Source organism: Momordica charantia (genome assembly GCF_013281855.1).
Source record: "Momordica charantia cultivar OHB3-1 chromosome 7 unlocalized genomic scaffold, Mcharantia_2.0 BLBB01000007.1, whole genome shotgun sequence".
NCBI lineage: Eukaryota > Viridiplantae > Streptophyta > Magnoliopsida > Cucurbitales > Cucurbitaceae > Momordica > Momordica charantia.
The window spans coordinates 397,853-469,941 of NW_028275165.1; the positions used below are offsets into that span (position 1 = coordinate 397,853).

At 31.9% G+C, this 72,089-nt stretch overlaps 5 protein-coding genes and 1 long non-coding RNA gene across 7 annotated transcripts; 5 read left to right on the forward strand and 1 right to left on the reverse strand.

The window, feature by feature from the left end:
• Nucleotides 1-19,954: 19,954 nt before the first annotated feature.
• LOC148209965 (glutaredoxin-C1-like) lies at nucleotides 19,955-21,008 on the forward strand. Its single transcript, XM_088126645.1, has one exon. The coding sequence runs from the start codon at nucleotides 20,445-20,447 to the stop codon at nucleotides 20,823-20,825; it is 381 nt and encodes a 126-aa protein (XP_087982771.1). The 5' UTR covers nucleotides 19,955-20,444; the 3' UTR covers nucleotides 20,826-21,008.
• Nucleotides 21,009-26,283: 5,275 nt separating this feature from the next.
• On the reverse strand, nucleotides 26,284-30,697 carry LOC148209966 (uncharacterized). Its single transcript, XR_015792387.1, has 2 exons — nucleotides 29,770-30,697; nucleotides 26,284-26,913 (listed from the first exon to the last, which is right to left on the reverse strand). It is a non-coding gene; the product is annotated as an uncharacterized LOC148209966 (long non-coding RNA).
• On the forward strand, nucleotides 28,183-29,656 carry LOC111017462 (uncharacterized). The gene is made up of 2 exons (XM_022293220.2): nucleotides 28,183-28,357; nucleotides 28,447-29,656. Exons 1-2 carry the CDS (start codon nucleotides 28,183-28,185, stop codon nucleotides 29,397-29,399), a joined length of 1,128 nt encoding a protein of 375 aa, XP_022148912.2. The 3' UTR covers nucleotides 29,400-29,656.
• A 14,318-nt stretch (nucleotides 30,698-45,015) lies between the features above and the next one.
• On the forward strand, nucleotides 45,016-46,243 carry LOC111017463 (auxin-responsive protein SAUR71-like). Its single transcript, XM_022293221.2, has one exon. The coding sequence runs from the start codon at nucleotides 45,393-45,395 to the stop codon at nucleotides 45,867-45,869; it is 477 nt and encodes a 158-aa protein (XP_022148913.1). The 5' UTR covers nucleotides 45,016-45,392; the 3' UTR covers nucleotides 45,870-46,243.
• Nucleotides 46,244-55,768: 9,525 nt separating this feature from the next.
• On the forward strand, nucleotides 55,769-64,469 carry LOC111017507 (GYF domain-containing protein). Of its 2 annotated transcripts, none has more exons than XM_022293280.2 (12): nucleotides 55,769-56,080; nucleotides 56,804-56,866; nucleotides 56,941-57,014; nucleotides 58,669-59,529; nucleotides 59,626-59,719; nucleotides 59,806-59,874; nucleotides 59,961-60,113; nucleotides 60,212-60,982; nucleotides 61,063-63,282; nucleotides 63,376-63,430; nucleotides 63,623-63,762; nucleotides 63,846-64,469. In XM_022293280.2, exons 1-12 carry the CDS (start codon nucleotides 56,005-56,007, stop codon nucleotides 64,166-64,168), a joined length of 4,899 nt encoding a protein of 1,632 aa, XP_022148972.1. In that variant the 5' UTR covers nucleotides 55,769-56,004; the 3' UTR covers nucleotides 64,169-64,469. The 2 variants fall into 2 exon arrangements, with proteins under 2 accessions (XP_022148972.1, XP_022148971.1); XM_022293279.2 differs by having other exon boundaries at nucleotides 55,770-56,080; nucleotides 63,840-64,469.
• A 2,356-nt stretch (nucleotides 64,470-66,825) lies between these two features.
• LOC111017484 (photosynthetic NDH subunit of lumenal location 5, chloroplastic) lies at nucleotides 66,826-71,932 on the forward strand. The gene is made up of 7 exons (XM_022293246.2): nucleotides 66,826-66,978; nucleotides 67,088-67,258; nucleotides 67,378-67,528; nucleotides 67,616-67,704; nucleotides 68,989-69,043; nucleotides 70,510-70,595; nucleotides 71,444-71,932. The coding sequence occupies exons 1-7, from the start codon at nucleotides 66,943-66,945 to the stop codon at nucleotides 71,594-71,596; spliced, it is 741 nt and encodes a 246-aa protein (XP_022148938.1). The 5' UTR covers nucleotides 66,826-66,942; the 3' UTR covers nucleotides 71,597-71,932.
• The last annotated feature ends 157 nt before the right edge of the window (nucleotides 71,933-72,089 follow it).

Genomic DNA, 72,089 nt, shown 5'->3' on the forward strand with positions numbered 1-72,089 from the left:
ATTGGCCAGAGAATCTGGAAGACTAGATGAAGTAGCAGTAGAAGCCACTGTTTCGGACTGCCTCTCAGATACCTTAACTGGTGGTGCGAAAGTAGCACGAGTACCAGATGAGCGATAACCTGGAGGATACCCATGTAGCTTGTAACAACGATCCACTGTGTGTCCGATAAGACCGCAATGAGTACAAACCATCCGATTGGGACCAGAAGTTCGCTTATTCTGAGATGATTGTGCCTTCGTATGCGGAGAGCTTCGAGTCAACAAAGCAACAGACGAAGCACCTGAAGAAGAGGTAGACGGAATCGATGCAATCGCGCGCTGTTGTACTTCTTGTGCAACCAAAGAAAAAGCACGATTAATGGTGGGATCAGGCTCCATAAGAAGTAATTGAGCCCTAATCTGACTGAAAGAGTCATTCAATCCCATCAAGAAAGTCATAACGTACTCGTTCTAAAAAAATTCGAGTATAGACTTCACACCACCACAAGAACAAATTGGACGGTAGGAGGAAAGTTCAGTCCATAGCGTCTTCAATCTGGTAAAATAAGCACTTACAGATAATTGATCTTGAGCCAAGGTAGATAATTCGCGACGAAGCTGATAGATTTGTGGACGATTTTGGCGTTGAAATCGTTCGCGAAGATCGAGCGAAATTTCGCGTGTAGTGTCGACAAAAAGGACGCTAGTAGAGATCTCCTTCGAGAGTGAATTCAGGATCCAAGAAATAACAATGTTATTGCAGACAATCCATGAATTTTGCAAATCATCAAAGGGTCGAGGAATGGATCCATCAATGAATCCAATTTTGTTCTTGACAGTTAACGCGATAGTCATAGACCTACTCCACGAAGTGTAATTCTCATTCGTGAGGAGATCTGAAACAAGCACAAGACTAGAATGATGAAGAAAGTAGGGGTTAGCATAGTGTTCCGGATTCGATTGACTGAGAGAAGACAATGCAGTGGCGGTGGGATTGACGAAATCCTCCATGGGTATGAGAAAGAAGCGTCAAGGAGAAGCTTCTCGTGAAAACCTTTTACTAAGAAAAGTCAACTGATACCATATTGAGACTAAGAGTAACTTAAACTCTTGGTGTTTTATTCAATGAACAGTAAGCCATATATACAGGTTACCTAGAACGAAACAAGAAAAACACATGTACATAATAGCAGTACACATGTACAAACAAAACTAACCAATTAAAATATATTAGAAAGTAATAAACCTAAACAAATGTAGTATTGAAAAAAAAGAAAACAAAAACTTACGATTTACAAAAATCATAATGTCAAATATTATATCTTATACCCATTCATATTTTATATCGAACAGTTTTTTTAGTCGCATATTTTACTAAACAATTTAACATCTTAATATCATTAGAAAAACATCATATAAAAAAGATTAAGCTGTACATAAATTGAGGACAACTTTAAAGTTATAAGTTTAAACTCCTCTCATTTTTTTTTGTAACATAACATTCTTTTAGAAAATTTCAAAATTTATTATGATTATTTTTAATTTGGAGAGAAAGGAAGCAAAAACTCTTTATTTTCGCTTTACAAATGTTATAAGCAGACTATTAGATTTACATCAACATGTCGACACGTCTATCAACATTTCTATATATTCATAAGTTCAACATTGACACAAGAGATGAATCTATATTTTTATATTATTGTAAAAGAAAAAAAGGTTCGACAAACATTAAAAGAGTATCATTAATCTATGTGAACATAATATTAATAATACAAATTTAAATTATTTAAAAACTGATGAAATAATTATTTGCTAATATAAATATTTTGTATGAATCTGTTTTTATGTTTAAAAATATTTATCAACACCGACATTTTGTCGATATTTTTATCGATGTTTCTATAAAATTGAGACTTTAACATCGATATTGATATCGACATCGACATGTAAACATTGGTTATAGGGCAATTTTTTAAAACAACAAAAAAAAATAAAGTGTTCCACCGACAATATTCAAACACACATTGGTGGGTTTATAGGATTTTCCCATATGAAGAAAAGATTCCCATCTCCCTCCACCAATATCTCACTTTCCCACTCCTTCTAGGAACTTTTCCATTATCTTTCTTTCCTCAATTCCCATCATATTCTTCATGTGCTTTATTTAATTACAAATAAAGTAGAGAGTTATTCATCAATATATATATACTTTAATTTTAGATGAGATCCGGTAGGAGGATGGGAATCGGACATGCCACATGATCTTCTCGCCTGAAAACACGTATCTGGACTCCAATTTAGATAGGTCAAGGATGAGACGAGCCAAATAGAGTTACTGCTTACTGACTCAGACTTTAACTTAATACCGATCAGAAAACACATATGACACCAGGTTGGAATTTGCTTAACACTAAGTATGGAGCACAAAAGTAGCAGGGAAAGTCTTCCCAAAACCCCTCCTATAAAGGCGGAACTCATTCCTCTCACAAATGTATGCAATTCTATGCCACCTCACTATGCTCGACTCGACACTTAGCTCAGATTAAGTATTAACTTACTTTGGAGTGTACATGGTGAAACACCATATGGGTACAAAATTCACGTCGAATTAAAAGTGGATTATTTGTCACCTCAATCAAAATCCTGCATCAACAATTGAAATTATTGGATTTGGAATGTATGATTGAATTTTTTGGTCGAACCTAAAAGTTGGTGGTGCAGCTTTTTCTAGTGAGAAAAGTCGAGATTTGTGTTGGCAACAAAGGAATCAAACCAGTATAGTATAAGATTTTATTTTACAGTTGTCATACTCTTACACTAATTTTGATTCTAATGTTTTTTTTTCCCCTCTTTTTTAAGAGTAGTTTATGTAAAATTTGTGTTCCTTATATTCACTTTCCTATTTGTTCGTTATTTTTCCATTTTCAACTAAAACAAAATAGTGCATAGTGAAAATTAATTTTTATCAAACCGATTAGTTTCTTTGGTTCTACTTCTATAATTTTTGGCATATTAGACCATTGTTTATAGCATATATTTTGAGTCCCAATTTTCATTTCAACTTTCAATGGAGTTTAGGTTTAACCAATATAGTTTCTTAATTGTATTTAGAAAAATCTCCCTCAAGTATAATCAATTTATATGTCTCAAACACCATTGGAATTTACCATTTAACTTACCAATTTACGTACTAAAAAAAAGACTTACCAATTTACGGCCACTAATATGAATAACCATGCAATAACTTAGAACCATTTCACTTTTAATTTTTAGTTTTTGAAAATTATATTTATTTTCTCACAGTTTTTAGTATGATTTTACAATAGATACATTTACCACTTGGCTAAATTTAAAAAACAAAACTACCTTTTGAAAACTAATTGATTTTTTGTTTTTAAATTTTAAGTGAGATTTTAAAAACATTTCCAAAGAGAGTATGTCAAAACAAATTAGAAATACATGAGTGAAATTCACAAGCTTAAGTTTAGAAAACAGAAAATAAAAAATAAAATGATTATTAAATAGAACCTTAATATTCAATTATATCTATAACAAATTTAGAGTACTTGTTAACCTTTAACGTAATCCTGATGTTGAAGTTTTGAATCTCTACCTTTTATATATTTTAACACAAAAATAAATAAATAAATAACAAATATAGAGTAACTAACATACATTTGTATTTAAATAACATATCATACTTTGGATTTAATGGGCAAATAAAGGAATTGATCATTTTAAAGTTTAAAGTTTGTCTTTGAATTGAGAAATTTAATTACATATAACGATTTCCTTATTTACTTTAATTATCTTGTTTGGTTTTTTTTTTTAAATTACAAGGTTACATACGTATAATTTTATATGTGTTAAAGTTACACATGTAACATAGGTAAAATTACTTAATATTTGTGTGACATGTTACATGTTTGGACAACAACTCTATATAGTTGTTGTTTCCCTTCCGTTGAGATAAACATATCACAATTAAGTATTTTCCTCCCTCTCACAAAAATTCTCTCTTCTTTTGTCTTGTTGTTCTTGTTCGTGTTGAGAGTAAGTGTCTAAGAATTTTGCTAGATCCGAATAGTTTTAGGTTGATGTTCTACCGGAGTCAATCGTTGTATCTTACTGAGACGATTGCTATAATCTGCTAGTAAGTTGAAGTACATCTTGACTGAATTGAACAAATTTTAGTATTCGTTGAACTATCAAATTTTATAATTGCTTGTAATGAGTTATGTTATAATCTATTAAGATTACACAGTTTTCCGTATAGAATTATCTCTACCCGACAATACTTTTTAACAAGGAAAAATTCTCCACGAAAAGCCAATATCCCGCAATTCCCTGCAAGCAATTCTTATCCATGTTTGTCTCCATCCCTTGATCAAAATCTCTCTCTTTTTTTCTTTTTTTTTTTGTAAAAAATATGATCCAAACAAATTTTGGCATCTCAAAGGTAAGTGTTTTCTAATACCTGTTGAGGTTATTTATATGTAATTTTACAATTTTGTCCTCGTTTATCAAACACTTAATTTAACCATTGACAAATTTTTTAATCAACTTTTTGACGAATTGAAAAACTGAACATTTCTTCAATTCCTTTCATAAATGTTGGAGGTGGGTTTTACCTGACATGTGGCACATTCTGATTTGAAGATAATTACACGTAGCCTTGAATTCATAAGGCTAAATTTCATCACCTCGATTTTAAAGTTTATTTCCGAGTCGATGCTCCATGTGGCCAGGTCGACCAAGACTTTCTCAGGTCTTGTTCCTATTCTTTGGTCGAACCGACCTAGAACTATCTTGCTTAACCTCATTCTCCAACACATCCTATGACAGCACGTCGCATTTCACGATTACCTTAAGGAGTCGTTGAGGCTCTATCGGAAGCCCTGTCAGAGGTCTCATCTATAAATAGAGACCACCTATCTCTCTTCCAAATACGTGAATACAATTTTCTTCCGAATACAGCTAAGATGTTTTCTAACTTGGATTGTGGGAGTTTCTTATGTTTTGCAAGTTTTCTATCCATAGTATTTTCAGTTCGTCCTTTGAGTCGTCTTCCAATCCGAGCCGAGGTTCTCTAGCTTGGTCATTTTTGTGATCAAACTTGAACTTTTTTTTTTTCTCAAATTTAAAAATTTATTTAAGAAAATTGTGAAAACTTATAACCGTTTCTTAAAATAATTTAAAAATTAACAAGATATTTAGAGAGATTCCGAAAGGTAAACACAATGTGAATTTTAAAAAGAATATGTTTTAAAATGGGAACTTTTTAATAATCTTTTATCTAAAGTCAACTTACTATGTTTACTTTAAAAATAAAAGGAAAAAAAAAAACTCAGGATGTTCTCACTGAGTTTGAAATTACACAAAATAGACACACAGAAAAATTAGGTTTGATATTTTAAAAAATACGTATTGAATTTATATTAAAAGTAAATTTTTCTTTTTCTTTTTTCTTTTTCTGCATTAAAGAAAAATCTAACATCTTAGACAGAAAAATCTAAGATCTACGCGTCGAAGTTGAAGCATTAATAATCATTTAATGTAAACAAAGAAATATAAGCTGTCTTATGATAATGACACTTTGAAATAAAACTATAGTTGACCAATTTGTCTGGACGTGGACTTCACATATTCATAAGCCCCCAAAATTTAACTTTTTTTTTTCATTTTATTTTGTCTTAAAAATACAAATTTTTAGATATTCACATGTTATAATAATTCATTTGATACCTTTCCAAAAAAAAAATAATAATTCATTTGATACGTGTTTCTTCATGTGACACACGGATTCAATCTAAATCAAATATAAACCAACTCCTAATTTATAATTTGTATAATTTAAAATTGTGAAATCGAGTCTATGTATGTCTTTAATTATCATAGGTTTGAAAAAAAAAATCCCGGCTTTTGTTTTGAAAAAACTTATATATAAAATTAATACTATCTCTTTATAGTTTTCACAATTCAAATATACTACACAAATTTATATTTTCCAACCTTAGTCCTAACCTTTATGCTCTACAATTTCAGAATTTATAATTTTATATTTATATTTTAATTATTAATATCAATTCATGATCTTTACTGTTAATAAATGAGTTAAATGAAGTAAAAAAAATTATTAAATTGATATGACATGAATATTAATTCATTCCATTACTTTTATGTTACAAAATTATATATAAATTTTGTAATAAAAAATGAGAGTAGGAAAAGAAAGCAGGAGAATGTGTACGAAAAATTAGAAATATGGGATTTGATAAAAAAAAATGGAAATAGGAATTTTAATTACCGTCTGATTATAATTCATTGGCTCAAGTAAACAATGTTAATTTTTTTTTTCATAATTAAGAAAATAATGTCAAAACCAGCTCAATGTAATTTACATATACCTCCAACTAATAGGTTGTGGATTCGATCCCCGCCCCACATGTTGTATTAAAAAAAAGGAAAATAGTATATTGTAATTTCTTTTAATTATGGTTGTTTCATTTGATCTATATGTTTATTCTTTTATATTTTTGTTGTCCTTATTATTTAATTAAATTTTATGAATCATTATCCATAATAGGGAAACATATATTAAATACACGACGCGTCATTTATAAATACTAATAATTAGGTTATTGATGTGACATTTTATTTTAACGCTAGAGACGATTGAAAATCTAAATTTGAGTTGGATTTCAAGACAGTATTTTTATTGAAAACTAACAAAAATAGAAAGGGTTGATGCCCTCGACATGAAAATCTCATAAATCTATGTTTATAAATGACATCCAAAGTACCTATGCCTCACGTATGGGCATCTTAGAATACTCAACCATCTTGAAATGTTTGAATATCTTACTGTTTCACAACTGCTTAATAGCTCGAAGGTAAGTGCAAGTGCACACTGTCACAAGTAATTCTATGGAAATATTCCAAGTTCGTCTTCACGGTACTAGTTTTCTTTTAAAATTAATTTTTTAAATTGCTTGAATGAGCAATCAAGTTTGGGATAAAAGTTGATGAATTTGTTGGGAACACGAATTAAAAACACAATGATCATGATTAAAAAGTCAACCCTCCTAGCTTAGTTCTAAAAAGATGAATTACACTTGTCAAATGTGTCATAATTATGCTCAATTTTCACAAATTGGTTCAACTCTTATTTCATACCGCTTTTGGTTTGTTTAGAAACTTAGACTAGCGTTTACATATATATGTCTATGCAACTTTAGAATCCTAAATAAATTAAATCTCAACTTACGTTTAACGGGTAAGAGAGTAATGTCTAGGATCTTATTTTAGTTCTTATTTCTAAGTGACTTCCATTTTTACCTTGATGAGATCCGTTTGACTCTAACCTTCTCAGAATTAAATTCAAACTAATATGATTTAAACAAGTGGCCAACAAGAAAATCAACTGGATAAATTGTATCAATCAAGATAAGCAAAAAAAGCGTAATACGTCGTGTTCACTGATAGACGTAATTTAAAATAGATGAACTAAATCATTCGTAAGAGGGTTGAAGAAACAATTTAGCTACTCATCAACACAAGAGAAGATAACAAAATAATGCAATTTAATTGAAGTTGGAAAGAAAGTATAAAATGGAACAAATTGAATTGCGATAAAATAATAAGAGTAATTGCAGAAAAATTAATTGAAGAACAAAACTTAAAAACTTAAGTTGATGATAAAGTAGAAGGGAAGAACAAAAGCATGAAAAAAATGAGATGTCTTGAAGTGATACTTGGAAGCTCCTTTTATAGGTCATGGAGGTAACAAGATGTTGAGAAATGCATTGGAGGTTGTAGAGATTTTAGGAACTAATAACAAATCTTAGACCAATTACTTGGTCAAAAGTTGTTCTTCCCGTTTTGACAATCTAGGCATCGAATAGTGGCTGAAGCATTGTGAAGCTGGAACGTTCAAAGTAATTTAGCTGACTCATTCCTCTAGTAAGTTAGAAATTATGGTCCTGTGATATGCTTGTGATCATTAATCATTCACTTTTCCTTACAAAATAAGCATATTTACACAAATTAGCCTCAATTTACCTTACCTAGAATTCTCAAGTATGCATGAACATACATTGGCTTATCACTTACGTTCCTATGTAAGAATTCATATGCCCATTTAATGGGAACTTTGGATTAAGTGCTAAAGGGGTATAACAAAGAAATAATAAAAAGCTATAGATTTTTTTCTCCTTAAATTATATTATAGAATATTTAGAAGTGGATACTTGCCAATTCCATATGTCTGAAAATTCTTTGGCACTTACCGCAAATTGAGGACAAAGGGGTTTTATCCACTTTTGAAATTTTAAGAGCTTCTAATATAATTCTTTGTCACTGGTTTAACAATAATAATTAATAATAATAAATTAATTATTTAATTTCCCTTTAATTATAATTTTGTATTTTTTTTAAATGTTTTCAAAATCTACCTAACTTTGGTCACATCCATCTCATATTTTGAGAAGTTTCATTTATGAAAACGATATTTTTTATATAATGGTCTTAGAAAGACATTTGTCAATTTCAGTCATTTCTGTCTTCTTCTTTTTTTTTTTCTCTCTCTCTTTCTCTTTTATTAAATATAGTGTCAATTACAGTTTTATGCAGTAACTTTATAATATTTTAAATAAAAGAAAAAATAGTAATTAGGATTTAGGAACAAGTTTAAATACTGATTGATTTGCATCTGAAAGATGGCCAAGGGTTCACAACCTTATCAAAGAAAAAAAAAAGTTTTTTTAAAAATAAAAATAATAAATACTAGCATGCATGGGCCTAAAGAAATTTAGTAAAATGGGCTTAAGTTGTGTGTTTGTTCTTGTGGGCTCTTAATGGGTTCAATCAAGAATTTGAGTTGAATATCTCTAGGGACCCCAAATTTAAAGCCTATAGCAAATTGTTCTCATTGACCACATAGGCAAGTTTTACCATAACCCTTGCTTTTGACATAATCCTCACGACTTTGCTTTTAGTTTTACCCAAAATGTCTCGTACCAAATTGAGATCATTGTCATCATTTACATACCCACGATCTTCCCCTTATTTAACCAATGTGGGACTTTGACGCATTTCAAAAAATCATCCCTTGAACAAAACACCACCAAACCTCCCCACAAATAGTCATTTATCGGTTCAACTCTTATCCAGACCAACTCCTTTCCTGGAGCACACTGCTCATCCGATAAGGCTCAACCATGGATCATACCATGACTTCCATCTTCCAAGACTCGCCACTTCTTTACTCGGCACCCGAGGATTCTACCGACACGGCTATGTCTGTGGCATGACTCTGATACAACTTGTTAAAGACAACAGTATCCCAAATATCTTTGTAATGATATGATATTGTCGCTTTGGGAATAACACTCACTCTTTTGCTTTTGGTTTCACCCAAAATGTCTCACATCAATAGAGATAATTGTTCTCACCTATATACCATGGATTCAATCCATTTCCTAATCAATGTAGAACTTTGTCTTCCCTCCTTGCAGCCCAAACAATTCTCCCCTCAAACAAAGTACCATTGTATCTTGCTTGAGCAGTCATTCATCAATCTACAATTCTCGCATCGAACAAATTACCATCGAGCCTCCCCTCAAGTAGTCATTCATTCGTCAAACTCTTACCCAGGCCAACTCCTCTTCTCCGGAGTACACTGTTTGTCCGCTTTCGATAGAATTCAACTATGGATCAAACCATGACTACATCTTCTGAGGCTCATCAGGCTTCTTTGTTCAGCAACCGAGGATTCTCAACCAGGATCACATTGTGGGAACTTGGTGTCGACCAATATTGCACCCTCATCCACAATTCTATAATGACTATAAGGCTCACCAATCACTCTTGATCGGCTTTTGAGGATTTCTCTCACACAACTAGGTTTTTTTTTTTTTACCATGACTCTGATACCACTTGTAAAGGACGAGTGTAGCCCAAGTATCTCTACTATGATATGATATTATCCCCTCTAGGCACAATCCTCACGACTTCGCTTTTGGTTTTACCCAAAATATATTATACCAATTGAGATAATTATCCTGATCTATATACCCATGATCTTTTCCTTTATTTAGCTAATGTGGGACTTTGTTTGCATTCCCAACAAAATGCATAAGAAATATTAAAAATTAAATATGACATAAAAATTTTTATATTTAATATAAAAAATTAATTTTCATATACAAATTTTACCTTTTTAAATTTAAAATTTTAGGGAGTGAAAAACAAGAAAGGATCACAAACATGTTTCTATTTTTTTTTTCAATAAGTAAAAAAACAAAAAAAATGGTTATAAAACATAATTTAATTTTCATTTATTAAAACTGAGAAACAAGAAAACCAGAAATAAGAAATAGAAGTGTTAGTAACGGAGTCTTAAAAGAACTCAATCTTCATGTTAAGGAGTAACTAGATGGGTACTCACGAGGACCAATCTTGTCCTCACCACCACCATTAAATGTTTGACAATTAAGTGTGAAAATTGCAAAAAAAAAAAAATAGATATTTTTTCTTTAAATGACTGAATTGTCAATTTTTCAATGATAATAATAACAATATTTAGTCTTACTCGGGACACCGAATCAAATATCTGAGGTCAATGTATCATAGGAGAGTTATTGTAAAAGTTGAAATAAAATATTTAATTGACCAAAATCTTTTTAACATTCCAACCAATGATTTTATGTCAATGATTCAAAATAGGGGACACAAAAGGAGGTGTCTAAGGAATGCATGGCATTTAAGTTTATATATTTCATTATTTTGTTCCAATATTTAACCTTTGAATTATTGTTTTATTTTATTATTTCCCATCCAAGTTGACTTCACAATTATTTGGTTCCCGGGAAACATCATATCATTATGTCAAGGAAAAAAATAAATAATTTTTCATTTTAGGGCTCTTTGGAATTTGAAGAATTTAGAATCATAAGCAATGATAGATTTAAGATTCATCCAAATTTGAAAATTACCATATTTTCAAATGTCTATTTCTGAAGTGTTATGTTGGTTTTGTTTGTTAAACCGAAACAATATGACTATTCTATATTTGTTGGATGCATAAATGAGAAATTATAAAAATTCATTTCAACATAGATGAAATAGTTATTAAGGGCTCGTTTGGCAACGTTTCCATTTCTTGTTTTTCGTTTTCAATTTTCTTAAGAAATCTAAGGGCTCGTAACATTCCTGTTTCTTGTTTCTCATTTCCAATTTTGTTGAGAAATCTAAATATTTTTCAACTAACTTTATTTCTTGTTTCTCCTTTCCTGGGACATTCACAATTGTATTGAAATTTTGGAAACAACCAAAACTAATTTCTCCTTTTCAATTTGTTCCAAAACATAAATAAAAAGATTGTTTTATCATATTTTAATTCTTAAGAGGTTGGAACCATGCAATATATTTTTCTTCATTAAAAATAAAGAACAGAAACAAGAAATAGGAACGTTATCAAACGAGTCCTAAGCATTTTGAACCTATCTATGTTTCTTATTTCTCCATTTTTTAGAACATTCTCGAAATTGCATAGAAATTTTGAAAACAATCCAAGCAAGTTTCTTTTTCATGTTCCTGTTTCTAATTTTGTTCTAAAATATAAATACAAAAGATTGTTTCATCATACTTGAATTCATGATGTTGACACCATGCAATTCATTTTTCCTTTATTACAAATTAAGAAACAGAAACAAGAAACAAGATTGCAACCAAACCAAAAAAATTTTAAATTAAACCTTCTTAAATGGTTATTAGATAATAGCTGATTTTTCAAACAAGAGATGAAGAAAGAAAATAGCTAGAGATTCATAAATGGACAATGAATGGTAAGAGAGAGCAAAATACGCAAAAGGAAAAAATATATTATTTTGTTTATTGTAAATTAATTGTTAAGCACAATGTAATGCTCCAGTCTTAGGATTTAAAATCCATATTTGGCCCTAATCGTCCCGGTATTTTCCTACATCACATGCAGCTTCCTAATAATAGAAGCATTGATTTTACCGTTTATTTATTTTATAGTTTAATTTGCCTATTTTTATTTTAAAAATTAATGTTACCCTAAAATAATTTAATGCTTCTATGTTAAATTATCTCTAATATGTTATTGTGTTGTTAACTACCATTAATTTAAAAAAAAAAAAAAAAAACTTCATTAATTTAACAATTAGCCACGAAACATCTAGACTATCTTAAGTCATCTCAATTTTGCCCCTTCAATAATGCATTCAGCATGCTGCGCAAAATATTAAAAGTTAAATAACATAACTTATTTGACAAGTTCATGAACATATTAGGAATTTTTTGAAAAATACTTGGAAAGTAACTTCAAAAATTCACATTTATTTCACCTTTTCCTTTAAAAAAAAATAAAAAGTCACATTTGTTTGAAACTTTATAAAGCATATATGCTAAATATACACCATTTCAAAAGTTTGAGCATCAAACCTGTAATTTAATTTAATTAACTTACCCTCCGTGCCATTTAATCCTTACACTCTCAAATGGATTACAATTTAGTTCATGTAGTTTAAAGTTTATAATGATTTAGTTTCTATTGTGTTAAATTTTGTTAAGATTTAGTAAGGTTTCTTATATATATGTAGGTTTGTAAATTGATGAGTGATCAAACGCATTTATAAATTACAAAGAATGAATCCTTATATGATAAAAATTCACACTTAAATTTTGATTAAAATTTTCACGTTATAAATTAAATTGTTTCAAATTTTAACCTACATTAATTAAATTGTTATCAATTTAAAAATATATACACTAAATCGTTACAAAAGTAACTAAATTTCAAAGTCCTAATGTTTATCTTTATGAAAATATCTAGATCAAATGTGTTTTTTAATCTAAAATTTAATTAAAGAAGTATTAACTTTAAATCTAATAAAAACAGGACGCGTGTTGGAAAGGCAAAAAAGGACAGGCTGGAAGTATATGAAGGGACCCATTGACTTTGGAACATTTAAGCTGATTATATGTCTGCGTGTCTGAACCACGTCATCATTTACCTACTAATATTGATGACGTGTGTGCGATTTAATGCTCATCACATTCGCCACGTCACTTATTATTATTATTATTATTCTTTTGCAAAATCCGTATCTGAAATTTTATGTGATCATTTATTTCACTACCCTACCCAACTAGTCATATAAACATCATCATTGTATTTTATTCTGTACCTATTTGATTTAATTATTTTATCTTTCAATTTTGCAACTTTCACTACTCCATTCCATTCTTAAGATTGAATGTTTAGTTTCATTCTCACATTTATTAATCTAAAAAAAAAAAACATCTCAACGATATATATACTTTCATTTTTTTTTATCTATAGGGTGGTATAAGAAAAATATTAAATTACATATTTGGTCTCAACTTTCTAATATGTTTCTTAAAATTTAACTGAGTGTCCAATTTTCAATTAATATTTAATAGATATGTGAATTAAAACAAAAAAAAAGAAAGACAAAAGAGATTAGAGAATTATTTGTCTGTTTTTATTTATTTCACGAACCCATTTGACCAAAAATTGAAAGCTAAGGTCAAAATCCTATTAAACGCAAAATTATTAGTGTCTTTTCAATTTTATCTTTATTTCTAAAAAGTTCTAATTTAGGTTTTTTACATTTAAAAATATTTCAACCACCAAATCCCTCCCATGGGTGAATATTCAAATTAACTAATTATGAAGCTTCCATGACACGCGATACTGAGTGACGAGTAGATAATAGTAGTTAATTATAGTAGTTAATTAAGAGAAAATGAAATAGAAATTTCCACGAACTCATTACAAATTTAAACCGAAACTCTTCATCGCTCACATAGCTGAAATATTTCTCTTCCGAACTCGCCAACGAAAAGGGTATAATAAAAAATTGAAAAGAATAAAAAAGCTTAAAACTTTAGGGACTAAAAGAGAAATTTAAAAGAAGGGAATTAGGTGGAAAGGGAATATAATTGGGATTTTGGTTGAATTAGAACAGAAGCACAAACAGCAAACAGCAGCAGAACAGTGAGCAGAAGCAGCAGAGATTGGTGTCAGCACAGAAGAGGAAGACCAAAACAGAAGAAAAAAGAAAAAGGGCAAATGGTGGGGTTTGCTTTCCTCGTCTTCCGCCGGTATTCGGCGCCGCCCGACGACTCTTCTTTGGCTGTGTTCTCTGAATTTTGCAGGCCACGCCTTCGCCTTCCCCTTCCCCTTCTTTTGCTAAACATGTTTTGTTTTCTTCTGTCTCTCCTCTTTTCTTTCAACCAAATGTTTTACCAAAAACATCGCACTGTTTCACTAATTACGCCGATGTAAATTTCATTCCTTTTGCTTCAGATATTTTTCATCTTCGTCGTTTTAACTTTTGTTCATTTTACTTTATATGTACTTGTAAAATCTTGATTTTCGTCGGCCTCTGTACTTTTAAAATACAAAATTTACGTGTAAGGAAAATAATTTAATACAAATTTATACCTCCATTTCAAGAGTGAAAGTGTCCTCCTAAAATTGTTATTGGAAAAGATGAGACATAAAAAAAAATGAAGAGACTAATGTAGTCGTTTTTTTTAATGTATATGAATTAAAATGAATATCTTGAAAGTGTAAAAACTAAAATGGACGGGAGTTGAAAATAAATGAACCAAAATAGATACTTTAGAATTACACGGACTAAAATGGATTAAATAATCTAATCATATGCTAAGTCATACTATACCTTAAAGGGGAGATTGAGATGTCGAACTGTTATGGGAAGACAAAACGAGACAAACAAGCTACATCACAAATCCATGACCTAAGGCATGACCAACTTCAAGGTATTACCAACTTTAGGGCCCACATGGCCTCAACTGACCAGGTCTTGATCGATTAGGTCCGACCGACCAATAGAGTATGTTTTCTAAGAGCATTAGGACCTCTGTAAATATAACAGTAAACTAAATTCTAAATATACGTTGAAAGACAATATTCTCCATACTCAACAAACTTCTGATTCTAACTTAAACATTGGAGCATGTGTGGTTGACGTTAGTTTCCGATTTTATTAATAACAATTGGTACAAATTTGGCGGAATCCCGAAAAGCCAAATTTATGCATCAATAGGGGCGATCAACATGTACTCGAACTGTGGCTTGATGCTCATGTGACCTCTCCATACGTAACTAGGTCGATCAACGTGTACCGTGACTTGATGCTAAAATGACCTCCCCATGTACAGTGTAGATTGATGAAAATAAAATCATTATTAAATGTATAGAGGTATTTATGATCAAAGGTACAACAATCACACATAAATTTCACTTCAAAGGGGACACAATTAATCGGACTTGATATTACACAACTACTATAAATAGTATGAATTATAGACATTCTAATAAATTATATTATATTTTCACATTTCTTTCTTTTTCTACTTGCTTCCATTATTTCTCATCATATATGTAACGCAAGTTTCTATTACTATTCAAAAAATGTATATTATAATTTGCAACTTGTGAGCATAATAATTTTCAACGGTGATCAGAAAATAAAAATTTTAAAATAAAAGATTTAATAAAAAATATAATCATATTTTTTTGTTTGAAGTATTTTCACATATTGTCTGGTAGTATATTTAAATTTAAATCTCAATTTAAAAAATTGTTCAATGTGTGTTTAGCATGAATTTGTAAACGAGTAGTATTTATCAACTAAATATTTTTTCTAATCTAAAATAATATTAATTAATTTATTAATATTTTTGTTATAAAATTCGTATAATTATTATTTTACAATATTGTATAATTTATAATATATTATATTTTACCTATTCTGATTTTAAAAAAATAAAATGAATTTATAACATCATAGTATATTTATCAAAAAGATTTTATCTTTTTTAATGTAATTTTGCATTTTAAAGTTTCAAATTCAAAATATGAAAATACAAAAATATTGTTTTTAGAATTTCTACGGTTTTAGATCACAAAATTCGAAAACAATTTTAAAAAACGCTCAATCTAAGTACAAGAAACAAGATACCATTAAATTATTAATTGTAGCTACTATATTTACCCAAAAAAATCCTATTTTATCATTAGCATAACAACTTCATTTTAATTTTTTTTAAAATCTCCACTATCTTCTAATGAAGAAAAACTCAAAGACCAATGACTAAAATAAAATTTGAACCATTAAATTAATATTGATTCACCCTAATGTTAAATTATAAATTTGATCTCTTTATTTGAGTTTATTTTAGTTCAGTGAAATTTTACAGTGACTAAATTGAAAGTTCTAAATCATAAGAACTAAATTGAAATTAAGTTGAAACAATTCGTATTTGATGCGATCTTTGACGAAGTAACGAGTTGGCCTCTGATCCGACGTGAATGTCTAGTTAGTTGAGGTGATAACCTACAAATAGAACTTTGCACCAGGCGCTATGCTCGACCACATACACTCTAAAATTTTATTTAGTATTTAATCTAAAGATGGTGTCAAACCAATTTTAGTAAGATCGTGTGGAAATTGCCTACCTTGCAAAGAATGAACTCTGCTTTTTATAAGAGAGCTTTGTGAAGTGTTACCCTATCATTTCAGTGATCTATACTCAATAGTTAGCGAATTTTACGTTGGTCGTGCTGCACTCCTAAATCAAATGCTGAGCTGGATTTATGTTATGTCAATGAGACGCAACTTTGCCCGTCTCTTCTTGTCCTTAGCCTGTTCGAGTTGAGATTTAGACACATGTTTTCAAGCAAGAGAGTTACGTGGCAAGTCCGATTTCACCTCTTGACAACTCGCATTAACCAAAATTAGTAATTTAACAACTTTATATTAAATTTGAAGCTAAATACAAAAGAGAGGATGTGTTGTAAGAAATGGAGACATATATAGAAAGATGAACAGGGCAGGGCAAAGCAATATATGAAGGGCAAAGTCTGCAACTGTGAAAGTTTCTTCCTTTTACATATATAAAAAATGGAAGCCCTATCCCAACACAACACATCACAAAAAAAAAAAAAAAAAAAAAAAAAAAAAAAAAGCTTAGTCGCTTTTTTGAAACTTTTTTGTGCACTTTTTCAGCTCAGCTTAGTTTCATGTATATGTAGCAATGAAAAGTAAGGATCCATACAAATAGAGGTCAAAGCAACAAACCCCATTAAATATTAAAAAAAAAAAAGAGCTATAATAATAGTTTTTTTATTTTTTTATTTTTGAAAATTAAGTTTAAATACTGAAAGTAATAACATTTTGAAAAGCTAAGCCTAGGTTTGGGAACTAATAATTGGAAAAGAAGCATCGGTAAATTTTTAAAATAAAAATAACTTGAGGAGGATTTGAGAGAAACTGTCAAAAATGTATTTCAAGTTCATATTACATTGTAGGATTATTAAGAACTCGTTGAATAACGCTCTCATTTTTGTTTCTTATATTCTGTAACTAATTTCTATTCTTCATTTTTTTTTCGAAAAAAAAAAGAAGAAAATTTTAATTTTGTTAGGAACGGGAGCAACAAACAAGAAACTTGCTTTTTTTTTCCCAAAACTTTTATACTATGTTAGAAACGTTTCTTAAAAGAACAAAAAAAAAAAAAGAAATATAAATAATTATAAAAATATTTAAATTTTTCAATAAAATTGAAAACAAAAAACAAAAACGTTTGGCGGATAGATTTAAAAAGAAATTACAAATTTTTTAAATATTTTTTCTATTGTAGTTGTTATTGTTGGCCTTTTTGTTGGTGATTGGTCATGGTTTTGAGAATCCATATGCAAGGGAGGCTGTAGGTATAGGGGCTAAAAAGTAAAGTAAAACATGCGCGTAAGGGTCACGTCAGACAATTCCTTTTCTTCTCTTTATTTCTTCTAATTAATAATTTATAATTTTTCTCTCTCTAAAAAGTTTGTATACAGAGGAGAAGCCGACAACAAGGACGGAGACAGCCGTCTATTAAAATCTCCGACTGTGTTACAAATAAGCTTTTGTCACCCCCATGTCTCCTTTATTGCACTACCCCCATCTCTATTTATTTTCTATTTTAAATATTAAAATTAAATTGATATATACCGTATCAATTAAAATATTGTGTATTATTGTATTAAAAAAATTAATTATTTGGACAAATTATGTTTTTAAAAATAACATATATATTTGGTCGAAGTTAGTATCACTTTTAAAATATAGAATTGGAGGCGGTTTACTATTAATAAAAAATATCTTACGAGCATAAATCGATTTATATGTATATATAGATGAATAAAATTGGGGAAATGAGTTAGTTTAGTGTCTTTAGATTATCGATGCGGTTATTGGGCGGTCATTACTGTGCTACGATTTTCATATTGCAAAATGTGATATATGATCCTATTGTGGTTATAGTACTCGAAATCAAAATCACAATCGAAGTATTCGTAATGCAATTGTGTCACCAAATGATCATTTGTAGCGCGATGAGAAGATGAACATGATCTTAAACCCTATCATGGTGGGAAAAAATCTCATTGTAATGCAATCAGATGGATGGAAGAAAACAACGATGTTTTTAAGATTCAATGTTTATCGTGTTATTTGATGATGACCCTAGAGCCTCAATCTCGTTACTCAAATTTGCCATATTAGCCGTACATTCTTTTTTATTAGAGATTTAACAAATCTATCCATGGAAGAACTATCTAAACTTAATTTCTAAAAATTTAGAGACAAAAATGTACGATTATAAAACCGACTAAAAAAAACTCAAGACCAAAAGAATACTTGTCTCTATTCTTTCTCGTATTCCTATTATAAAAAAGAGGAAATAAATCAATAATCATGTCATATTTAACCATATATAAACATTTAAAATACAAAAAGTAATAGTATTAAGATTAACCATGAAATAGTCCAAAACTAAAATATAAATAGTGACGGACAAAATTAAGGCAAGTTATCAAGTAATTATTTCCATAAAATAGTGATTCCATATGCATCGTCTCTTTCTCTACTGTTCATACACTACAAACTTTTGGAGGCGCTTTTTTCATCCCTTTTGACTTATCTTTAGCTCTTCCTGCTCGCATCCACGTTTTTCAAGCGGAAGGTATCAATATCCCTCTTTTAAATTATCGGACGATATAATGATTTTTGCTCGATCCTTTGGTTTATTTGGCTAGAGAGAAACAACTGATTATTCTCAAACACCTCCAAATCTCCAGATCATCTATGGGATGACATCAAAAAGACTGCTTTCTCCTGATCTACTAAATTCTCCTTCTTTTGTAGTTACGGCATTTCCATCATTTCTCTGAATTGAAGCCTTTTTTTTTTTTTTTTGCCTCATTTTGCTTGTACGTTTCTCACATACTAATTAATTAATTGTTATTAGAAATTAACGGTTAATGTATCATGTCTTGTAATTTAGAAATTGAAAAATGGATAAAATAGTCCAATATTTTTCTACGATTGCTATTTTTTAATATATATTATAGATAAATAGATATTATGTTATGATATGATTTAAGAAGCCAAACCTTAACTCTTCATCCAATTCATCCAATATCTAGGTACCTTAGTTGACTCTTTACTTCATGATACTTGATCAAAAGGTAAATTTAATTCAAACATTATCCACCATTTTAGTTGTGTCAAATTAATTCGGGTCAAAGTTTTTAGGGGATTCATAAATATTTTCATATGAATCCTTAATCTTTATACTTTCAAATATGTATTTTATTTCCTTTCTATATTAAATATATATATAACTTTCTAAATTTTTAAAGTAGTGTTATCTTCTCCCAATATTTTAACAAGCCCACATGGTTAACTCCAATTTTTAACATTTACGTAACACATTAACTATATTACGACGTACATAATTAAGCTCAAACATTAACTTAATAGCACAAACGTAACCACAAGCAACGGTCATAAAAAATTGATTTATCAAACACGAGTATAAAACTTAGAGATCCATTAAAAATTTTGCCACACACAAATAATTAAATTACAATCTAGTTCATTTTGAGAAAGTAAAGTAGAGTTAAATATAGAAAAAGTAAAAGTGGAGTGAGTAGCGTAGACAATTTAATCCCCGTAGCCGCCTCCCATTCTGACACGCCTATATTATTTCCATTTCTCTCTCTCTTTCTCTAAAAAAAAAAAGGAAAAATGGAAAAAAAGAAACGGAAACAGAAAACAGAACACATAGAGAAAGAGAGAGACAGACAGCAATCCTTTTGAAAGCAAAAACAAAAACAAAAACACAGAGATTGATCTTCCCAACCGCACGCGCCGCGACAACAACAGACAAATTCTCCTTTATTACAACCCCCTTGCCCCCCTCTCCCAAACACAACCCCTCTATATAATCCCCGGTTCGACTCTCCGGTCTCCGCAATTCCACCCTCAAGTCTTCGATCGGAATATTGTTTTAGGATCCAGGGCTTAGGATTTTTCTTCGAGTGCTATCAATCACTCAAGATGATGCATTTTCAGTCCGAGCGGTCGTGGGACTACTACATGGCGAGGGCGATGGGGAGCGATGCGGTGGAGAGAGTGGTGCGGCTGGCGGCGGAGAGCGCGGTGGTGATATTCAGCGTGAGCAGCTGCTGCATGTGCCACGCGCTGAAGCGGCTGCTGTGCGGGATGGGGGTGAACCCGACGGTCTACGAGCTCGACCACGACCCGAGAGGGAAGGAGATTGAGAGGGCCTTGATGAGGCTGATCGGAGCTTCGTCGCCGGCGGTTCCCGTCGTGTTCATCGGGGGGAAGCTGGTGGGGTCAATGGATAGAGTCATGGCTTCTCATATCAATGGCACTTTGGTTCCTCTTCTCAAGGACGCAGGAGCCTTGTGGCTCTAAATAAAAACACTCTTTTTCTTTCTATTTTATTTTTCTCTAACAAAGGTGGCACCTTTCTGAGATCTCACATCATGGCCCTCTCTCTCTTCTCTTTGTATCACATTTTTCACGTCTCATTTCTGTATAGAGAAATGCAAAATTAAATTAGCTTCCTCAATCTTTGCTTTTCTTTCCACATTTTTCATGTCTACTATTTTTAACTTACACAACATTAATTGAACCGTGGTAGGTACGGATTCGACTCAAGGCATTCATAGAGATTCGAAGGGGTGGGGTGAGAGTTAGGATGCGCCACCCCGTCCTCATCCTTGCGAAAATGTAATTTAGTCCTCGTCTCCGTCTTATTAATTCTCTGGAGTCCTCGTTTGGGGATGTGGATTTCTGCAAGGAAAATTACCGATTTAATAATAATTTTAGTTATTTTTGGAAATTAAAAAATAAAAAAATATATATAAAGTAGGTCTATTTTACTTAAAATTTAGTATAAATAATTAGATTTAAAAAATATTTTAATATTATATACAGAATTTAGTAAAATAGTAAATTAAATATATATTTAATTATTTAAAAATAGAATTGGGGTCGGAGCTAGGACATGGAGGGAAATGTGTTCTCTGGTTTTGGAGCAGTAACCCAACCCTGCATAGATTTTTGTCATTCTAATTTAGAAACATGAAAATAAAAGTTTAGGGAGATAAATTCAAACTTTTTAAAGAGAAATCTTAGGGGAGGAGGAAATATTTAGACTAGTGAGAGAAAAGTGAAACAAAAAAAAAAAAATTAGAGCAAGAGAGTACAATTGAGAGCAAAAGACACCCAAAGAAAAATTAAAAAAGAAAGAAAATTGTAGTATGAAAAAAAGTTAGAAAAAAAAAATTCGACATATATTTGTTAGACAAAAATAAAATAAAATAGAAAGAAAAGTTATAAAGAAATAATTTGAAAGAAAAAAAAAAGTTAGATAGAAAAAGGTTGGAGACATATTTGCTAAATAAAAGATAAATGATAAAAGAGGGGAAACCAATTATAAAAGGTGAAATTTGAGAGAGAAAAGTTCAGGAAAATATTAAATTTTTAGATGGAGAAAATGAGAATGATATGTAAGAAGAAAAAGAAATAAATAAAAATATATAGGGATGAAAATTTTAGACAAAAATAAAAATAAATATTTTAGACATGAAAATTTGAGAGAAATAATTTGTTTAGAGAGAAATTTGGTAGAAAAAAATTATAGAGCGAAAAAGAAATTTGTTGGAGAGAAATATATCAAAGAAAGAAAAAAGTCGAGAATTATAAAAAATGAAGATTTTGAACCACAGAAATATATTTTAAAACGACATTTTTTGGTTTTTTAAATTTACATAAAATTAAAAAAACGAAGTGGTTATTAAATGGGTCAGGATAACAAAATCAATTGTTTAAATATATTAACAATTGAAATATAGGGAATGGATAAAGTTTGAGAGATTAAGATTATTATTATTATTATTATTATTATTATTATTATTATTATTAAGCCTCACTAATATTTTTAAAATCTTGAATAGTAATGGTAAAATCTTATACAGAGGCTATTTCAAGGATTAAAATGTACTTATATTAAGAGATAGTTTAAATTAAGTTGGGTCCACTAAAGCTAAGATAAATAAACTTATAATTAATATTAATTAATTAAGACATGAAGGGATAAGAACAAATTTTTCTATGATTTTTTAAATTGGAAAAGAAAATCAAATAAATTATTCATACTACTTTTCATGCCATATTTATTATTATTAATTTCAGAAAAAGGGAAAAAAAATAATACATATATATCTATATACAATAAAATAATATCAATTGCATACCAGATAAAAAGCATGGAGAGGCAAAATAATGTTGTTCCTTCAATTATTTTTCTGTCCTTTTTTATTTTTGTACTCTCTCTCTCCAATAAGGAATTATATCAGTAATTTGTCAACAAATTCATAATTTCTAGAGCTAATAATTAAGTATGATTAACTCATGCTGTTTTTTTTTCCCTTTTTTTATAGTTCTTTTCAACATATAATTAAGTATGGTTCAATTAATTTCGAGTTCTATATTGTAAAAGAATATTTCTAATTCTAGAGTATTTATTGAAGACATAAATGATCATAAATTCTCATTTATAGCTATATGTATAAGGGTGACAAACTATAAATTTATAAACAAAACAATATTTTTATTGGTGTAAAATCGTTTTCCTAGCATTTAGAGAATTTGTATCTATATAGTCCAGTTTTAGAAAATATTTCTAGAAAAATGAAAGTTCAAAATAATTACTTAGACCTCGTTTACTTGTGTAATCAAAATTTTCATTACGTTTGATTATGTTTACCAAAATAAATGAATAATAATAAACTGTGGGACCCACCTCAAATTTTGGAATCACTCCCCAAAAAATGTGCAATCTTATTACATGCAAAATAGTTGTGTAATCTCATTCCAATTCCTTAATCTGTGCGACTCACGATATGGTAATTTGACAAGCAATGCTCTTTTCTCTCTTATACAAACTCATGATTTTTTGCTTTCTTTTAGCGTTATTTTTTCAACTGCTCCATTGCCGCTTTTCCTTTTCTCATTTGTCTGAATGGGTAAAAGAAAGTTTATTATAATAAATAATGTAGTAATAATATCAAATAAAGTGTAAAAAAAATTTAGACTTAAATACAAAATATATAATTTATTACTATTAAGTAAAATAATATAAGTAGATCTAAAAATTATTATAAGTATTTTTTTTTCAATATAAAAAATCTCATAAAATCCTTTTTAATTAATGTAATTTTATATCAGTTATAAATATATAAGGGTATTTTGGTAATCAGCATATGTCTGATTACAATTCCAGATGGGAGTAAACACCATGAATTGGTTTCTGATTCCAATTTCATATATGTTCAAGTAAACAATATCAATGTAATAACATTCTCATTCCGATTGATTTCATTACGATTGATTTTCATTACGATTGATTTCCATTACGATTGAGAATAATTAAAACGGTACCTTAATTTTAAAAAGTAGTAATTTTTTTCTATTTTCATATATATATGAGGTACAAATTTAAATAAATATTTATTGTAAATAGATTATATTTAACAAGTTATATAAAGTTATTTAAATGCAAAAACTTAGATCTAAAGTAAACAACATCCTATTGTTATGAAGATAGGGTCGAGAACTGGCTAGTCGATGGTTGTCCTAACACGACCTAGCTTCATTAATATACAAGCAATTAGGGGTAGGAGAGTTTATAGGTTGAGTTTGGTCGAAATACTTTTAAACTCAACTCAATTGTTGCCAAAGTGAGCCTAGCATATACCTCCAATCATGAGGTTGTGAGTTCCATCCCCCACCCCAATATGTTGTACTAAAAAAACTAAATTCAATTGTTCGGATTCTAAATTTATTAACTAAAATAGTCTTTATTAGATAATGAACTGAGCCATAGGTCCATAATATATTTTTGCTGAGTTGGTTGGGGTTAATTTTGTCATTTATGAAAGTTTGAAGGGTTAATTTTTACCATGGAAAGTTTAGGGTGATTTGTTTCAATCCAATTTTATTTTAGGTAAACTATTAAACCAACTTTATCCATAGAGTTTCTATTTGACGTGAACTCAACTCAATCCAAATCATATAAGTTTGAATTGGATACCAAAACTATCGTAGCTCAGCGGTAATTGACATATATCCCCACCCCACATGGTTGTACTAAAAAAAAGTTTGAATTTGGGTTGATAGGATTTTTTCAATCATCGAGCTTGGAAGCCCATTAGTTTAGATTTTTTTTTAAGTACTGTGAGGTCGAAATTCAAACTCACAACTTTTTAACCAGGCATGAGTAGTTTAGCTATAATCTTAGCAAAATTAATTTAGATCTCTCTGAGAAAGGAAGAATCTTAGCAAAGTTAATGCTTTTTCCAACGAACATATGGCTTCAAATTTTATGCATTTTGTGAGAATCATTTTTCACTTTAATCCCTTTCTATCATCTTCTTTGTCCATTTTCCCCTCTATTCTACTTCTTCTGACAAGACAATAGCTTAGAGAAGAAATTAAGTACAAAATCCACAGTTATTTTTGTTGGATTTCACATTTAAAATCTTAAAGTATATATTGTCACATGTACTAAATATTCGCCCACATCTAAGATTTATTTTACCTCGAATAAATTAAAATGATAATATATATTTTACCAAGATTAGAATAATCAAATTATAATAATATTGGTAAAATCCCTACCAATATAAACATTTGTTTTAGGTATTGAGTTTTTGGAGGTTGTCCCTTTTCCGTCTATGTAGTTTTGAAACATGTTTGGAATTGATTTGATTTTGAGAACTATTTTCAAAACTGTACTCGAATAATTTTAATAGTTTTCTAGTGTTTGGTAAAAATGATTGTGAATTAATTTAAATAGAATCACTCTTTAATCACATTGAAATAACATTTATTTGTTTTATCAAAAAAAAAAAGAAGAAGAAATAACATTTTACTCCATACAATTTTTGTTTATATATAAAAATTGTTTTTCTTGATCTTTTATCAAATGATTTAATAAATAAAATATAATTTGTAATAATTTAAATTATAATCTTATAGAAATGGTTGAAATTAATTATGAATTCAACATCATGCATAATTACAATGTTATGCCTATTTTGGTTTTATAGCTAAATTGTAGCAATTTAATATTGAAGAAGAACCTTATAGATATGGTGTATATGCAAAGTTTTACCAATTATAAGCTATGAGTTTGCTATATAAATTCAAATCTCTAAGACATATCTCAAATTTAAATCACATAATTCACAAATCAAACAGGTACTGGAAATCAAAATGGTTTAAATACTCTTGCAACTAATATACTTTGTTTTAGTTTATCTTAGTCTCTATACTTTCAAAACGTCTATTATGATTCCTATACTTATTCATTTTAGTCTTTGTATTTGCGAGGCATTCGTTTTAGTCCCTATACTTTTAAAAAAAGTGACCATATTGATCATTCATTTTTTTTATCTCATTTATTTCGATCAAAATTTTAATATGACATTTTACTCACTAAATTTCCTGAAATTTAAATTAAATTATTTCATTTTTTTTTGTTAGTACAACAATTTGGAGATATAAGGGATCAAAACCAATAAGCTAGGCTCATGTTGGCTATTAAATTATTAATACTTGGTGTATAAATTTTGTGCTAAAATCTTGCAAATAATGATTCAAACTATAACTTTTCAAAAGTAAACGAACCAAAACGAATATTTCAAAAGTCTAAACACTAAAATGAACCGAAATTAAAAGTATATAAACCAAAATAAGGACCGAAATAGTATTTAAACCGGTTAAAATTTATATTAACTAAAGTATAAATACAATGACCTAGAAACTTAAGTCAGTATTAAAAGAGGGAGTGACATGTGACACATTGAAAAAGGAAAAAGGAGAGAATAATGTCAGATTTCATTGACATATTAACAGAAAGAAAGAGTTACATCACACTAAAACTGGAGAGTGAGGGATAATGAATACTACAGTTATGGAATGAGCAGTTGGCTGGAAACATCATCATTCTATCAGCAGTAAAATAGTAAAGTTCAACTGCTCACATATACAAAATTACTTTTCACTGTATATTTATTTTAGTTTACAGATTGGAACACAAGTCACACCTCGAGTAGAAAAACTTCTAATTTATGATATACAAGTGGGGCAAAATCTCTATTCATAGCTATAGAGATCTTTCTGGTGAAACTCTAAGGACCGATGTAAACATTAGCTTAACATCATACACAATTGCTGATGTGGTGTCGGCTTCGGATCGTCCAACGTGGATGTCTAGCTAGACAAGCGAGACGATGACCTTCTCATCCTCAGTCTGTCCGAGCTAAGGTCCCGACACGTGCTCCCAGGTGAGAGGACCACGTGACAAACTCTGGTTCTATCCATAACCATGACCATAGATATAATGATTCTTGTCATTAAACTTTCATACTGAATTTGGCAAAAGGTTTTGGTCACTTGGTTCCAAACTTGAAATCCAATTTGATCCATTAAGCTTTAAAAATAAAAGCATGCAGTAACACGTAAGAAATTTGTTAAATACACTAAAGAAATTTAACAGTAAGAATCAGTACGAAATTTGGGGAATTAAACATATTATTTGAAAGTAAAAGTATCAAATTAGAATATATTAAAAAATTTAAGAACCAAGATGGGATTTAACTTCCATCTATTATTAAACAAATTCACACAAATTCTTTTCCTTTTATTTTCTTTTCAATTCTTACTGGAGCAGAGGGTGCTCAAAATTGATAGAACTTCAAGAAAAGCATAAAAAGCACGCAAGAAGCATTATATTGGAACTTCGATAATCTCAAATATAACTCCTCATTTTCACTATACATTAACTTTGGTCCATATAGTTTAAAATTTGTGAAAAATCAGGTTAATAAGTAATAGGAATTTGACGTGGTAGATACCCGAATTCCATGTGTACAAAAACAAAGGCATGTGTGTAGAAAACAAATAGCCAGTAAGTCAGATCAAAGTGGCTGTCACATCACACACATCTTATCTTAACGAGAAATTTCACAGCATAGATTAACTCTTTGCAAATTTTAAACTACATCGATTAAATCGTTACAAATTATAACCAATAAGCATTATGCCATTACATAAGTTTGGGTACCCACACGAAATGTGTTTTTAGGGTACCAACACGAAAACAGGCAGTCGAGGACTGTCTGGTACAGCGGATAGCATGTCTGCCACAATTATTAAGTGAAAGATTAGGCTACTTATTGAACTCTCTTCCTAATCAACCTGTGTTATTATTTATGCGAGTTCCTTATGAACACTAAGAAATTACCTAACAAGGGTCTTTGAACAGGTATTCATGGCATTTCGCCATTTCTTCTTCTTTTTCATGGCCTTTTCTGGGTGCTGAAAATAATGAAGTTCCATTTTCTGGACAGCCAATAGAGACATGAAATCAAAGAGGCTCTTTAATCAGTCCCAGTTATCTCTGAATCTGCCTAAAAAGACTAGCTGCTGAAAACCCTTTCATTTTACGCTTCCCCTCACATTCAGCCAAAAAGCCACTTCACATGTCTTTGTTTGTAGTGAATAGAATAATCATTTTCTCTTTTCTGATTACAGTTGGTCTAACACCAAGAACTCACGGGCACATTATATGCAATGCAATGCAAAGCAAACAGTATATAGCAAACAGATGCTTGAAAAATTTAAGGGCTTGCCCATTGATAGATGATACTTTTTCCAACAAACTCTCACAACCTCCTCGTCCTTCTCCTTCAGTTTTCTTATGGATCCAGCAATCTCTCTCCTTCTCCTACTTTCTCTAACATCTGTCTTCTCTGATGTCTTTGGCCTAACACCCGAAACCTCAGCTTCGGTCACTCGAATCACGGTAGTGGGTGCGGTTTATTGTGATACATGTTTAAGCAACACTTTCTCCAAACAGAGCTACTTCTTGCCTGGTAAGAGAATTCCATTTCGAGTCGGTAATGTAAAAAATTTTAATTACCTATCATTGTAGTAATAGAGGACTATGTTTTCTGGTGATCAGGTGTGGATGTCCATTTGCAGTGCAAATTCAGAGCAATTGCTCCAAAAATGGCAGAGCAGATGAGCTTCTCAGTCAACAGAACAACAGATAAATATGGAGCGTATAGATTGGAAATTCCATCTGTGGATGGAATTAATTGTGTTGATGGTATGACAATGCAGTCGTTTTGCCAGGCAAGATTAATAGGGAGCTCATCTGAGGTCTGCAATGTCCCAGGCTTGACGACTACAGCGGAAGAGATATCGGTCAAGTCTAAGCAAGATAATCTCTGTATATTCAGCTTAAATGCTTTAAGTTACAGGCCATTGAAGAAGGATACAAGTCTATGTGGGAATAAGAAACAGGAATCTCCAGATCCCTTGACCTCCTCAAAGTTCTTTCTCCCTTTCTTCCCTCCTTATGCCTTCCCTTTCCCCTTTCCTCCTCTGCCTCCACTTCCTCCATTGCCCCCTTTTCCATATTTTCCTCTCCCTACTTGTCCAAACCCACCATCTCTACCATTTCCTTTTCCACCTTTACCTCCTCTACTTCCTTCACCTCCAAGCCCACCCGCACCCTCTCCTCCGCCTCCACCACCTCCATTTAGTCTCAGTGATCCTAGAACCTGGATACCCTATATTTCTCCACTTTCGCCTCCCCCACCTTCACCATATCCCCCACCTCCATTTAGTCTCAGCGATCCAAGGACCTGGATACCCCATGTTCCTTCATTTTCCCCTCCCCCACCTCCTCCTTTCGATCTCCGGGACCCGAGAACCTGGATTCCCCATATTCCTCCATTTTCTCCTCCCCCACCTCCTGCATTTGATCCTAGAGATCCAAGAACATGGATTCCCCATATTCCTCCCTTTTTCCCTCCCCCACCTCCAGCATTCGACCTTAGAGACCCCAGAACATGGATTCCCCATATCCCCCCATCCCCTCCGCATGGCCCTCAAGACCAGAAGCCCTAGTATTGTTCTTTGCCTTCCCTCCTCTTTACTTCAACAAAATTTATTTCAATATGATATGTTTGATGTGTGTGCTTATGTTTTTTTTTTCCGGTGTCCTGCTCATTCAGGCAAAACAACAAACACCTTGTGTGACAAATGATTTTTCTAGCTACTAGAACCACTATAATATAATATTCATGTACAGAAAACTAGGGGATTTATCTGTTTATATGAATCAACAAGCTGGATATCATATCATCACTGTATTATTTCATCAATCTTCGAACTTGCAATAACTCTTACCTTCTCAAGTACTCAGTGAATGATGCTATAAGAAAGAAAGAGAGAGAGAGAGAGAGAGAGAGAGAGAGAATTATTAAATCGTCCGTACCTTTCTTCCGAATTCTAGCGCTGCAAAGGAAAGAAATGAGTGAAGAAATTGAATTGCCTTCAATACACATTGCCTTTCTACCAAATTTGAGCGGTGCCAATGGCGGATGATATGATTCAATTCCCTTGTCTTTTTTTTCTCTTTTTTCTTTTTTCCTTTTTCCTTCTCTGATTCTGACGCTTCTTCGATATCATTGTCAGATGAAAACCTAAACTTAACTTAAAGTTGTTTTTTTTTTTTTGAGGAAATAAGTTTAAATACTTTTTTTAGTACAAAATAAGTTTCAATGTTTAAGAGTTCACCGATTAAAAAAATAAATCTTCCACCCAAACAACCTATACCCATATCATAGACTCAATCCACCCCAACTATACATATACAATTTTTTTTTTAAAAAAATCTCATTTATAAAATATTTGGATCGGATTAATTCGAATTATTCATAATCTTATCTTCAAGTATGTTGAGGGTAAATCCGACTAAGACACGCATCCGGTTGTGGGGATGACAGCAAGGTGCGGGACCACAGACGGTTATATACCATACGCTGCACGGGCAGGCGAGTGCGTCGCCACCTCTACTTACGACAAAGACGCCGAGCACTGCGACCTACCGCTCACATACTGCATGCCGCAAGTCTGCAGATGGAGGCGCCACCTACTAATTGTCGAAGGTGTACCCCACCTTCAAGACCTCGTACAAAAAGGCGCGTTCTTACCACCTCAACTGTCGTCCTTCTTGATCGGTCACCCACGTCTAAGGTCTCTTTTCACCATGTCTATAGGGAATCAAACGAAGGTGCTCACTCCTTGGCAAGAAAAAACTCTTAGAATGGGACAAGTGTATTTGTGGCTATCAAGTTTTCCTTCATTCGTGAGTGTTGGAGATGATGGACTAAACACTGTAGCCTTATGACAACTTAATTTCATTATTAGAAGTCTTTTTCAAAAAAAGAAAAAAAAAACATGTCTCAATGGGTGGTAAAAGCAACCAGTAAACAAGAAACTCAATATGAATATGATTAAGTGGTAATTAAAATCTACTCATTTATTTGAGATTGTGTTTAAATCTTTGTAGTTCGTACCCTACATTTATTTGTTAAAAAAAGAGAACAAATTAGACAAAAAGATTACTAAATGACACCTTAAATTTCGAGCCAACTATTTAAATTATCTATATCACTTAGTGGCCTAATCTCAACCGTACACACAGTACTTGAACTTGTCAGGTTAGTGCACTAGATTCGCATCACCGCCGTCCATTACTATTAATTAATATACTATTTTTTTTCCTGTCAGTCATACGAGAAAATAGAATAAGATTTTACTTCTTTTTTCTTTTTTCCAAAAGAATAATATTTTAAATTTACATCATTTTGGCCAGTATATTATATACTATATTTTATGTTTACAATAAAAAAAATTACTCTTCCCTTCGTCACAGCTTCATCCATTGATAATTTTAATTCAATTAAAATACCACATGCTAATATTATATAGAAATAGTAATTGTTAAATAAATGTTTAATAACAAAGCATGACATGTTCAAAGTTCAAACTTAAAAATAAATCCAACAATTTAGTCCAACAGAAAAAATAAATTAATTAATTAACATTACTTCAAAACAACAATTAGGAAATTTGGCTCATATAATTTCAGAAATTTTAATTTAGTTTAACTACACAAATCATCTTCCTTCTTATTTTTATAAAATTTGCATTGCACGTAAAATGAGCTATAATGAAGAAATTGTTATCTCCGTTTTAACCTTATATTTTTTAAGTTCATTTATTGTATTATTTTATTTTATTTTGGTTCATTTCAATTAATTAAATACTAATTATAGAGGAAATAAAAACTATGTTGGAGTGGAGAAAATTTATGTTATCATTTTGTTGTTTTTTTTCTTTTTTTTGTCATGTTTCTATTTTGTCTTTTAATTTTATAAAATCATTCCTTAAAAATTTACTATTTTCATTATATATATATATTTTTTTTTTCTTTTTTACAATTATACTTCAACAACATTTGATATATATTCATTTTCCTTTAAGGGTGGAGGTTCGAACTCTCATACTCCAATTTGTTATATTAAAATATATATACTTCCCAATCTATCACACTCAAATTTAAATTCAATTGAAAATTAACATATGGAAAGCCTCAAATTCACAATCAAAGTTTTTAAAAGAATTTATTCTTATAAAAGAAAATTTTATATAAGTCAAAAACTATATTTTAGTTTCTAAAATCTTTTAATTATTGACCTACAATTCATTTAAACTTGTTTTTTAAACAGTATAAAATAAAACTATAAAGTTTTAAAATATTGTTTCAAATAGCCCCTTAATGTCAAAGATTAAACCATTTTCTTTAATGAAAATAACTTATTAGATGAAAAGAAAAAAAAAACGTTGCTTTCCAATCCTTAGCACCGCCCATATGACTTTTGGAAAAATTATATACTCAACCAATCATTGAAATGTTTAGTCTCTACGAAACCATATATTATTTTTTAAACTTTATTCAATTTTCCAATTAAAATATAATAATAATACTAGTCTAAAGACTTATTTGCTTATGGGTTGTCAATCTAAAAAATAAAAATCAAGTACCAAAGTAAAAAAATTGAAAATCAAAGACTTGATAATTATTGGATTGAATTTTATTTTCCACTTTTAGAGTTATTTTGTTTTGACAGGGACTTTGAATGTTTATTTTAGATCATAAAACTTTCTAACTTTATTTCATTTTTTTGTTCTTGAACTTGAAAAAAAAAACTGATTTGATTTTATATTCATAGGTAATGTGACAATCTAATACAGGCTAAATTAGAAAGAATATTCCTGAATATTGCTTTTGTTTCAAAAACCAATCATGTCTTTTCAAAAGTTTCAATACTATCATTGATCTTTCATAAAGGTTTCAAAAATATCATGTGAGCAAACGTCGGTTAATATTGTGAACAGAAAGTTGACATGACAAAATCTAGAACGACATGGTAATTAACGTCTAAATTTTGCCCTATAAGTCTTATTCCTACATTGTCAATGGAGTTAATTTTTCTCTAATCCCCTTTTAAGAACGATAACTTCTTCAACATTTTCTCTCTTTTAAGATTTAATCTAGGCAAACTTCCACATTAATTGACATGCTATTCTAGATTTTGTCACGTCAACTATCATATATCAAATTAATTACAAAATATATATTTAATATAAAATTGACAAGATTTAAGATAAAAGCGACATTAGAGATAGTTTTGTTATTGAAATTTTGTATGTTTAAACGGAGTTATTTAATAGTTGATTTCATACATTAATCAAACTTAATTTTGTGCCAAGCTTAATTTTCATTTTTTTTGTTAAAATTAGTAGGTAAATTAGCATAAATAATGAGGCTATGGAGGGAAATTTTTACCTCTCCATTTTGCCCTCAACTTTTTAATATATATCCAATTTACCTTTCAAACTTCCACAAGAGACGATTGTTAAGACGAAGTGATGCATTCATTCGCGTATAGGTACAAATTATTATAAAAGGAAAGAAAATCATGTATTTTTTTCTTTCGCCTAAAACTCATTTTCGATATGTATATTGAAGATTTTGTCCTTTGACTAACCACTGGAGTCTTGTTTTTTTTCTTTGTGTGTGTTGTCTTAAAATCGCTTTGATTGAATTCACCTATGAGAATTTCTACCCAGTTTGATTCAGCAAAACTCATCCTAATCTCCGTCGCATATCCTACTCTTTAATGTCTTACGCATCTCAGTTAGCAATTAGAAAAAACATGAGAAGGAAAGGAAGACTCATCATTCACGACTCACTTCTCTTATTTTGACTGAACATACTGCTACTACTCCCAAGTGGAGTTCATTGGCAGTCCCACTCTGGTATTAAAACTTATTTTAGTCAATGAATAGGAACATTGTAGTCACAGCAATCGGGTGGAGGAGAATTTTTGCCTACCTATTTTGCCCTTAATATTTCAATAAATACTTATTGTGCCCTTTTTACTTCTACGAGATGCTACTGTTCGGATGAAGAATCTGTTGAGAGAAGCGGTACATCTATTCACATATGGGTGTGATCAGTCTAGAGGTGTGAGTGTTCGACAAAACAATGAGTCTATTATCTTACAAACCATTTATAAAATGAAAGAAAATTAAGTATTGTAATACATCAAATTTTGTATTTTTTTTTTCTCTCAAAATGTCTACTTTTTATCAAAACTTTCCAAAAAGAATGAAAATTAAAAGTTTTTGTTATCCATAGGGAACATTGAACCTGTCAAAATGAAGATTTGTGAATCCATAAATTAATTAATTTTAGACGATGAAAAGGTAAAGTATAAAATTATATTTAATGACTAGCCAATATAAAGAAGATTTCATTAGTAAAAATGTCAAAATGAAGATTTGTGAATCCATAAATTAATTAATTTTAGACGATGAAAAGGTAAAGTATAAAATTATATTTAATGACTAGCCAATATAAAGAAGATTTCATTAGTAAAAATGAATTTTCAAAACAAAGATTTGAGAACTATAAATATACCTAACACAACATGCTAGCCATAAAATATGATTTTCAACATTTTTATATATTTTATTTAATAATTTTTATATTTATATTTACCTTATGTGTAACTTATAATATCATGTTTAATATTTATAGAAGTTTTTGTCTTTTTATGTAATTATGCATTTTAAAATTTCAAATTCAAAATCTAAAAACTAAAAGTTGTTTGAGAATTTTAACTATTTGCATTATACAATCCGAAAAAAAAAATCAAAAATAAATATGTCAAACATCGAAAGAAAAAAACAAAATGTGCATTATTTCCAAAATTGTTAGTTGTTGTCCTTTCTTTCATTATTATATTTTTTTTATACGATAAGTAGAGATAAAAATATTACAACTTATAATCTCTTGGTCATAAATATGTGTCAATTACTATTAAACTAAGTTCATGGTTATCTTTTGTTTCAACCGCTCATAAAAAATAATATAACTTTTAGTGGTGAATTATTAGTGATTTGCATATATTATTATAATGCAATTTTCCAATGTGGTTTGACTAAAGCCCTCTCCTACCCACTAACTTCAATAATTGACCCTCCATCATTCTCATTTTTTACTTTTCTATTTAAAATTAATTTTATTATTTTATATATTCAAATATATTAGTGTATTATAATTCCAATATGGGACTAAAAATTTTTAATTTATAAAAATTGACCAATCTGAACAGGTGAAGATATATATTACCGAGAAAAAAAAAATTCAAATCTCCATCTCTACGTATTATTGAACTTTATTAATATTTATTAAAATATAAGTCCTCTCTTTTTATATTGTAATTAATTATAATTCAATCTATCTTTTCTCTAGAAATGAACAACAATTAAAGTCTATCTATTGAATATAGTTATTTTTTATTCTAGTCTAAATTTATTTTGGTTCATTTCAAGATAAAATGTCACAAGTTTGAATTTTTTTACTTCAAAAATTAAATAACTGTATAATAAAAAGAATTATAACATATATAAATGCTATCACAAGTAAACTGCCTCTCCACTTTTTTTTTTTTTTCTAGAGAGGGGAGGGGACAAAAGAAAAGGCCCCTCCACTTTCTTTCCATCAACATATATTTCTTCAATTGCTAAAAGAAAGAAATATTTCCCTTTTGTTTTTTTCTTTTTAAATAATATTTGCTTTCCACTGTTTCTTTCTACTTTTTCCATCTTACTAAAAAGTATATTTTAATTTTTATCTAGATATTAGAAACAAAAACAAAATTTTGAAAGCTACTATTTTTAATTTTTAAAATGCGGTTTAAAATAAACATTTCTAAAAGTAGATAAAAAAATCAAAGAAATACAGTATTTATAAGTTTAAACTTTAAAATAAAATAGATTTTAGACACTTTAACTTTTCATAAAAAAATACGTTTTTTCCCTTCGTTTTTATGGTCAAGTTTTTATATTATATTTAGTAGTGTTGCGAACAATTACTCACCAATAATATTTTCCCCTTCCACAGCTCGTCAGTGAAAACTAAGTCACACACAATAATAAGAAAAATAGGGAAAGTACAAAAAACGACACAAGCAATCCCAACTATGGGCTACGTCCAGTCTTCCGCAACAACGAGTTCTACTATGATTTTGGAATACATACAATGAGCTCCACAAAAGCTCTACAAATCTCTCTTTAGATGCCACAACAATGGCCACCTAGCTTCTAAGCGTTATGACAATAGCTACTTAGGAATACAGAATGAAAAACCTCACGAGAAGAGGCTACCGACGATGCACTACAAGCCAAAGTTCTTCTTTTTCTTCTCTACCAAATAACACCACTGCCGCCACTCTTTTGTGCACCAACATAAGCTGCCACTATTTTTTTTTTCTATCACTCACCGCCAGAAAAACAAAAAAAAACAACAACAAGGAGGCTTCACAATATGTATATATATGACAAACTTAGGTTTTAGGTTTTGGCTCCAATTATTTTCCCAACAATCTCCCACTTGGAGAAAAAACAACAATATCGTCTCTCACTGCAACAACAGTGTCCCTCATGACTCAGTTCTGACTGCACCAACAGATTCTAACTGATCAACATCCTCTTGGAACCAACCAAGGCTCAACTACCACTGCACCGACAGTTTCTAACTTCTTCTTAGCACCAACCAAGGCTCCATCTGTGATTGCCCTAAGACTGAGCAATCCTACGCGGTCATGTCTCCCAAACGTTAGAGACACAGCCATGTGCTCCCACTCGAACTAAGTGGTCCATGATGCTTCCTTCTTCACTCGCACCCAACGACTTTTGAAGAAAGATTTCCTTGATGACTTGGCACTCACACCTAATTCTGTTGCCACTCTAGAGACATCACCTTCGACCTCAGCACCAACTGTAGTCTTTCTCAATGCACTCTTTCGCCTACACGACTTCATCAGCTCATTAATTCGTCTGACAACCGGGGCTCGAAACTGACAATCTGTTGAACACCTCACTGAGCTGTTCCCCTTTCCCTTTCCTCTACTTCCCAGCTGTTGTACTTGAACTGATGGCAGATTATCCTGATCTGTTCTGACTATTAATGCTGCTAATTCTTTCAAGTATCCCCCTGAACTATCTGCAGCCCTGTGCATAACATGTCTCTCTGATTCTCTGGCAACACCAAACCTCAACACATACACTGAAGCTTTTCTGTGGCCAACCACCACTATCTCGGATCCCCTCATGAGTTTCCATCTATTCTCTGCAAACTCACTGTAACCTTTGTCATCCAACTTCCTCGCTGATATCAAATTCATCCTGAAACTGGGTACATACCTGATACCATGCAAAACTAACTCGGTCCCACTGTCAGTCCTCAAACGAACATCCCCAAGTCCTTTGATCTTGGAGAGTCTCCCATTTCTCATCCTCACCGCGCCATGGTTTCCTGCAGTAAAGGACGTGAACCAACTCCTGTCTGAAGCTACATGCACCGAAGCTGCACTATCCACTACCCACTCTGCTAATCGATCTACAGGTGTTGTGTTACCTTCAATACAAGCTAACACCTCCGCTGACACGTAATTTAGAGTGTCCTAATTTTTCTGATCCTCTTTAAGCTTCCTATAGTGTTTTTGAAGTGACCCTTATTATGGCAGTAAAAACATTCAACTTCTCCACTGGAACTCCCACTACCCGTGTTATTCATATGTTCTTGCTCCTCGTTGTACTTCATCTTGCCCTTCCCCTTAAACTGAGCCACCAAAGCTGATTCAACCTCATTTTCTGCCCCTGAAGTAGATGCAGACATTTTCTCTAATTTTCTCTGGGCTTCCTCAGATAAGGCGGCATCACAAATAGCTGAAAATTTCAAGCTATTTTCTCCTAGTGAATTCGACAGCACGATCTTCATCGTCTCCCAACTGTCAAAAAAAGATGTCAACAGTCTCACAGCTTTTACCTCCTCTTCAATCTTGACACTCATCCCTTCTAACTTGTTCAAGATATCGGTGAGCTCATTAATGTGGGGATTCACCGAGGTTCCCTCCTCCATGTGGATATTAAAATACTTCGTCCATAGAAATATTTTTGTATTGGCAGAAGGTTTTTCATACTTGTCTTGCAAGGCCTTCAACAACTCTTTTGCAATCATCTCTTTTGCCACGAGACTACACACCCCCATTGATAGTGTCATTCGGATATTTGCAACGGCCTTATCATCCATCTCATTCCAAGCTTTGTCTGTCATATCCGCTGGTCTCTCCTCCAAAGTCTTGTGTATCTTCTTGCAAGTAAAAGATCCACGTAAGAAGATCTTTTACTTGCATCTTCCAAAAACTGAAATTCTCTCAACTCAACTTCAGAACCCCTTCATAGTAATGGTGTGCGTGATATTTGTCTCTCATGACTCTGAAACCTACGCTCCGATACCACTTGTAGGGAACAATTACTCACCAATAATATTTTCCCCTTTCACAGTTCGTCAGTGAAAACTAAGTCACACACAATAATAAGAAAAATAGGGAAAGCACAGAAAACGACACAAGCAATTTATACTGGTTCACCCCAACTATGGGCTACGTCCAATCTTCCGCAACAACCGGTTCTACTATGATTTTGGGATAAATACAATGAGCTTCACAAACGCTCTACAAAGCTCTCTCTAGATGCCTCAACAATAGCCACCTAGCTTCTAAGCGCTACGACAATAGCTACTTAGAAATACAGAATGAAAAACTCACTAACCTCACGAGAACAGGCTGCCGACAACACACTACAAGCCAACGTTCTTTTTTTTTCTTCTCTGCCAAATAACACCACTACCACCACTCTTTTGTGCACTAACACAAACTGCCACTATTTTGTTTTTTTTTTTTTTGTTTCTATCACTCACGGCCAGAAAAACAAAAAAAAACAAGGAGACTTCACAATATGTATACATTTGGCAAACTTAGGTTTTAGGTTTGGGCTGTTTTTGTTTAAGTTTCTTGGCCGAATTACATTCCTTGTTTTGGCTCCAATTATTTTCCCAACAAGTAGAGATTTTAGATCTCATGTGTTTTCAAACTTGATATGTGTGGTAAAACATGGTTAGATACCATTATATTCCAAGAGTTAAAAAAAATAAAAATAAAAATAAGTTGAGAAGGAACAAGGAAGCCTTTAGATATCGCCACCTAGTTTGAGTGGGAGCAAGCTGAGTCTTTTGCGTTGGAGAGACGAGAGCACGGATATTACCTCGACTTCAAGGAAAATGTAAATGAGAGTAGTGATTTCTAATATTTTGTTTTACAAGTTTTAATTGGCAGGAAAAGCCTTGAAGTTTTCTGGAAGATAAGAAGTTGTCATAGAAGAAGTCTTGGAGTTTTCCAAGATGATCAGAGATAGAGACTCTTGTTGCATAGGAGGCAAGATCCATATTTTATCTCCAAGTGGGAGATAGTTGGGTCAATGGAGCCAAAACAGGAGGAAATAGCACAACTACAGAACGCCCGAGTTAGGAGAGCCGAAGTCGCAACGCTATATCAAGCACCAAGGCGCCGACCCTAGTGCGGGCGCTGGCATAGGGTGTCACGACACTACAAATCCAGAAGACGCCCCAGCAGCAGGCGAGTTGTTGAGTAGGCAACGCCGCGACGCTACGACTCCGAATCTGTGTAGATGTTTGTTTTTCGAGTCCTTTTTCATTTAGGCTTTGTATTAGGCGTATAAGTCTCTATAAATAGGTGGTTTGCGGCATGTAAAAGAGGCTTGAGTGATTGTGAGCCGTGTGTGAAAATAAGTCTGTATCTATGGCTTTAGTGAGAGTATTTTCAATTGTGTAATTCTAAGTAGCCATTGTTAGGGTACTTAGAAGCAAGATAGTCGTTATATAGTGATATCTTTGATGGGAAGTGAATCACGCAGCGGAAAACGGATCGAGTTCTTGAATTTTGAAGAACAAAACCACATCATTGAAAACGATGAAATATAGGGGAAAACTTATATTTGAAGAACTGTTCTTCAATGATTTTCCGACGAACACCACCAATAGACTTTCTGTGCTATCCTCTGGGTACCGAGAACACGCTTGTGGGAGCGTTCGATATGGATCTATAGAAAATGGAAAAGAGAGAGCTTGAGAGAAAATTGTTTGGGAGTTGTTGTGTTTTTTCTTGTTCTCTATCTCCAGCAGAATAGGTATGCATTCAAAACAAAATCAACCCCCACGTCATTTAACTCCCCACATGTAGGGGAGTTAATAATAAATAACATTAATTAATATTTATATTATTAATATATTAAATAATTATTAATCTAATTAATAATTAATAATTTTTAATCTAATTAATATTTAATTAATTAAATATAATATTAAATAATTAACAATTAATTATTTAACATTTAATTAAATATCCTATATTTAATTTAACCGTATTCTCTCTTGTATAACCTATAAATTTAATGTACATGTTATGTGCAATAATTTTTAACCTATAGTTTTAATATGAATCCAATTCATATTAATTATTTGAATCCTATTCAAATATTTCTCTCATAATGTATAATATTAATTTTGAATCCCTATCCAAAATTAATATATACTTATATATAATGCATCAATATACATTATATATATTCTCTTACATAATTTGAAATTTCAAATTATTTCATAATTTTGATCCTCATTTTACCCGTTATGAGCTGGCAAGGGGACCTAATAAACCTACAGATCAGAAGCTCCAACAATACGAGATTAATCGATCAAACTCATTGATCGAGTTAATAAACATTCGTTAACTACGGGTCACTCCATTAAAGATTCGTAGTTGCACTCTTCTCACTATAGAATGTTTTCGTGTCCACGGATATATAACCATTAATGGCAAGTCAATGCTTCACGACTGCTCGTAACTCAAGCTGGGTCAAATTACCGTTTTACCCCTGAGTTACATCTTACTCCTTAAATATCATTGCTCCTCTAATGAACAACTCGGTTATGGTCCGACCAATAACCGGAAGTTCCTCTCCCTAAAGTTGGGTGGGACCCCTTGTTCAAGTCACGGAGTCAGTATTTAAGAGAACACTCATATACTCCCTAAAGTTGGAGAGAAGTGAATTCCATATTGTGAATTTATGTTCCCAGCTCCTCACTCGGTCTCGTCCCCAAAATGGTAGGAATATTGAGTTGGCGACTCGGACCACTCTCACCAATGCAGATCAAAGGACAGCCCTCACGGGCAAAAGTCCATAACTCACTCAAGATTGAAATGAGTTGTCTGGTCATCCTAAGAAATAGCAATCTATTAGTTAATGGTATTACATCTAAAGATTGGTTGTTTCGCGGTCCGGTATTATATAAACTCATTGTATAGGATACCCCCACTCGCATGTCTCAGTCGTCTGTAACATTTACAAAGTGGGCCGTATCCATAGTGTTGTCACGATAAGGTACCTAGCCTTATCCATATCTATAGACACTTTAGGTATTCTCGAGACATTATCCACTTGTGTATCAAGAGTATATCAAATATATACCTAGTATATCAAGGGTATATCCAATATATACCCAGTATATCATATATATACCCAATAGATATACTGTCCCAATTACATAATAATAACCTTGGATGTTTAGTTTATTAAATTTTGGATTTTGGACAATGCAATGCTATGAATTCAACAACAAATTGATTGAATAAAACTTTATTGAATATACATTTGTTTTTACATAAATACAAACCCCGAGTTTAGGACAACACACCCAACAATCTTGAATGAAATCTTTATTGTAGTATTCTCAATTATAGTAGAACTTATTTTTACAAAAAACTAGACATAGTCCCAAGATTGGGGCGAACCTGTGGTATTAAGTTTTTCTATCTCTATCTCTTATTCTTTTATTATTGTCATTACTTACGGGAGGATCAATCGATCTATATTTTTTCTCATCATATTCCAACGGCTCAAAATTTAGCATATTGGTTGGGTTGAATAATGGTCACCCACCGAGTAAAATCATAGCCCGTATAGCATAAGTCTATGAAACCACACTCATCAATATTAAACTTTGTCGTCTCTGCACTCCTCCTTTCTTCTTTGAATCAGCAGTTATCTCATTAAAATCTCCCCCAATAATCCAATTTAAATGTGATGTCACATAAGATGTCAATTAAATAAAATAAAAAAATTTGGCGCTATTTATCAATATATAATTTTACCTGATTTAAATAACGTAAAATATAAAAATTAATAGGAGAAACGAACATTTTATTTGCAAAACAGTGGCAGGAAAAAAAAATACAAAACAAAACAAAAAATAAGGGCCAAGTGAAAGAACTCAAATTGAGTTTGCTTACGAACTTATTTTTTACTTTTATATTATCGATTGTAAAGAATGAGAAGAAGTCGACCATCTTTTTAACCCCGTTCTCTTGGTGTAATTTATTTTAGGTTAAAAAACACTTTTTGTCCCGATACTTTGGGTAAAGTAACAATTTAGTCCCTGAATTTTAGTTTGTAACGATTTAGTCCTTATACTTTTATATTGGTAACAATTTAGTCCTTGAACTTTAATAGGTAATAATTTAGTCTTTGCAATTTAAAGTTGGTAACGATTTAGTACTTATCGTGAATTTCTTTTATTAAATTTCTTATATATATATATATTGACAAATTGAAGAAGGACCAAATATGTTTATAATTACAAAGATTAAATTGCTATACGATAAAATTTGACACTTAATTTTAGTAAAAAAATTTTAAAATAAGAATTAAATTGTTACAAATCTTAAATGACATGGACTAAATTGTTACAAGTTAAACTTCAAAGACTAAATTATTTCTTTAGTGAAAATACAGGGACTAAATCGTTACCGACTAAAGTTCAGGGATTAAATTGTTACTTTAGTGAAAGTATAGGGACCAAGTGTTTTTTTAACCTTTATTTTAAATATGAAGTAGAATTTTCATCTACATTTTCGTAAATATATAACAGAGTTTGGTATTGTTCATCCTGTGAAATATTTTTTATGGAATCATTGTAGAAGTATTATAAATGTCAAGTATTTAAATATTATAAATGTTAATAATTGTGATTTATAAGTTTTTTAGTTCAAAAATTGTGATTTGTAACTTCAATTATCACGTAAACTAACATGAGCTTAGTTTGGTAGTAATTAATACATGTTTCGGAAAAAAAGCCTGGAAACAGAAACGTTATCAAACAGACTTTTAAATATTCAATTGGCCAGCTATATAAAATAGAGAGATCTTTTTTTTAAGTCATATTCAACTATATGAACTAGCTAATATATATATATTTAATGAAAGTCCATGAAGCGGTTAATTTCACCAATATTTCTCTTTTAAATTTGACTTATATAAAAAACTAGAATTTTGGTTTTTTTTTTCATAGATATTTTTAAAGAAAAATAAATTTGACTTTGATAATGGTTTCATAAATCATAACTGATACAAACGGTCCACTCTTGGCTGTGTGCTCCAATACATGTAACCTGGACTTTTAATGCCATCGAAGGGACCAAAACAAAAATAAATCATTATTATTTATTTATATATATATATATATTTTGCCTTTTGCCTTTTTTCCCCCTTCAATTTAATAGTACTAGTTGACTTTTTAAATTATAAATTATTTTTATATCTCAATGTGCTCATTTTTTAGTGTTTCTCAATTTCTCTCTTATATATTTTTCTGTTTTTCTGTTTTTATTTTTATCATGAAATTAAAAGTTTGACAACGATGAAAAACGTCACTCTCTCGAATCTATGGAAACGGTCAATAAAAGTTCCAATGAAATGTCACTCTCTCAAATTTAGTATTTATCTTTTTTAGTACAATAAAGGATGGATGTGGATTCAACTTCCAACCTTTAGGAAATAAGCAATATGCTTTGATGGCCGAGCTAAATTCATATTAAGCAATATTTATCTTTTTAAGTGATGTGATTATCTATTGATTTTGCATTTTTAATACACATAATGATTGCACGATGAAAAAAAACAACAAAATTAATTAATATTTAGTTTACATTTTCAAAGTGTAGAGTCTAGTATGGTATTATTGAGTTGAAGAGTCTCTCAAACCTACACATAATACATTTTCCTCCAAACAAGTTGCAATCTCAAATAAAAGTCTTATTAAGGGCTATTATGAAAGTAACTCAACCGAAAACAACTTCAAATCAAGAATATGCTTGCTTTCCAAACACTTTTATTCAATTAAAATAATAAATATGGTATATTTTATTTTCAATTTAAAGGAAGACAACTAATATGAAATTAGCTTAGTGATAAATGATATTTGTCTTTGATCAAAAGGTTACGAGTTTGAATCCCCCACCCCACTTATCTTACTCAGAAAAATAATAAATAATAAATAAATGCATTATTTTTTCTACCTATTCATTGCATCAAGAAACTTTTTTATCCAATTGTCCCACTCCTTTGTGCCACATGTCATATCATCAATTGTTGATCTAATCAATATTTTGTGTCAATATTTAAATTCTAGAGTATATGACAATAAATTATTAGAATCAGAATTGAAATATAAAAGACTTCATTGAATTGTTTTTCAAAGACTAAAAAGATACCATTATGAAAATCTAATACTAGAATTATGACCAAACCCAAAAGAAATAATTGGATATACTTTTAGCTTTGGTTTATTTTAGCCTTTCTACTTCAGAACATTCTATTTTGGTCCTTTACTGTTAACTTGTATTTTTTTTAATCCCAATATTTTCAAAACATTCAAGTTGGTCACCGTATTTATAAATGTGACTAATTTGATGCTTATTTATAAAATTTTGACACAGATTTTATACACAACGAAAACTCTTTAATACAAATGCATGATCATTTTCCAAGAAATTTAATAAGTGAAATGTCATGTTAAAATTATGATCGAATCGAATGACATGAGATAAAAATGAAAATGAATTGACCAAAATGATCATATTTTTAAAGTATAAAGATTAAAATGAACCAAATTTGAAAAGAGGTAGGAATAGATTAATGGAAATAATATTTAAATCTAAATATTATAATTAAAAAAAAACTAATCTTTTTTATTTTTTTAAAAAAATATACATTGTGCACCAAGAGACAAAGGAGTTGACAATCAAGTGATGTCATATCTAAAACAAAAAATATTTTAAATAAAAAATATCGAGAGAGGGAGAAAAAAAGAAGAGGAAAAGAAAAAGAAAATCCCACTTGGGGGTTGGCTTTATATATAAAGGCTCTATCATCCTCCCTCCAATTACTCACAGACGAGAACAGAGTTCGATCACAGATTTTCTTTTCTTTTCGAACTTTTTTCATTTTCTCTGAAGAATCTACCAGGAATTTTCCCGATTTGATTTCTGTTTTTTTCTGTTTCTTTCATGAACGTCGATTAATTCATTTCCGTCTCGTTATTGTGTCCCCAAAATTCTTCGAATTGAGTCCTGGTTGGTCGCGATGAGCAACACAATGAGGCCTAGGGTTAAGATCCTGTTCTATTTGGTGTACGATCGAGGCTAATCTCCTCAAAATCGATCGTGAAATCACTGTTTCCGTTGCGATTCGGAGGAATTTTGGATTTGGAAATCTGGTATTTAGGTAATGGATGTGAAGGCGAAGAACAAGGGGCTGATCTTGAAAACGTGGGAGCGGTGCAAGTCGATCGGGCGAGGGCGGAGAAGCTCGGCGTCGGGCGGAATAAAGCGGTTCCTGACGAGGAAGACGAAGTCGTGGCCGCGGCTGGAGGCGGAGGAGGCGGCGGAGGAGAAGCGGAGGCGGCGGAGAGTGGCGCCGGAAGGGTGTTTCACGGTGTACGTCGGAGCGGAGAGGCAGAGATTTGTGGTGAAAACAGAGAGCGCGAATCATCCTCTGTTCAGAATGCTGCTGGAGGAGGCGGAGGCGGAGTACGGGTTCAACAGCCAGGCGCCGCTGTGGCTGCCGTGCCACGTCGACAGCTTTTACAGAGTGTTGACGGAGATGGACGCCGCCGATCTCCGCCGTGGGTACCCTAAGCGACTTGGATCTTATCACCAACTCAGCCCCCCTTCTTCCCTCGCTCTAAATCACTTCCAATTCTAAAAAATCTCCCTCCCTCTCTCTCTCTTTTTCTCTAAATGTGTTAAGATATATACATATGTTAGTTGTGGAATTGTGTTGTAAAATGAAATTAAAAAAAAGGAAAAACCGAATCGAAGCGAAGCTGCCTCTCACTCGTCTTTTCAACATGTAGAGAAAAAACATTTATGGTTTAATAACAACATAGAAAGTGCAGTGATCTTGTCTTCGACAGTAACATAGAAAGTAAAGACTCTTCTTGTCGGGAGTAGTTGTTTTTAGATACAAAAATTGGTTCGATGATGTACATGGTATGCTTATCCATTTAGTCTAAAGTTGAATAGAGTTGAACTAGGTATATTTTCTACTTTTGTTTATGATATTTCTCTTTTCATTCATTTAATTCTACAACAAAGGGATGTATGAAAATTTGATTTGTACATCTAGTAGATGTCAGAGACGATTTGACCATGTTCTTGTTTGGCTTTAAATTCCTTTTTAAGTTATTATTGGTGATTAGCGATGTGCTTCTCATAAACATCAAAGTATTACCGTTAAATAATTTGTCTAGCTTGAGACTATTGTTATTTAGAAATATATATAGTTTTTATTTTCTTCTCTTTCTATTACATTGTAAAATGAGGTTTTTTTTTTTTTTTTAATAATACCAATGTTATACGTCGTGACTTTAGGTCTTTTTACTAATTTTTTTTCCATAAGGTTTCTAATAGTCTTATTTTTTAATACTTTTTTAGTACATCGTATGGAGTGGAATTCGAATACACGATCCTTCCGTTATAGACATATCCTAACTAGTTGAGTTAGATTCATATTTTTAATAGTTCAATTTTTAAATACTTTAATAGTTGGTTTAATTGCAAGTATATGATACATGTAAAATTATTAGTTACATACATTTTTAGTTTAATGATATAGATGAAAATTCAAACATCTGGCTTTAAAAATAGATATATTGTGTCTTAATGAGTTTGTGTTATATTGAAATTTGCTAAGAGGGTAAAAAATTATTGTTAATTAAACTTTAGAAACCCTATGAGATTAATTTGAGAAAATTGACTTTGTCGTGTCTTGAAGATGAATTATTTCTGATTATCTCGGTCAATATTATTGCTACAAATGAGGAATGCTAAAAAAATTATTTAATAAATTGACTTTGTATACAGTTTATTTTTTGTTAAAAATTCATGTACCTAATGAGTCGATAACAAGTGGATTTTTTTACGTAATGACAAGTAATCTTTTATCATTAGATTGCTATTCTTTTATATAGATGCAATTTTATTTTATTGTGTTATTTCTTACCTATACTTTTGAAATATATGCTTCTTGGTGACTTGTTAAACTAACCATTAAACTCAAAGGTCTAAATGGATAGATTTTGATAAATTTATTTAAATCATGTTTTGGTATTTGAATATTCATTATATTTTGTTATCGAGTTTCACAGTAGGCAGAAGTAGGAATTCAAACTTGACCTTTAATCGAGATTGACATATTTCAGAGTAAAATGATAAAATTAAAAAATGTAAAACACAATAGATTTTAAAAAAATATAAAAAGCTCTTCGACAGTATTTCAACTAGGCGAAATTTATAAAACTTGATTAGGCACCTATTACCAATTCTATTCTGTTTCATCCTCTTCTGCACAGTTATTGAATTAAAAAAATACAAACAACATGGTCTATAAATATTACGTTCAAAGATTTAATAGTAGAGATGTATTAGATTCGAAATTAAAAGTTAAGAGACCTATTCTAAAATCTGTCTTAAAATTTTAGGGTCTGTAACGTTTCCATTTCTTTTTTCTCGTTTATAAATTTCTTTAAAAATCTAAGCATTTTGTAACCTATTCTTATTTCTATTCTTTTACAAAAGATTCTCAAAATTATATAGAAATTTTGGAAACAACCAAAATAACTTCCAATTTATCTCGAAACATAAATAAAAAATTATTTTATCACATTTGAATTTATGGAGGTTGACCATATAATTTATTTTTCTTCTTAAAAAATAAAGAACATAAATAAAATATTTTTAAAATCCAAACTACATGCACTCGTAGCACGGATCAACATATACAATAATTAAAATACAAATCCTTCGCCTGATGCCTCCAAAAAAGAGAGAGAAAAATAATAATTTTTCAAAAAAAGGAAAAAAAAGTATAGAAAATGAAAAGAAAAAAGAATGTCACCGCGCGTGTCGTGTTGTGTCGTGTCGGCTGGAAAATTTTGTCAAACTCTTAAAAAAAAGTCAACGCCTATCCACACAATGAGAATTTCATCATCCATGACGTGGCACCATAGCCTTTCTCCAACTGCCTTTACAATCTCGTTAAATTTCTCATCACTCCCGAAATTGATTATGGAATTATTAATGTCGAAGGGTATTTCTAAAAAAATTATAAGAATCAAAATTTTAAGAGGAATATTTAAATTAACAAATAAATATTTTATATTTTTTTGATTAATTTAAAAAATATTATTATTATTATTATATCCACAATATTGATATTTTGTTGATTTTTTCAATATTTTTATCGATATTTTTATATTATGGAAATGTTAATATCAAATCCATGTATGTATAGCAATCAATATTAACATGTCGAAGAAAGTTCAATATCTTGTATTTTAACCAAAATTTGGCTAAAGCATCAATGTCTCCAAAAATATAACAAGTTAGTACTTTGAAGTTTCTGTCAATATGAGATTCAAGAGAATAAAAGTCCTCAAATCAAAAATCGCGTACCTCCTTTCGCCGTCTGAGTACTTATTTGAAAGGAAATATAATCATTGGAATGGTATGTCCATCTCAACGATTACCTTCGAAATTTTAGGCAATAGATACACCACGAGGCAAAGATGCAGTTAAGTAGTTTTTATTCAAGTTCATAACATTGCCGACTAGTTTGGCCACTAATACATAGTCACAATAGTTCGGAAGTTCCTCTGAACTTTCCCTGTAGAATATGTTGGATTGTTGACTTAATGATAACGTGTCACCTGGTCGAACTCGGCCTTGATCACCCTTAAACTTTTAATTTATATATCTACTTACTTTGATGCATCAACCTTTTATTTTAATAATAGATTTGATGCATCGATTTTAATATCAATCATTATTATTAATTAATATTGAAATGATCTTACTCACATCAATCACCTTAATGCAGAAATTTACAAAACATAATAGAATTAAAGATCGGTGTGGCTTTCGCCACGAGTCAGAATTGGAGTAGTTGAGTATAAAGTGTAGAGTGTTGTTAGCATAACAAAGATTAACCTTCTATTTATAGAGGGAAAATCCTAAGGTTAGGATTCTTTTGAATTAATATTCTCTTCAATCTACGGGAAATCCTAATACCATCACGATTGAATTGATTAGTAATTCGAATAATAGAAAATAGAGATTTTCTTATCTATAACAACCTAGATTATGATTATCCATTAATAATCTACTCTTTTATGGTAATCGTCAAGTCAATTTTATATTATATCTAAAATCACTTATTAATGTTAAACTTTTAAAACATTGCCATTTTAATATAGATTTATAAGAATAATTTTAAATTCTTTAAAATTATTTTTGAGGATATAATAGTTTGAAAAAAATATGTAATTTGCCCGATTAGACTATATCATTTTAGATGATATAGTCACTTCCGAATATATCTCTTAAACATAAATATCAATTGATTGGCCATTGCTCTCTAATGGGCACATTTTAACTAGTTAAATGCCATTAAAAAATAATAATATTTTAAAAATAATTATAGAAAAAATAAAATTCTAACATAATTCAATGGGTTACAACATTTATTAATTAAAAAAAAAACTCGTAAGTTTGAATATCGATTTTTATTAATGGTAATAATATAAGAAAAATTACTTAATTATGTGGTTTCATAAATTAGAAAATAGTGGATTATAACTGAAGCTTAAATTACTGTACTAAAAAAAACTAAAGCTTAAAAAATAAAGCATGATATACCAAATTAGGGAGGAAATCAAATCGTCGGGATGTTAGGATGCGTTTGATTGATGATATGAAACAATATGAAAAATAAAGTTGTATTCATGTTTTTAGTATTTTTAGATATGTATTTGATAGCAGATTTAAAAATTGGATCTCAATTAAAAAAAAAGTTGTTTTACTGTAATAAATTAGTGGTATTAAATACTTAGTTGAATCTAAATTAATATTAATTAATTTATTAAAACATATGTTATAAATGTTGTAGATTATTAGTTTACGATATTATATAATTTACAATATACCATTTTTATCTGTTTCAATTTTAATAAAAATTATGAATTTTTAAATTAAATAGTATTTTTATTGAAATTTTTATCATTTTTAATGTAACTCTATTGAAGTTTCAAATTCAAAATACCAACATACTAGAAAGATGAAAATATTGTTTTCAGAATTTCCATGTATCACAGGATAGTTTTAAGAATTTGATGTGGGGGTTTTTTTTTTTGAAATGAATTTAATGTCGGGTTAATATTATATTTTGAAGTTTCAAATTCAAAATATGAAAACATTAAAAACATAAAAATGTTGCTTCGGGAGTTTTCATGATTTAGATCATAGAATCCTAAAACAGTTCTAAAAAATAAAACTGCGAAATGAATATTCATGAATCTGAAAACAATAAACAGAATTCAGATTGCCAACTAAGGATATTCACGGGTTGGGTCGGGTCAGGTTAGACAAGTTTTTGGGACGAACCCGAAAATTAGGGCATCGATCCAATGAAACCGAAATGCATAGCCAACCCAACCCTATATTTTTGGGTTGGGTCGGATCGGGTCATCGGGATCCTGTTGTTTATTCTTTATTCGGAGACGTAAGATCAAGGTTGGGTTGGGATGAATGGCAAGCGGCAGTGAATGGCGACAGCTAGTAGATTTGGCGGTGGACGGTAGAACGACGATAACAGCAAATCTGACGGTGGATGACAGAAAACGTCGAGGAACAGATTTGGCACGGATAGCAGCAAACGACGACGAGTAGTAGCATATCTGGCGCAAAAGCAACGACGAGCAGTATCAAATCTGGTGTATATAGCAGCGAACGACGACGAAAAGCAGTAGATTTGACAACAGACAATAAATAACAGCGAATGACGACAACAAATAAGATGAGAATCTGAGATTGTGGGAAATCGAAAGTGAGAGACGAGACTGAGATTAAGGGTGGTGATGAGATAAGGGAGGTGGAGACGAGAGAAGGGAGACGAAGGGGGAGGAAAACAAAAGGGGGCGGCTAGAGTTTGTTTGGTTTATTATATATATATATATATATATATACATATACATATATATATAAAAAGTTAATGTTGGCTTCGGTTTGGTTTTGGTTGAACTAACTAAAAATTTACTTAACTTGTAAACCAAACCGAAATTTCAGTTCTAAAAAAAACCAACTGGACCCAATCTGAAAAAATTTCTAACCCAACCAAATCTTGGTTTGGATTGGGTTATTGGAGTTACTCGAGTCACCGGATTTTTTGAGCACTCCTATTACCAATCAAATAGACCCGGAAACACACTTTATTAGTGAAAAAATAATTGGAAAAAAAGGTTGAAAATCACTTCTGATTTGAACACTAAATTCTAGAGATATGCCTCTAAATTCTACAATAATAATTTATATAAGAATTTTTCCTTCTTTTTAAAGGTTCAAAACGAGGGTAGAGATTCAAATCCCAACCACGATGAGGTGACAAATTTATGTATGAGATTTTTCCTTCTTTCCTAAATACTCTTCAAAATATGATAATATTAAAATTGCAACATAAATGGGATATTAATTAATTTGTTCATTCAATACTGTAAATAAAAAATTTGCAAAGACATTTATACATTTAAATCCCTTAACCCATCTAAATTTAAATGGGATTAAATTGTAAGGGAAGTCCTTCAACTTTTAGAAATATGTTTAATAGGTACATACACTTCAAAATTTTAAGCTTTCAATTTTGTGTCTAATAGTCTTGGGAGTTTAAAAATGTCTAAATTCACCTTAACTTTCAAATTTGTGGTCAATATAAACGTAGCTAAGCGCTAATTGACATATACTAATTTCCTTGAAGTTGGAGGTTTGATAATTCAAAAATTTATTAGACCACACATTGAATTTTGTTTTAAATCAAACACTGCTAGTGGGTTCAAAATTAAAAAAAAAAAGTGCTATAAATTAATGATATATTGACTATTAGATACAAAATTGTAAGTTTAGAAATCTATTAGACATAAGCAAAATTGAAAGTCAACATGAGCATAGTAGCAGTAACTCGCATGTACTCCTTCTCTTGAGGTCGATTTTTTTTATTTACATATTTATATCTCAAATTTTAAAATTTACCTTTCAATTCAAAATCATAGATAGCCTGTAACCAACAAGTATATTTAAGGTTAAAATACTATTTTGATTCCTATAAGTATGGGTTCATTTTAGTTTCTGTACTTTGAAAATGTTCAATTTGGCCCTATGTTTTTAACTTCATTTTGGTCCCTGTACTTTTGAGAAAGGATCATTTTAGTCTCTCTTTACAAAATTTCAACACAAACTTAACATATAACAGAAACTCTTTAGTACAAAATAACTTTTACATTTTAAGAATACAGTAACGAAAACAAACTTTTTGAAAGCTGAGCAACTAAAATGAACCAAAACTATAAGTACAACAACCAGATTAGTATTTTAACCTATATTTAAGGGATTAGTACATTGATGAGATATTTAGAAATCATAATTACATCAAAGGAGTGAAATGTATAGAATTTACACTTTTGTCACGAAACAACCCTTATTAGAATGATACCAATCACACAAATTACTAGTATATCCTTTTATAATATTAAAAAAATTTTAAAATCACAAAATGGTAAATTGGGAGGTTACAATTTAAATCCATTAAAATTTGCTTAATTGTACTTTCCAAAAGTAAAAAAAATACCAAAACCACAAAATCCCTAAAATCATCCATTTTCGAAAATTTTGAAACCCCTTCCTCCGACTCTTATGCTTCCTTTATTTTCTGCATTCATTCGCCTCTGCCGCCGTCTGGGTGCCTCCTTCTCCGGTCGTCGTATCCTGCCCCCGTCTTCGTTATTCTTATTCAAAAAATCGCCGTTTCCGTCTGCTCCTTCGTCTTTGGTTGCCGTTCCTTCATCTCCGGTCCCCCTCCATTGCCGGAGCAGTTGGTCTCCGTTTATCCCGATCGAAAGGTTTGCATTCCAATATATCGTAACAGTTTTCTCTTTCAGATTTGTACAATGTTGAAAACCCTGTTTTTTTTTATTTGTACTGTTAAACCCTTTCAATGTTCCTTCCATGCCTAAGTAGTCGTTGTTTTCAATTTCTTATTTCGTGTGAACTATTGTATATATAGGGATATAAAGAAGTTTATATAGAATTTAGTTTATATCTGATATATCTGAGGGTTGTAGTTGGAGAGTGTGTTACTAACAGTGATTTTATTTTAGAAGCCTAAAAAATCCGGATATATCCGAGGGTTGTAGTTGGAGAATGAGTTGCTAACAGTGATTTTAGGAGGTGTATATATGGATAAATTTTATATCTCAAAAAGCTTAGTCATAATATTTCACAGCTATGTTATACCGAATATATTTTATATTCAATATGTTATACTTACTACCATGTCCTATAGAATTTCATGGATATAGTGATTGAAATTCAACTAGGATTGAAGTTTAACTATGAACCAATCTTTGATTGGATACTTCTTTAACCTTGAAATGAGCATTTGATATTTTTCATTTTTTATATAGGTATATATTACGGGGAACGGTGGGAAATTTCAGTAAGGTTAGGGAACCACCCAAATAAAAAACTAAAACATCAACTCAAAGAAGGGGAGGTTAGTGAAAACATTTACCTGGTAAATCAAAGAGAATTAGAGTAAATTAAGGTTTTGAAGGAGTGAATTAAGGGATTGGTGTTGAAAATAAGTATGGGGCCACAATCATTATGATAATAATTTATGGAATTAAATATTTTATATGTCAGAAAACAAATAACTATAATAAAGATAAATGCAATAAATAAGGGTAAAATTGGAATTAAAATAAAATCATACGTGCAGAAATCTAAAATTGTAAAATTAAAAAATTTTAAAGATTTATCTATATCTATACTATATTAAAAAGGTAGGACGTAGGAAAAACATTTTTGGACACTTTTGCCCTTTATTAAATTTACAAATTTACAAATTATTCCATTAATATATTATTACAAATATTAAATTAATTATTAATTATTAATTATCAATACTATAAATGCATGGAATATAAAAGGTTAGAATGCAAAAAGTTTTCCAACAACATAAAATTAATTTTTTCTTTAATTAAAATTCATACTAGAATTTCAAGAGTTTTAGAATTTGAAAAGCTTTTGTAACGTTTTATCTTCTACTACTATAAAAATAGGTTTTCTTCTACATGTTTTTCACAAGTTTCAATACTTTTTTATTCTTAGTTCCTTGAAACATCTCTCAAAGATGATTCAATCTTGAAAACATCTCGAGATATTTGTGACATATTCATCAAGTTGCAAGAGATGCATATGTTGAATCTACATATCTCGAATACTAGGTTTGTAACATTACCATTCCACAATTTTACAAAATTGAATAATAGTATCTGTCAAGCAATCTTCAAGAATGAGCATATTTACTCTGAAAGATGAGTGTATATTAAGTACTTGGATTTTTTTTGTTACTATTGTTATTTTTCTAATTAGTGTGTTTTTTATTTGGAATGTTTCTTTTTTTAGCAATTTTATTTAGTTTAGGATTTGGACTTTTTTTTTGTTACTAATGTTTTTTATTGTTTAGTGTATTTTTTTTATTTGGAATGTTTTTTTTAGAAATTTTATTTAGAATATTTGTTTAAAATATAGATAATTACAAGCTCATGTTCTTATTGTTGAAAAAAAAAAAACAATCATAGAAGTCAGTATATAAAAAAATGTTTAATTAATAAATTAATTATAAACAATAATTTGTATAGAATCGTAAAAGGTGGAATATAAAACTTTTGGTCATTTTATTTTCTAATAATATAATTTGAAGAATTTTTCTTTAATAATTTTAATTATAATATAAAATTAAATCAATAAAATAATTTAGTTTTAGTTAAAAAATTCAACATATACAATAAAATATCAGTCCTAAACAAATATTTAATAAACAAACAAAATATTAAAAAAATAAAATAAAGGACTCATATTAGGTTGAAATAATTTAAAAATAAAAATATTAAAATACCTATTTACTTTTTTATTAATATATAATTTTTTCCTTTACTTTTAATTTATTTATTTATAAAATATATCATTAACAATTAACTATAAATAATATATTTTAAAAATAATATAAATAGTACATTTTATTATTAGTAATTAGCTGTCAATAATAATAAATATATATAAAAATTAATCTTAATTACTTTTTAAAATAATTATACTTAAAATATTTTACGTGAAATTATATAAAATTTAAGTTACCTTATAATTAAAAAAAATTTATACGTGCATTGCACGTGGTAATACACTAGTGTAAATAAGTATCTAAAACAACCCTTCAAAAACAATATCTCTATATTTAATTTGGAATCTAAGAAGGAGTATATTAAAACCATTTTCTCGATACAATAGCTTTCGGGCTGGCCCAGCCCAGTTCAGTTGTGTGTTTGAGCAGGCCCAGCCCAGATTTCGAAGCGCCCAGCCCAATTGGTGCTCATCGAAAAGAAATTCCAAATTATTAAAGAGTATATACAGAGCAGCGTTTTTAAAAATAAAAAATAGTAATTAAAAGAAAAGAAAAAAGGGGAAAGAGAAGAAATCACATTTACTTGGTTAGTTGATTTAGGTGTTGCGACCACCCAAACACAAACCCTCCTTACCCTTTTCCTTCATCTTCTCTCTCACAGAGCTCTCTCTCTCTCTCTCTCTCTCTCTCCCTCTCCTCTGCAACAGTTTCACCATTGCTCCTCAAACCCCTAGATTTTCTCATACATACGCTCTTCGCTCTTCGCTCTTCGCTCTTCGCTCTCCCTCACTTCTTCTCCATATCCCCAAACAAATCCCCTTCTTCCACCGCCATGGCTGACCCCAACTTCGATCTCCCCGACGATCTTCTCTCCTCTCGCCCCTCCGATCACTCCTGGACTCCCAAAGGTACTCCCAATCTTCTCTATCTTCTTTCTCTATTTATTAATCGCTCTTGCCGCTCTCTTTTCTTTGATCCCGATTTGATTCCTTTCACTTAATGTCTCTTTTCTTTATTTCGTTTTTTGATCTGACCCCTCCCGCTTTCCTCACGGATTCTAATTCCTCTCTTCCCACTTCCTCAATTAGGGTTTTGTGTGATTTTCGGCTTTCCCTCCAGATCGCCTGCCGTTCTTATCGTTGCTTCAATTTTGTTTTTCACTGTTCTCCATGATTTGCTGCTCCGTTTTTTGTTTTCTTTTTCTTTTTGGTAATTCGAACGGGGGAGGAGGGGATTGCATCTACTGCACTTTAGGTCGTAATCGAATAAATGTGCATTTTCTTTTTCTTGGGCTTCGGCTAGTTTAATTTCGTTCGTACATCTTTGGATATTCGTTGTTTTACGATGGCAATTCCAATCCTCTGGAGTTCACCTCCTTTTAATGTCGTAATTGAAATTCGTGTCATGGGGTTTAGCAGTCTTGACTGAAAAGATAACTACGTTGGTGGCCAATTTTTGAACTATTTTGTATTTGTTTTTCTCCCATAGAGGTTTAGATGGCCGATTCTTGCAGTTTCTGTATTTTTTCGTGGTTAAGCAGGATATACTGCCGCCTTAGTGATTCTTGTGTTATGTATTACGTATTTATTGCCTATTAATGACTGTTGCAAACACATTTTTCCTTACGCAAGTGGAAGCTTCTGGAGGGAATGATGAGGAGAAGGGACTCGCGGCATTCCTTGATGAGTCGAAAGGTAGCTCACCATTCTTAACAATGCTAACATTTATCCTGTGAATGTAACTATGCTAACATGCTCACATGCTGCAGATCCAGTGGCATCAGAGAGCAGCATACCGCTGTCCCCTCAATGGCTATATGCCAAACCCAGTGAAACTAAGATGGTAATATTTTGACTTGTTTGGCATAATTTCATTTATTTTCCTTTCTGTTGTGCTGTTGGAGTAGTTATGTTTACATGTTTTTGGTTCCAGCTTATACCCTTAAACGTTTACTCTGCAATGATTTTTCTTGATGAAGTCTTTAAAAACATTTTTGTATATGTGGAGTTCCAGAAGTAAGGAATTGAACAGCAAATTTTATTTTGTCACGTTCCCCTTGTGCTTCCAACCCAAAGCATTGTGCTCAAATGCTTGTGTATTTTTGTTCCATAAAAAATAAACTGCCTTGTTGTTGTTGACGATGATGTAATCTTTTTGTTTTGGTTGATTTCAAGATGTGATCTACATGTTTCTGTCACCTGAACTGTTTTTCAAGAGGTAGAGGAGAATATGCTTGAGCAAACTTGAAATATTCTCCTATTTTTTTTGGAAATGATGAGGTAGTCTTAACAGGAAACCTGAAGATTAATAATATATATTAGCACCAAGAGATAGCCATTGATAATACGCCTGGAATTTTTAGTCATATTTAGAAATAGTCTTTAAGTTTGAAAATAAAACACAAAAATGTTATTGGGCACTATAAATTTTTAAGAAGTCTTCAAGAAAAAAAAAAGAGTGCAAAAGAGGGAAATGAAATAATATTTTGCCATTTGCATGTGTTTTATTTGATGTATTCTAAATTGACTATTCATTTTGTAACTATAATTGTTTTTAAAAGTATATCTTGACTTAAATATGCCATATTAAATTAATATGTAAAAGAAACAGATAAAAACATGATAACATAAGATTTTAAAAAAATAAAATTAAGAAACTGTTTTATAGAAGATAAGTTTGTAAAACTATTATTATAAACAATTTTCAGAAATCCAGTCAGCCTCTTAGCTTGCACAGACTATATCATAGTTTGGATATGGAGATTGAAGCTACTTAGGTGTTTTTCTCGTCTCAATATCTCTACTGAATCTTCAAACCTAAAATTTGGATCAATAGAAATATGATGGAAATTCCCTGTCTCCCTACACCCTCAAGTTGCTTATAGAAACAGATTTTTACTCCTCATGAAAGTTTTTTATGACGACATTTCAAATTAAAGTGGGTTCTTACTGATCTAATAATTGTAGAATTCCTCCCACCACGATAAAATATTTCCAGCTGTTCTCAAGCTGTTAGCTGATCTTTGAAGTTTCACTTCAAGATTTTTTTGTTGGAATAAACAAGATGTCATGAACCATGATAAATTCTCTCTTGCTCTAACCTTGAAAAGTTGGAAAAGATTGTAATATTGTTGGTTACTTTCTATTAGTTTTGAACTTTTTCCTGAGAATGTCTCTCTGTTTCATATCTTAAACCAAGGTTCTCCTATCATTTACTATGTCTTTGTGCTTTACAAATTTCAACATATGGTTGTTCTTCTATTATTCTTAGTCTTCGTTGAAAAACACAGCTAACATGTGGACTGAAATTGAAATCTTGACAAATTTGGTTCTGGTCACACACAGGTTGTATGGTTGTAGTTGTAGCTGTCTGTCCATAAGGAGCATATTTTAAGCATTAAAACAACTTTTATGCAATCCTTTTGAGGAAATTGAACTTGCATAGAGTGTGGATTAATCTCTTGCAGTAAATAAGCATTCTGTTAAATGTTGAACAGGAAATGCGTGCTCCAACCCCAGTGTCCCTTGCTAACTCCACTGATCTCAATCAGAAAGAGGGTTGGCGTCCAGATGGGTCCGAGGACAAGAAGGATTGGAGGAAAAATACTTCTGAGAATGAAAGTGGCCGCCGTTGGCGAGAGGAAGAGAGAGAAACTGGCTTACTTGGTGGTCGTCGAAGGAAAACTGAGCGCCGCATTGACATATCATCTAAGGAGACATTGGAGAGTAGAGTCCTGCCTAATTCAGACAGATGGCATGATGGCCGTACTTCTGGGCATGATAGTCGTACTTCTGGTCATGATGGACGACGCGACAGCAAATGGACATTGAGGTGGGGACCGGAGGACAAAGATAAGGAATCACGGACGGACAAGCGATCAGATGCTGATAAGGAAGATATTCGCAATGACAGTCAATCAGTGAGTAGCAATCGCCCTGCCTCTGAGCGGGACTCTGATTCACGTGATAAATGGAGGCCTCGCCATAGGATGGAAACCCATTCTGCTGGCTCAACTTCGTCTCGTGCTGCACCTGGGTTTTCACTTGAGAGAGGACGGGGAGATGGGTCTAATTTAGGATTTGCAATTGGACGAGGAAGGTCAAGTACTATTGGGAGATCATCTACTGGTCCCACAGGAGTTCCACACTTGGATAAGATTGAAAATGTTCCTGGGAAACCAAGATACTCATCTCATGCTTTTTGTTACCCCAGGGGTAAGCTTCTTGACATATATCGGAGGCAAAAACTCAATCCATTGTTTTCAGCTCTCCCCGATGATATGGATGAATTACAGCATGTGACTCAACCTAGTGTCGTAGAACCATTAGCTTTTGTTTCTCCAGATGCTGAGGAGGAGGTAACTAATGACTCTTTTGACATGTTGGATTACAGTAAATCTACTGTATGTTCTAATTACTATTATCATCGAGACGGTGTCATTTGTGTCATGCAGGCTATCCTGGGTGACATATGGAAGGGGAAGATCACAAGTAGTGGGGTCTTATACAATTCATACAAAAAGGGGAAGCCAACTGAATGTGTTTTAGGTATTTGCTAATTAATAGCTGTGGTATCCGTCCATTTATTATTTTGTAAGAAACTAGGAACTAATCTTTGTTGAAATCTTATCCAGGAGATGTAGACTGCATAGAGGGAGATGAGGCTGAACTAGAATCAACTGTAACATCGGAGAATGTAGCAGGTATTGAGTTTGATATCCAAGTTTTATCTACTGCTAACTTGTTTGTCCAAATCTCACTATATGTTTCCTTTTTCTAATTATCAAAGATGATCGATATACTGAACAAAAATGGAGTGCCATTGCTGCAACTCCAAATGATGATACTGCTATTCCTACTCATGAAATTGACGATGCACGTCAGGATGCTGGTGACAGGACGCTGTGGAGTCGTCCTTCAGTGATGAGGGATGTCCTTGATGGTTAGGCTTTACATCCTATGACAGATAATGAATATGAAATAGCTTAGCATTCATCTGTAACTGAAAGCATCTTTACATTCTAAATTTCTATGAATTAGGAAAATATACCAGCCATAAGGAAGAGGAAGAAAGGTCCCATGCAGCTGTTTCTGTGTTCGGCTCAGATGGGCCGACTCACACAGTTCCTACCGTAGCTTCCCAACGTGGGATGGAGATTGGTGGTGGACACCCTGCTAGTCAGCTAAATTTTGGTGTGAATGGGCGAGCAGATTCTGATCATAAAAAGCCTCATAACTTTAACGAAGTTGAGTTTGCAAATTCTCTTGACGTCAGATCCAAGCTTCCTGATGATCCTAGTTCAATTTTCTTTATTCCCTTCTCTGAGAAAAATCCAAATAAAGGTTCTGATGTGAAGTGTGAGGAGTTGAGTTTGTTCTATCTTGATCCTCAAGGAGTTATCCAGGGGCCGTTTATAGGGGCTGACATCATTTTGTGGTATGAACAAGGTTTCTTTGGGTTGGACCTGCCAATCAGGTTGGCAGATGCCCCTGAAGGAACCTCATTCTGTGAGTTGGGGGAGCTTATGCCACATCTGAAAGTTAGAGAAGGAAGTGTTGATTGTGCTGATACAAAATCTCTTTCAGGCCTGTCTGGGGCCTCGGGAGGAATAATGGAGACCAGTTTACCTTCTAAGCATCCAGCTCTTGATATGAATGATGCATCCACAACAAATGAGGTTCGTCGGTCACTGGCCGAATTACATAGCTTCTCCAATCAACACATTCCATCTGGAATGTCCGACACTGAAGCACCATTTCAATTGCATTCCAAGGGTCCAGGCTTTCATGATGTTGTTGCACAGGATGAAGGTTTGTTGTGTTCTTTACGATGTTGAACTGTGTTAATTTTGTTTAATTAATTTGTCATGATATTTTTTCTGTTTTTCCAGAAATTGTGTTTTCTGGAAGACCTGGAAAAGCTGGTTATCAAATTCCAAACTCTTCTGGAGTACTTCCTTTGGTGAATTCTATTAGCCAACCTTCTCTTTTAAATGAGTTGACAGATTGCAGTGTGCCTGTTCAGAATGAAAATAAGTTGCACCCTTTTGGATTGCTGTGGTCTGAGCTGGAAGGTACAAATATGAAACCAGTTGAAGGCACAAATCCGAAACATGCCAAGCCAGTTAATATGCCTTCAAGCATGGGAAGAACTGCTCCATTAGTTGGGAAGGCAGAAGCATCTCTCAATGCAGAGACTTGGCTCGATGTTTACAGAAGAAGTATGCACTCTGACCAGAGTGTATACCAGGATGCAAATGTTGCTCATTCCCTTCCACATATAGAACAAGAATCCAATAGGTTTGATTTGGTGGCAGATCAACTAATGTCGCATCAGTATCAACAGGCTCTCCAACAGCGGAATTTGTTATCTCACACTAATGAAGCTGCCTTAGATCATCATATGCAACAGCAGAATCTTCTTCACCAGCAACTATTGGCTAATAGAACTACTCCTGATATTGATCATTTCATGAACCTTCAGTTGCAACAACAACAGCAGCGGCAGCTGCAGCTACAACATCAATTGCAGCAGCAGCAGTTGCAGCAGCAGCAAAAACTTTTGCAGGAACAGCATCAATCTCAAGTCCAACAGGTGCTGCTTGAACAGTTGTTGCGTCGACAAATTCACGAGTCAGGCCTTGGGCAGTCACATATTGATCCAATTAGAGCCAATAGTGCTCTTGATCAGGCATTATTAGAGCAACGATATTTACATGAGCTACAGCAACAGTCTCATCATCAACAAAGATCTCTTGATCCATCTTTTGAGCAGCTTATTAAAGCAAAGTTTGGTCATCTGCCACCACAACAAGAACATCAAAGAGATTTGTCTGAATTAATATCTCGGGCTCAGCATGGACAGATGCAATCCTTGGATCATCAAATTCTCCAGCAGGAGATGCTACAGTCAAGACAGTTGTCTATGGCATTAAGGCAGAGGGCCAATATGGAGGACAAGAGACATGTTGGGGGTCCTATCTGGCCAGAGGATGAGGCTGATCAGCAGTTTTTCAGGGGACATGCCGGTGGTCAACGTTTACCATCTTCAGGGTTTGATTTATACCAGCATCAACAGAGGCAATCTCATGTAGATCAGCTGAGTCACCTTGAGCGCAATCTTTCATTTCAAGATCGGCTTAGGCTAGGTCTTTATGAGCCTGCTTCACTTCCACTTGAGAGGTCAATATCCTTTCCTGATGTTGCTCAGGGGATGAATCTGGATGTTGTTAATGCTATGGCTCGTGCTCGTGCTTTAGAATTGCAAGAATCCAGTGCACATAATCCACCTGGTGGTCAGCTGGGGCAATATGCACCTGGTGCCATTCCACAGAATCCTCACCACCCTCTAGTCAGTAACCAATTTCATGTTTCGCATTTTGATGGAACTGAAGGCAGCTGGTCTGAGAAAAATGAGCGGCTTGGAAATGATTGGATGGAGTCTCGCATTCAACAACTGCACATCAATGCTGAGCAACAGAAAAGGGAGTTGGAAGCTAAAATGATTTCTGAAGATCCAACTTTATGGATGTCAGACGGGTTTAATGATGAAAAGTCAAAGCAGTTATTAATGGAACTCCTTAATCAGAAATCTGTGAATCAATCTACAGAACCCTCGGATGTAGGAAATGGAGCACCCTTCAATACTACATCATCTGGTCTCTTTGCTGGACCAGGCTCTCTGGATCAGTCGTTCATTCTTCATTCAGGCAAGGAAAGAGGGTTGAACAACTCATTGCCAGTGGGGTCTTATGTTTCTAATTCATATGAACCACTGGAAGATGAGCATCCTGGCAGCTTGGCAAGCAATGAAAAGGTGCCATACAGGCCCGATTCTGGCTCTGTTGTCAAGGGAGTTTCACTTTTGGGTGGTCTTAAAACTAATGGTGCAATTAACAGTGCTAGTTCTAGCTTGGCCGGAAACCTTTCTATGAATAAAGAAGTCTTAGAGGTGGAGGGCAGGAGTCGTGGACTGAAAGGTGAGGGTTTGATGAAGACTCAGACTTTTCAAATTCAAGAAAGCATGCTTGAACAAGGGGCATCTGCTGATCATGGGGATTTTTCAATAGATACTCATACCCTTAGTCGGCACTCTTCTGTTGGTTCTGCTGGTATTATTTATTCTCTCTCCCCTAAAAACTCTCTTTTCTTGTTCTTAATTCCATTATGAAGGTGCATTCTTATGTTTTGTCTTGGAAATGTAGGCTTTCACAATGAAAAGATTGCTAATACGTTTCCAGAAGAGATTGCTAAAGACCCGTAAGTTCTTATTCCTCAAGAATTTTTTGTCCGTACTTGGGAAAAAACCTTTCTTCGGTAGCATTAAACTTACTGACCTGCTAGTGTCTATGGTTCCTTTTATAAATCTCACCATTCAATATCTTCGTTAGATCAGTTGCTTTAAGGTTCTCTGAATTTATCATAAAATTGTTAATTAAAATCTTCTGACAGGGTGACCATTCACAATAAAGATAATACATTATTGAAACGCCCTCCTGTCTCACGCTCTTCAGCATCCCAGGATGGATTGTCTGTTCTGGTTTCTGAACCAGTTGCTAGAGGGAAGAATTCGTTGAGCAATGTTGCTGATGGTAAATAATATGCGATCCATTCTGTTATGTTCTTGATCTGTTTTTCCCCCAACTTAATCTGAGACTCATCTTAAAAGTTTTAGGAGGAAGACCCGACCCAACTGCTATTTTGGTGAACCAAGAAAACATGGGTGCTGTAAAGAAAGAGATGCGCTTCCGACGCTCTTCTTCTTGCAGCGATAGCGACGTATCAGAGACATCATTTATCGATATGCTGAAGAAGACAGCTCCACAAGATGCCCATTCGACAATGAGTGGAGTCTCGGAGCCATCGGATGGAATGCAGGGAGGGAAAGGTGGGAAAAAGAAAGGGAAGAAGGGGAGACAAATAGACCCCGCGTTACTCGGTTTCAAAGTCACCAGCAACCGGATTATGATGGGTGAAATTCAACGCTTAGACGATTAGAGACCCGATAGAAATTGAATTTTTTTTTTCTTTCTTGTTCCAATCATTTTTGTAGAATGTGCAGTTTCTTCTTTCCTTGTTTTTAACCCTCTTTGTAAGTTGCTGTATAGGTTTTTAGAGGTAAAAACATGTGCAGGTATGTATTCTTATTCTTTTTTCTTTTTCCCAGCAGTTGTAAATGATCAAATTTGAGTTGAATTGGTACCACACAGATTAATGTGCTGCTCAAATACCAAACCTTTGTACAGAAACTTCAAAGAGAGTTGAGGGGAAATCGCTAAAGATATCAAAATTGGTTGAATTACAACGCTTTTTACGCTTTCTTTAATATGTTCTTGCGGTCTTTAGATATTGGTTATAATAGGAATTTATCTTCATAAGTTATCTACAAAGTTCAATCTTATTTCTCAACTTAATTTCAAGGGAATAGAGTTGCAATAAATGAGTTTGAAGGTCTGCTCAAAGGTGTTTTTGGAATGTTTATGAAAGATTAAAGGTAAAAGATAATATTCAAACTTTTGAAAGGATAAAGGTCTCTTTGAAACAAATGACAAAGTTGGTAGGTATTTTTTTTTTTTTTTTTATAATTTTAACCTTTTATTGATTTGTTAGGGGGATTTGAGATGACTTTTGTATTGGTAAAGTGTGTTTTCAATCAATTCAAAGCATTCTTTTTAATTTTTTTTTTCTAGTGTTTAGTTTGACGTTGAAAATTTTAAAAAATTTAGATTTTGTTTGGTTACCCTTTTATTTTTAGTTAAACTTATAAATACTATTTTTATCCATGTTTTTTTCATCTATATTTTGAAACTATTTTCAAAATTTAAGCGAAATTTTGAGAAATAAAAAACAACCTTTAAAGACTTATTTTAGCTGTTTTTTTTAAATAAATATACTAAAGAAATTATGACCAAATAAAAATAGAAAACAAAATATAAAATGATTATGGAGATTTAGAAATTATTATAAAGTGCTTTTTGTGGAAGCATTTGATTAGTTTAGAGAGAGAATAAAGATGTAATAAAGGAAGAGTTTTGGTGACTCTTTTGTTGCAAGAAGAATTGACATCTTTTATATCAAATTGTTCGTTTTTTTATTTTTTTAGTTTGAACTTCAACTTGTCTTATATCAATGGAATGCAACAAATTTTTGAAGTTATCTTATCATAAAATATGTGAATGACATAAATCTTAAAATTCAAAATTTACTATATGGTGGAAACCATTAGGGAAGGATATCTAATATGTTAAATAACATTTTTGGTCCCTATACTTTAGTCGGAGTAACGATTTAATCTCTGAACTATCAAAAGTAACGATTTACTGACGGTATTTTCAAATTTGTAAGAATTTAGTCCCTAAAATTTAGAATTTAATAATTTAGTCCTTGAAGTTTTATTTTATAACAATTTAGTCCCTATCATGATTTTTTTTTTGTTAAATTTCTTATATATGTAGATTGATAAACCGATGAAGAATCAAATTTATTTATATATTACAAAAAATGAAATCGTTTTATGATAAAATTTGACACTTAATTTTGATGAGATTTTTTCGTGGTAAGGACTAACTTGTTACAAATTTTAAACTATAGGGACTAAATTGTTATATATTAAAGTTAAGGGACTAAATTGTTACTAATATGAAAGTATATAGACCAAATCATTATACTTAAAAATTCAAGGACTGAATTGTTATTTTAATGAAAGTATAAGGACCAAATATGTTTTTAATCTATATGCTATTATGAGTTATTATTGTGATCCAAAATCTCAAATAGTTGTAATCTTAAAAGAATCTCAGATAACATATTTTTACAAACAACAATTAATGAAACAATCTTGAATAATTTTAATATGTAAATTACGGAACTAAAAATTAAAGAAAGAATTAGGGACGAAGTTGAAATATGAACCAAATATTAAGAACTAAGGCTCCAGTTTGATCATCCTTCTATTTTTTAATTTTTTGTTTTGAAAAATAAGCTTACAATAAAAACTTCTATCTATATGTTCTTTTGTTTTAAAAATATTTTCAAAATCTAGGTCAAATTTTGAAAAAAGAAAACAAAACTTTAAAAAAATATTTTTGTTCTTAAATTTAGTTGGGAATTCAAATAGTTAAAAAACAAAGTAATATTTACAAAAACAGAAAATTAAAAATGAAATAACAAACGGTATGTTAATTATTTAGATATTATTAAAAAGTAAAGTTTTAAATTTGTGTCAATTAGACCATTGAATTCAAAAATGTGTCGAGAGTCCTTTATTTGTACAAATATTTTAAATACACGAAACTATTCGACACAAAATTGAAAGTTTAGGATTTTAATAAACACAAAATTCAATTTTGTGTCTAATAATTTACCAATGATATAAAATGTTAATATTGATTTTGTTGGACTTAGGATGAGTTTAATACTACCTTTTAATTTAAGTACCGAAAACCACTAAAATAACTTTTTGAATAATCTATTGTTTTTTAAAAGTTAATTTTGAAGCAACCCGATTTTTATTTTATTTTATTTTTTTGAAAAGTGTTTTATTTTTTCAAAATTCATTTAAAAAATAATATAAATATATAATGGTAAAAATTAAAATTTGCAGAATTCCTCGAACTCATCGCTGCGTACGGGTACAACAAAACAATGGCGGAAAAAAGTTACAAAATGGCGAAAATACCCTTCCCCGTCCCGTTGGTTTATTTATATGATACTGGTGAAGCCTTATCATCGGATTCGGAGCTGCTCTCCATTTTCACTCTCCATCCATTTCCATGGCGTTGGCGGCTCCTTTTGCTACCATTCCTCTGGTAAACTTTCCCTTTCCCTTTCCCTTTCCTCTCTTTTTCTCTAATTGTAGCTTCTGCTTCTTCATTTTCGCTTTCTCGATTCTCACCTGGTTTTGCTTTCCTTTGCCAGTCCGATACCAGAGCTTCCGCTCCCTGCAATTCCCTTAAGCTCCATAGGTTTCAATTGCCGGCGGCTTTCCTGTCCGGTTCTTTGCATTTTCCCTCTCTCAAAGCCTCCTCCAACCCCTTCTCTTCCAGGACTGCTGTTCCTGTCCGTACCTCGGTCCGAGCTAGTGCGGAGGTTAGGCTTAGAAATACGCTGTTTTCTCATCGTTTTTTTGTCGGTGAAATTGGAGATGAGGAGGGAAATTATATCTGGTTGCTGTGTTGTTGTGTTGGTCCTTTTTTGTTTGATTTTAGGCAGCGCCTCTACAAGCGAAAGTAACAAGCAAGGTGTATTTCGATGTGAGCATTGGGAATCCAGTAGGGAAGCTTGCTGGGAGGATTGTGATTGGATTGTTTGGGGATGATGTGCCCAAAACGGCAGAGAACTTCCGTGCTCTTTGCACTGGTATTGTTACGTCCGTCTTTTCATTACCATCAAAACTCAAGTCAGCTTCTGGAATCTGGATGTAACTCACCTTACTAACTTTATTAGGAGAGAAGGGCTTTGGATTCAAAGGTTCTGCATTTCATCGTGTAATCAAGGATTTCATGATACAAGGGGGTGACTTTGATAAGGGAAATGTGAGTGCTCTTGCCTACTATTTATTGCTTTATGCACAGGATTAAGATTCTAAGAATTCGCCTTCTCTTTTCTCACTGTCAATATGGAATTTGTATGTTGTTATGTAATTTTTTTTCCAATTATGGAAAGCTGTAAGTAGATCTTATCAGTTAGCCACCATTATTTGCCCACTGAGGTAGCCAAGCCGTTTTTTTATAGTCAATAGGTCATTTAATGGTTCAGGAGATATTAACATTCTATGAGTTCTCTTTTAACTCGGCTGTAGATTGGGCAGTATTCATATAGGTTTTTAGTATTGGTCAACACAAAGGCATTTTCATAAAAAGTTCTTGTTTCCTGTCATTTGGTAAGTTCATTGACTATTATTGGCTTCTTGAAATTTCTATATCATCTCCTACTTTTTGCCAGTGATGCAGTGTCTCAAATAGATTGCCTGGAGAAACCTATTGATTTTAGTAGGGATGATATATTTCTTTTTAATTATGATTATTCTGATTGGGAGGTTTTGAGAGTATGGTTAAGCTTCTCATGCCAAAAACAGAAAAGAAAAATAACCTTTTTGGACATGATTAGAATATGAAGGTGGGGAAGTCAGAGTACTTGCCACTTTTGATATTCATTATAAAGAGGGAAGCACCTAAGCAAATGTAGAATGGGGAAATGCAAAGGTTTTGTAATATCTTGTTATGCATCTGTATCATGTTTGTGTAGAAGAGAATTAATTTCGTGAAGAACAAATTTCCTTGGATGATAGATTTGTTATAGGCATAAGATATATGAATATCTTTGGATAAAAGGAAAGATGATGAAGTGAGATACAACTACTCAATAAGAAATTAGGTCATCTCTAAATAGTTTTACAGTCAATGTTGCATACATTATCTTAACCACCATAGGTTGACTTAGTGGTATTGGGGTATGTGAAGTATAGAGGTTTTGGGGCAATAGGTTCAAACCTCATAGGTCACCTACTTAGGGAATTAAAATCTCGGGAGTTTTTTGACAATCAAATGTTGTAGGGTCATGAGATTAGTTGAGATGCACATAAGTTGGTCTAAACACCCGTTAAAAAAAAGGTTGTTGCATATATTATCTCATGGCAGGTCATATGATACCTTTTCTAAGCTTTTCAACCTATTGATCTAAGCTAATGTGTGTACTCTGTTTCTGCGGGAGCAAATTTGAGCACAAAAATTTAAATGTATTGTTTACTATCAAGGAATTTATTTAATAACTGTATACATGCTTTTGAATTATTATTAATTAAATCTTATAATTTTCAGGGAACTGGGGGTAAAAGCATTTATGGTCGTACATTTAAAGATGAAAACTTCAAATGTAAGTTAAATCCTGTACCTCAAGCTATGGTTGTTCATGTTTGTCACCTGTCTCTGTAAAAGACTACTACACCAAGATTACTTTCTAGTTTCTAATGGAAGAAAGGCTTATTTTTTTTGTTTAGCCAAGGAAAAAGCCTAATTAAGAGATGATTTGACTCTTACTACTATTGCCAAAGTTTTGCCACATTGTCAGATGTTATATATACGTATCTGTTTAAGATTCTTTGTGATGACATTTAGGTTCCTTGAAATTTCTCATTAATATTATGGAAGCAACTCTTGTGGGACATCCTTTTAAAAAGGAAATGAACTTTCTTTGGATGAATTTTATTGCAGCTTTCTTTGGGTAACTTGGAGAGAGAGGAATCAACACATTTTCAATAGAAAAGAACTCTCCTTTGATCGGTTTTTTTGAAGCTATAGTATTTTTGGTTATTTATTGTTGTAAATGCTCCCATTTTTCACAATTATAGCTTTTCTTCTCTGGTGTACAGCTAGAAAAGATTTTCGTAATCCCTTTTATGGGCCACTTTTGTAATTTAATAATATCATTGAAATTGTTTCTTTTACCAAAAGAAGAAAATTTTCATTAATATTATATGAAAATAGGTATCTCTAACCTACCTTTTTCTAAAAAGATAAAATTGTAGCCTAATTATATGGTAAAGCTCAACTCAAACCTACCTTTTGCAGAATTTCTCTAAACCCACTTTCCTTGACCCACCCCACTGACCCACCTTGGTTACACGACCACTTCTTGTCGATGCTTCCACAACGCTTGTTCCCTCCTCCTCATATCTTCTCCCTCTCCTGTTGGCTTCCTATTGAGTCTCAACTATAGTCAAAATATTTCAAGTGTATAAATATGGATATGGGACATGGCAAGATGGTGGATACTTCATTCAAATGATTAGGATGACATGGGAAAGACATTTTGATTGAAATATACGTGTATGTTTACTCATTTCAACAATGACTGGTTTTCAAACATGTTATGTAAAAATATTATTATTAAGTGTTATATATCATGTCATGCAAGATTCGAGCAATGTAATGGTTTTTAAAAGTTGAAATTATCTGTAAAACAAACAAGAGCAATCAGGTTTAAAGGGCATAATTTGCCCAAAAATAAAGGTAATAAGAGGGCCTCATGCTTTTATTTAATTGAATCATAAGTTTCAGGTCATTTCCAAATGCCACTGTACTGTACTTTCTATATCAATCCTTTGCTCATCAATATGAATAGTGCATTTTATATTGTGAAACATATGTGAATCTTGGTTTGTCTATTAATTTTTGCTTTTGGCGACAGACAGCGGTTCTGCTAAACATTATACTGTTGTAATATAGACAACAAATTTTCCCATTCTTTTGACACTCTTTTCCATCAGGATATTATCATATTTTAAAGTCTATATACTTTATGCCCCATTACTCAATTCCGGAACTTCTTCTGTCTTGCAGTGAGTCATACTGGACCAGGAGTTGTCAGCATGGCAAATGCAGGTCCAAACACTAATGGAAGTCAGTTTTTTATATGCACTGTCAAGGTACCGTGCGTATAAACCTCTATCTTTTATACTAATCAGCAGTGAGCCTATAAAGTTATAAGTTAAATTATAAGTTTGGTTTTGAACCTACAGGATTATGTTAGATTCCTGACTTTTAAAGGTGTAATAGGTTTTGAACTTTTAATTTTGTGTATCATAGGTTCCTACCGTATTAAATACTTTTAAAAGCTTGGGGAATTTTGGGCATAAAATTGAAAGTACTCATAGATGCGTAGTAGACACAAAGTTTATGCAAACTTGAAATTTAACCAAAATTATAATGCCTAGTTGAGTTCCTTGAGACATGGGAATGGTGTAGGACAACTTCATTGAGTTATTATTTTCTAATATGCTTTTCTGACTAGATGCTTCTTCGCTAGCTGCTGGTTTTAATTCTGTCTAATCTTATTGAACTTGAATTGGAGACAATATGCTTAACCAGTGTTCACCATGTTCTGGCAAACTTCTTCATTTTGCTTGACTGGAAGTAATCATGTTCTTCATTACTTGACGGTTGATTGATGATTGCATCCGATTCACATCGCATTCGCTCAACGATAATAATTGAGTGAAATACCTGGAGTTGCAATTCGATGTAGTGAATGCAATATCTATCGGTTTGTTCGATATTACACGTGGTTAGATGCATCCCATTTGCTGTTTTTGTTCTACATATCTACTCTTCTCTGTCTGGACAGATTTCTGGTGTGGAAATCTGAACACCGGACACTAACTCGAATGCATATTTATGTTGATTCTCTGATGCATTTTTACTATGTGGAATAGCTTCCACGGGGTTATCTGGTTTTCCAAATCCTTATCTTTTGCATCTATTGGGTGAATGTCAGACGCCATGGCTGGATCAGAGGCATGTGGTTTTTGGGCAAGTGCTGGAAGGGTTCGAGATCGTTAAGCTAATTGAATCGCAAGATACAGACCGTGGAGACCGGCCGCTAAAGAAGGTGGTCATCAGCGACTGCGGCGAGCTTCCGGTGGCCTGATTTGACCACATCCGGTTTACTAATCTTCTCTTGTTCTTCCTTTTGGATCAACGAGTCTTAACTTGAAGGGCCCTTTGAATCTTTTTGCTTGTAAAATTGTACTGTTGGTGAGATTGTGCTCATGAAGCGGGATTTTATTTGAAATTAGATGCTGTTTATGACAGAAATTATGCAAGGATATAATCTTAGTGGCTGCCTTTTTTTTTTTTGGGAGAAATAAAGAGGGTTGCCTTGTAATTTCTTTTGTTTTCTTCATTTAACTTTTTTTCTTTCTGAGTAAATTTTATTTGGTTGTAAAATGCTTGTCCTCTACTAATTCCATCATTAGTTTTTTTCTCTTCCTCTCCTAAGTTCTAAACCTACAAATATTGTGATGCATAATAGTGTGGTTTGGTAGAGTTGTGAGATAACAGAACTGTACTCGAATGATGATTAGTGAAGGTTTCCACATGTTAAAATTATGTGTTTGAATGTCGAGATAATATCGACGCTT

Coding starts and splice junctions, on each gene's coding strand:
- LOC148209965 (XM_088126645.1), top strand. CDS start 20,445: ATGATGCATTTTCAGTCCGAGCGGTCGTGGGACTACTACATGGCGAGG.
- LOC111017462 (XM_022293220.2), top strand. CDS start 28,183: ATGGATCCAGCAATCTCTCTCCTTCTCCTACTTTCTCTAACATCTGTC. Junction 28,358..28,446: donor ACAGAGCTACTTCTTGCCTG/GTAAGAGAATTC, acceptor TCTGGTGATCAG/GTGTGGATGTCCATTTGCAG.
- LOC111017463 (XM_022293221.2), top strand. CDS start 45,393: ATGGATGTGAAGGCGAAGAACAAGGGGCTGATCTTGAAAACGTGGGAG.
- LOC111017507 (XM_022293279.2), top strand. CDS start 56,005: ATGGCTGACCCCAACTTCGATCTCCCCGACGATCTTCTCTCCTCTCGC. Junction 56,081..56,803: donor TCACTCCTGGACTCCCAAAG/GTACTCCCAATC, acceptor TCCTTACGCAAG/TGGAAGCTTCTGGAGGGAAT. Junction 57,015..58,668: donor AACCCAGTGAAACTAAGATG/GTAATATTTTGA, acceptor AATGTTGAACAG/GAAATGCGTGCTCCAACCCC.
- LOC111017484 (XM_022293246.2), top strand. CDS start 66,943: ATGGCGTTGGCGGCTCCTTTTGCTACCATTCCTCTG. Junction 67,705..68,988: donor GTGACTTTGATAAGGGAAAT/GTGAGTGCTCTT, acceptor TATAATTTTCAG/GGAACTGGGGGTAAAAGCAT. Junction 70,596..71,443: donor TTTTTATATGCACTGTCAAG/GTACCGTGCGTA, acceptor GGTGAATGTCAG/ACGCCATGGCTGGATCAGAG.